This window comes from Arachis hypogaea, chromosome 16, assembly GCF_003086295.3.
Source record: "Arachis hypogaea cultivar Tifrunner chromosome 16, arahy.Tifrunner.gnm2.J5K5, whole genome shotgun sequence".
Classification (NCBI taxonomy): Eukaryota; Viridiplantae; Streptophyta; class Magnoliopsida; order Fabales; family Fabaceae; genus Arachis; species Arachis hypogaea.
Genome location: NC_092051.1, coordinates 132,881,932 through 132,954,020, shown reverse-complemented (window position 1 = coordinate 132,954,020; position 72,089 = coordinate 132,881,932). Strand labels below are relative to the sequence as shown.

Genomic DNA, 72,089 nt, shown 5'->3' with positions numbered 1-72,089 from the left:
AAAAGAATTACAAAATGAAATTGAAATCATCAATAATGCGATTTAATTAATAAGGGAATTAGAAAGAATAAGAAGCTAGCCCATTCATTCATGAATTGACTTGGTTAAAACCAATTAGTGCAAAACTTGAAATTGCCAAAACCAATTCATGAATGGGAGTTGAATGAAATAATTTGCGGAAAAAAAAATCGGGCAGCATTCCGGCTATAAATTGGACGTTCCCGAGTAATAAACAGCAGCAGAAATAGTTCATATGATAACAAAGTGGTGCAGAAAAGAGTAACAAATAGTAATTCACATGAATTCAGAATAAACAAACTCAATCTGCAGTAAGAAATGCAATTCAGGTAGAATAGTGTAACAACAGCATTAAATAGTAAAGAACAGCATATGAACAGCATCATCATCACAGCAAATTCAAAATTGCGAAACAGATAAAACAAGTAGCAAGAACGGCGCAATTATCAGACTTAAATCCACTAACCACATCTTAGCTACCTAACCACCTAAAATCCACTACGATCATGTATTTCTAACTATCCTAATTAGAACATAATTTGAAAAATATGTAACTATCTAACTAACTGGGAAAGGAATCGGTGTGCAGCGGAACCTGGTGGGCGTAGTAACAGAATTTGGATGCAGAGAGAGGGTGGTGGTGTGGTGGGTGGCACGACGGCGCTGAGAGTCTCGCGGTGGTGGCAGGGCGGTGCGGTGACGGTCGTTGGTGGAGGCATGGGTTAACAAAGGGAGAGAGAGAAGAAGAAGGAGGGGGCAAGGAGAGGGGTGGCATTGGGGTGGTGGTGTTGCCGGCGGTCTGGGTGGTGGCGGTGGTGCTGGTTCAGTGATGGAGCAGGGCGCCTTGGAGGAAGGTGGGTGGAAGGGGAAGAAGAGGGGGAGAAGAAGAGAAAGTAGGGGGGCAAGGACGGTGCGGCGAGGGCAGCGCGGCGAGTTCGGTGCAGTGGCTGGGTCGGTGGTGACACGGCGGCTGGTCGGCGATGAGTGCAGAGGAGAAGAGAGAAGGCTGTGAGGGGGGAAGGGGTAATGGCGACACGAAGAGGGCTAGGGTTCCACATGGTTGGGTTAAGTGGATTCAAATCCACGCGAATGCGTGGTTGAGGCAGAGACGCAATGACGTGGACGCTTCATTGATGCAAACGCGTGAGTGAGGGATAATGATAGTGACGTGTACGCGTGAAGCATGCTAGGGGTGAGCACGGGTAGCGGGTACCCGATTATCCGTCCGAACCTGAACCGAACTAATTAAATTGGTTCTGGAACTAATGGGTAATCGGGTCCAACCCGAACCAAACCGATGGCCTTTGTTAGTAATTAGTTCGGGTATCGGTTCTGGGGGTACGGAACCCGAACCAACCCGCAAACCCGATCATATATTAATTAAATAAAAAAATAAAAAATATATATGACTTTTCTATTAGACAATGATTATTCACTATTAATATGTTTGGATTTTAATGAGTTTAATTTTTAATGTATCTGGTGTTTAACATGTTTGGATTATTTCTATTGATGTTACATGTTTTTGTGCTTGTTGAATTTTTAAGATAAAAATTTGTTTTTTTTTTATGAATTTTAAAGTCATCGGGTACCCAATTACCCGAACCGAACCAATCTGTTCTTAATCGGTTTGGTTTGTTTCGGTTACATGTACAAAAAATTGCAAATTCGAACCAAATCGAACCAATTATATTTTGATCGGTTCGGTTCTAATTTTACCATAAAACTGAACCAAACCGACCCGTGCTCACCCCTAAAGCACGCGTACGCGTTGCCCAGAATTGTGCTAAATGCACAAATCCAGCGTCGTTTTGGCGCAACTCTCTGTTTCAATTGAGGGGGCAATAATTTCCACGCAACGCGTACGCGTCGCCCACACTTTCGCGTGGTGTGTGTGAAGTGAAAGTGACGCGTACGCGTGGCCCAAATTGTGCCTAACGCATAACAGGTGCACGATTCCAGCCCAACTTTCTGGGCATTGGATTGTGACATCGATTTGTAGTCGACCCCCACACGTGGCCCATGCGCACGCGTGGTATGTTTTTGTTTTTTGTTTTTTTAGGCAGTATGCAAGATGCAGATATTATGAATGATCCTAGGGAAAATAAAATAAAATAAAATGAAACTAAAACAAACAAAACGAAATAAAATTAAAATTGGAAAAGGGATGATCATACCGTGGTGGGTTGTCTCCCACCTAGCACTTTTAGTTAAAGTCCTTAAGTTAGACATTTGATGAGCTCCTTGTTATAGTGGCTTGTGTTTGAACTTATCCAGAAATCTCCACCAACGTTTGCAGTTCCAATAGCCTCCGGGGTCCCAAACTAGGCACGTAAAGCCTTCAAGCAAGTCAAAGCAAGTTTTCAGACTCCAGGAGTATTGATTGTCCGGATAAATTCCAGGATCCCAAACTTTACTTCTATACCCGTCTTCGCTGTTATCTTCATTATTCCAACCGGGCAGTACACAACCTGAATTTCCACTGAGATACCCAAACTTCTTCTGAAATTCATTTAATGGAGCTCTATACCAATCCTTGCACTTCCATTTGGAGCGTGGAACCATATTGAACCTTAGGTGCCAACTGTTATTACCAACCATCTCCCTCTTGCTCTTAAAGCCACAAAGAGCTCTAAGCTGGCCATCGGTTTCAAGCAAACCATATTCAAGTGGAAAGGTAAAGATAAAGACTAAGGATTTCACCCACTTGAAGTTTGTATTAGGTGGTAGTGGCCGTGGGAGAGGTGTTTCTGGTGGTTCTGCAAATTCCACTTCCTTGTACTCCTCTGTGAATTCTTCCATTTCCTGACAGACCTCTTCAATTTCAACCTCGTCTTGATCAAAGTCTTCAATTTCTTCCTCATCACTTAAGTCATAAGTTGGAGGTTGAGAAAAGTCTACCTCCATATCATCTTCATATTCACTCGGGGCAGAATCTTCAGTCTTAAAGTATTCAATTACGGATGGAAATTCATCACTAGGAAAGCTTGATTCATGATCATCATTACCAAAAAAACTTACTTCTTGATTTGTTCCGTCTAGTTCTTCATAAGATACATGCTTTGGGGGTTTTGCACTATCCTCCTTAGCATCAATTACAAATTTCTGGGCAAAATTTTCCACAACTCTTGCTTCCCATGGAGGTTCAGCGTCTCCTAAGTCTTCAACGAATTCTTCTTCCTTGATAATTTCAGCTTCCTCTACTTGTTCCAGTACAAAGTCGTGCTCTTTACTGTCCACTGGGGTCTCTAGTGTCTTCTTCGTACTGGGGGCTAATCGATTTATCGCTTGCTCCAATTGATGAAGGGTTGTATGAAATTGGTTCACTGTGTCCTTGAGACATTCCTGTGATTCTTGGTTCGACGGACATGGATATGGTGCATATGAAAGTGGTGGTCCTCGGGAGTAATTGGATTGGAATTGGGGTGGGTAGAGATTAGGGGCATATGGAGGTGAATGGTTGTGGTTGGCTTGTGAGTATGGTGGTTCAAAGCTATGTTGAGGAGGTGGTTTATAGGCGTATGATGGGGCTTGTTGGTAACCACAAGGGGGTCCACCATATCTATCATCTTGGTACGCCCCTTGGAATGGCTCTTGACCATAGTAATTTGATGGAGGTGGTTTGTCACGAAGGGGTCCACCATAACTATTGTCTTGGCATGCATTGTAGAATGGTCGTTGTCCATGGTATCTTGGAAGGTGTTATTGCCGAAAGGGTTGATCAGATCCTCGTGGCTCCTTCCATCTTTGATTGGTTTGACCTCGATGCATGTTCCTGTTATAGCTTCCATTCTTTTCAACAACATTAGAACCAAACTCAAAGCGATGGGGTGAGAACTCATAGTAACTGATAAAAATTAAAAACAAAAATAAAAACAAATAAACAAGCAAAATAAAATATTTACAATAATCAATAATAAGGCACACGTTTGCAATTTCCCGGCAACGGCGCCATTTTGACGATTAGATTCTTGCTAGTAAAGAATTTTACAGATAAAGTCTCGTTGCAAGTATAGTTTCTAAACCAGCAAAGAATCCTTTCGTACAAAAAAACTTTGGTTGTCACAAGTAACAAAACCCAATAAAATTTATAACCGAAGTATTTAAACCTCGGGTCGTCTTCTCAAGAAATTACAGGGAGGTGTGATTTATTATTGATTATGGAATAAGGTGTGTTTTTGGGTTTTTAAAATAGAGAATAAGTAATTTAAATGGCAGAAAAAATAAATTAATAATTATAAAGACTCTTGGTAAGGTATGAGAACTGGAAATCCCATCCTAGTTATCCTTATTAGGTGTGATAAGAATTGTTATTGCTCTCACTTAGTTAACCCTTACTAAATAAAGGAAAGTCAAGTGGACCAATTAACTTGATTCCTTAAGTCCTAGAATATTTTTAAAGCATAGGAAACATGTTTTCACATATATCATAGAATAAGGAAGGAATTATAAAACCATGCAAATCTTATGAATAAGTGGGTGAAGAATTGATAAAAACACTTAATTGAGCACAAGATGAATCATAAAATAGGAGTTTATCACAGAGAATAGTTTAAAATCAATCAAACATAAAATTGAATCGTAAAGGAAAGAGAATAACGAAAAAATATAAAATGAAAGACAATGAATCAAATAAACAAAAGAAAACAAGTTAAAAGTTGACTTCTAACACTTACATGCACTTACACTCCATGTTCTTCCATTGCGTTGCGGAGACTAGGAATTTTATGAGTTTATGTGATGATCTAGCATTCTTGATTGAAGTCTCTGAACTCTTCTGAGTTTCTACTATTTAAAGACCATGGAGATGGTCTTGTCATGGATCATGTTATCCACTATCTTACTTCTCCTTTTTTCTCAGGCATGACCTTGCCTTATCCATGAAGAATCTTGACGCCCAAGTTTGACACCCACGTCTTCCAAGAGATGATTGATGTTCCTAAGAAAAAACAGTAACCCGTGACTGACTTTCTTGAATCTAGACATGTCCCCCAATCACTATCTGAGAATCCGGATGGAGTGAGGTCTGTGTTGGGTGAGAAGAATAATCCCTTTGCTGGAGCTCCCCTTAAGTATCTTAGGACCTTTAGTGCAGCCTCAAAATATTTGTCCGTAGCACAATCCAAAAATTGACTTAACTTTCCAACCTCATAGCAGATTTCAGGTTTTGTGTTTGTGGATACAATAGACGTCTAGTGATTCTTCTATATTCTGAATTTGATGTGAGTGGATTCCATGTGTGTTTCGATAAGGGTGATGTATAGTCAATAGGGGTTGAAGTTGGCTTTGCTGTCATCATCCCATAGTCTTGGAGGAGATTGAGGTAATACTTGCGATGGCACACAGTAATCCCCCTCTTGCTTCAAGCGACTTCCATACCAAGAAAATACTTGAGTTCACCCAGATCTTTAATTTTGTACAGATCATACAAATACCCTTTTATCCAAGAGATTTCATTCAAATTATCCCCAACGAGCATAAGATCATCAACGTAGACAAGAATGATTGTAAACCCACATGGAGAGCACTTAGTAAACATGTTGTAGTCATGTTTAGATTAGGTGTAGCCAACAGCAACAAGCGAGGCAGCAAGCTTGGTGTTCCATTGCCTGCTTGCTTGCTTCAGTCCACAGAGAGAATGATCAAGGCGGCAAACCAAACTAGGTTCTGGAAGTTATAACCCAGGGGTGGTCTCATGTAAACTATCTCATCTAAATAACCATGCAAAAAGGCTGTATTTACGTCTAATTGATGTAAATGCCAACCCTTGACAGCAGCAATGGACATAACAATCCAAAGGTATTCATCTTGACAACTGGGATAAAGGTATCCTTGTAGTCTACACCTTAAGTTTGAGAGAATCCCTGTACCACGAGCCTCGCTTTATACCTGTCCACGGTGCCATCAGGGTGAAGCTTGAGCTTGAACACCCATTTACAACCCACATCTCTTTTACTAGCAGGTAGTTTAGTGAGTGTCCAAGTTTTATTGTTCTCCAAAGCAGAAAGTTCATTGTTAACAGCTTCCTTCCAATTAGGATCCACAACAGCTTCATCATAGGTTTTTAGTTTTGTATGCATGGATACAACTAATGCATATGTAGGTTTGACAGGGGATGCAAAATTATTTTTAAAAAATTCTAAGTGGGAGATAGGAGATTCATGTGAGGGCAACAAGCATGCAATGAAAATCTTTCAAATAGGAGGGAGGCCTCCTTATTCTATCTGATCTTCTAATTTCTTGTACATCCTCATGATGTGATGAATGTGTGCAATTAAATTCTGATGCATCAGTATCAATGCCCTAGGGCATGAGCTCAACAGTTGGTTCATGTAATTCAGCAATGTTTATGATGATTATGCAATTGATTATTGAGACCAGATTCAAGTGTGATGTTCTGTGAAGTAATGTTATGATCAGATGAAATGCCTATATCGAATAGGTCAATGAACGAGTGTGTAGAGCGTTGTGATGGAATCATGAGTAGAAAAGTAAAAAGTCTGATATGGCAATACATTCTCATAAAAAATCACATTTCTTAACACAAAAATTTCTCTATTTGTCAAATCATAGAGTATGTAATTTTTTACACCCGGTTTATGACCAATATGCACACACTTGTGTGCTCTCTTATCAAGCTTTGTCCTATCAGCAGTGAGTGTAGAGGTATATGTCAAGCACCCAAAGACTCTCAAATAATCAATTTTTGGCAATTTGTTCTTTAAAATTTGATAATGAGAGTGATTTTATAACAAAGTGCTTGGAATCCTATTAATTATGTGGACTGCTTGTGCAGCCGCATAATTCCAAAAACATCTTGGCATGGCAGAGTGAAACATTAGAGCTCTAGTTACTTCAAGTATATGTTGATGTTTACGCTCTACAATACCATTTTGTTGAGGTGTCTCAATGCAAGTTGTTTGATACAAGATTCCATTTGAATTATAGAAAGATGTCAGTTTAAACTCTGCACCATTGTCTGTCCTAATTTTCTTTACTTTGATATTAAACTGAGTGCTAACTAATTTCACAAAATTTTGCACGAGAGAAGAAGAAGAGGCTTTAGCCTTTGATTTCATGAAAAACAACCATGTAAATCTACTTTGTCTTCTATTACAGTAAGAAAATATCTATGTCCTCCCATAGAGGAAGTACCAAGTGGTTCCCATATATCTATATGAACAAGCTCAAACAAGTTTTCAGATTGTGACAGACTAGATGGAAAAAAAGTTTTTTTTTTTGGCAAAGTGACATGAGTCACATGGATCTGCAGATCCTTCATTCTCTAAACATGAGTAAAATTGTTGCATTATTTTCATTCTTCTATCTGGCCACTGTGGTTTCGAAGGCATACGGGCCTTTTTTTGTTCAGATACTCCAATCATCCTCTTGCAGAGTTGATCCTGTATCTCACAGTTAGAATCATTAAAAATGAATCAATAGCTACGATCTTATGTCAGTTTGGAGACTAAAATGAGGTTGAACTTAAATTTTGGTATGTACAATGCATTAACTAAATGAAATTGACTTGTGAAGTGAATGGTTCCTGCTATGTCAGTAACAATTTTTGTTCTATCTAAAAGGTTAACATGTATAGGCTTGATATGATATAAGGTACTAAATGCACTAATAGAAAATGATACATGCTTACTGGCTCTTGAGTCTATCACCCAAGAGTTTGGACTAAATGTGCATAAAGACATTATAAACGCTATACCTTGGCTTGATGGTAATGTGATGGTTTGGTTGCTGTCATTATGAGTTGGTTGCTGTGAACCTTCCTTTTCCAAAAGTGCTAACAATGCTAGTTTCTGATTTGTAGAGAAATAAATCTCAGATCTGTCACCATTGGGTCCCTATCGAAGAGTATTGCTAATTTTATCAACCTTCTCATAAGTAGCTACGCTGTTTATCATGCTACCCCTATTGTTATTCCTCATATGTGGTGGCAGTCCATGCTTTCTATAGCATACATCTTCAACATGTCCAGATTTTCCACAAAAAGTGCATTGTTTATAACTCTTACCACCTCTGACACCACTTACTATTCCTCCTCTTTCTCGAAAACTTTTTCCACCTCTCATTGACTGGTGGTTTTATGTATTAGTTCTAAAATTGGCATTAGCTATCAGTGTCTTACAATCATTCGAATCATAATTTTGTCTTTATTGTTGGAGGAGCAATGAAAAGGTAGCATCGACCTTAGGAAGTGGTGTCATCAACATTATTTGAGATCTTGCTATTGCAAACTGATCATTAAGACCTCTAAAAAAATGCACCAGGTAAGTCTCTTCCAATCGGTTTCTCATAATGTCAAGTACACAATTACACGTCCCGACACACACCTTGCAATCTGGAATTAGACTAAAATTGTCCAATTCTTTCCAAATACCTTTCAATTTTGTGAAATAGGCTGTGATGCTGAAGTCTCCTTGCCTTGTTAAAATAAATTCCTCTTGTAATTCAGCAACTCGAAAAATATCTCCATGATAATACCTATGTTTCAGAGCATTCTATAGGTCTGTAGCTACATTAATCTAGATCACACTTTGTGCAATATCTAGACTCAAAGAAAGATTCAGTCATGACACTATATATGTATTGCATCTATCCCATATATCATATAGAGGATCATCTCTCGCTGGTTTGGTGATAGATCCATCAACAAATTGTATTTTATTCTTAGATCTAAGAGCTCTGGACATTCCTCTTTCTCATACATGATAGTTATTAGGTCCAATAATAGTTGAAATCAAAAGAACCCCTATATTCTCTCCAGGATGAAGAAAGTACGGACTCACCGGATCTGTAATAGGACTTAGATTTGCTCGATTTATGGTGTATTGCAACTGGTTTCACCAAGTTTGCAACCGATTGGATGTCAAAGTTAGTCGCTGGATTTGCCATTGTTGGTTCTGACTGTGAGTTCGGCATCAAATTCTACATGCAACGGGTTCTGAGATGTGAATCGATCACCTTCCACACCTAGTCTCGTAATCGGAGTACTTACCTACTCCACGCTCACTGCACCATGTTGAAGAGCTATGGCAGAGGCAAAGCACTCTCATCAACTCTGTTGTATGAGTCTAAGTGTGAAGAGAAAAGAAGAAATAGAACGAAGCTAAAGAAAGTGATAAAAGTAGTGAAGCAGAGAAGAAGTTAGAAGTTCAGAGAGAGAATAGTGAGAAGCACTACTAATCAAAATTTTCATCTCAGAAAATGAAATTCACAGTACTAATTACAACTAACAAGCTACTATATATACTTCTTCCTATACAATTTGATTAAGTTACCTACTAACTAAGTAACCAGTCATAATAACCTTTCATAACTAATTCTAGCGCCTTCCTACATGTAATATCTAACTAATTTCTAATTGACTTGCTTATCATACATCATCACCAATAAGTTGCTGGCTGCATAACTAACTACGTGCATCACCATCATTAGTCCTTTACTCAAGTAACAATATTGGATTACACATAATTTTTTTCATTACTAAAAAAATTAGCCCAATTATATATCCTAGTTCAGTCTCTAAGTACAATGAGACCTACATCCCATTTTCGTGACAAATATAATTAAATTTTCATTATAATTGAACCAATGACAGTCACTAATTCTAATGAATTACAACACTAATTCATTGAAAATCTTAGATATCAAACCAAACTCAAAACTATTAAGGTCACACCAAATCAAGTCAAATATTAACTGATTTAATGGTGATTTAACTGAAATAATCGTATTATAATAAAATAATCTATAAAATTATAACTAACCACACAAAAATATAAAATATATATCAATATAAATTAATAAAAAACATAAATTAAAAGTGCAAAACCAAATAAAGTTTTATGATTCCATACAAATATAACACTTAAGTTAAATAGAAAAGAGAATAATCAAATCTCAAAGTTTATAAATGTATAATATTCATGAAATTATATATTTTAGATTTAATTATTCTGTTAGTCCCTATAGTTTCAATTAGGGATGTCAATTTTCTTCGGTGGGATGGGTATCCGCGGGGAATTACCAGCCAGGAGACGGGTTTGGGGAGCATTTTCTCCCCGCGGGGACGGGGGCGGGGATCCGTATAATAAATGGGGCGAGAGCGGGGATAGAGGTCCCCACCCTATGGGTACCCATTTAATCCCCGTTATATTGAAAAGACCAAAATACCCTTTATATATATATATATATATATATATATATATATATATATATATATATTAGTTGGAAAACCCTAGCCTCCTCCATTCCTGATTTCTCCTTCAGTCTTTCCCTCAGACTCTTACTGAACCCAACCTTACTCACCTCCGCCACCACTCCGCCGTTCCCTAAACCCTACTCACCACTTCCTCATCTCAATTTCAAGGTCACCGCAACACTCATTGGCTTGTCGCCCGCCTGAGATTACCTGCCCGAGAAGAACCTCGTCGCTGTCTTCACGAGAGCGTTGTGTCTTTGTCTAATAAGTGAGCGCCGCTGTCGCCATCTTTGTCGCAGCGGTGAGTCGTGAGCGCAGCAATGAGCGTCGGCATCGCCGCCTTCGTCGCAAAAGTTAGTGTCACCATTGCCATCATCCTAACAGCAACCCTCGCAGTAAGACAGTAACTCTCGCCGCTCTTCCTTCCTTTAATTATTCTGTGATTGTTGTGATTTCTATGAAACTGTGATTTCTCCTGATTTTCTGTGATTGTGGTGATTCTTGTGAATTTGTGATTTCTCCTGATTTGTTGTAATTGTTGTGATTTCTACGATTTATGTGATGTCTTTTGATTTTATGTGATTGTTGTGATTTATGTGATTTCTGGAATTTACCTTGAAGCATTTTTGTGATTCTGCTAAATATATGTGTCTCTCTGAAGAATGTGTTCATGTAAGTAAAGTATATACAATACACTATTTTTTCATATTATTGTTGATTTATTATACGATTTTGATTTTAACTTTTAATTGTTCTTATTAATATAGGAATAGGATTCAAACAAATCTGTCTTTAAACACTAATGAAATTATGTTTGTAATGACAATTAAGGATTATCTTGATTTTTTAAATTTTTTTTGTTTTCTTTTTTATTTTTGTTTAAAATCCACGGATATCCGATTCTCCGGTGGGTACGTGGTCCCCGTTACCCGTTGCAGGAATGGGGAGTGATATCAGAGGCGGGGGCGGGGGGCGGGGGCATGTCCTCGCCCCATGGGGACCCGTTGCCATCCCTAGTTTCAACGAATTTTTAATTAGATCCCTATACTTTTTTTCTTTTTCAATTGGGTCCCTATACCATATTAGATTTTGTAATTAAGCTCTTATTAACAGTTAACATTAAAAAAACATTTATGAAATATAAATTTACTAATTTACTCATGTCTTCAACATAGAGGAACCACCCTGTTTCCTATTTCTCTACTCTGTGAACCTAAACACCAATCTTCCCGAAGCCACCCTCCTCCATTCAATATAACCCACTCAGTAGCATTCCGTTGAACACCTCACCCCTAACCTTTCCCATTCCTTTTCTTTCTTCCACTCTCACCGCCCTCCATCACTACCCTTACCTCGTCCATCATCTATTTACCCTCCTCCTCCGTTACTATCCTCTCTCTATCAACAAGCTTCCTTTTTCCATAATAGAATTCTTGCCATAATCAATTTTTAGCATGATCAAAAGTAGAATTTTTGTCCTAACATAATCAGTTAATTACAGACAAGTGAAAAGAAATGGTGTGGTAGGAATGATGAACAGGTTGATAAATCAAAATCTTCTGGTGATGATCATCAAGTGAAGATGAACTTTAATTCTAGACTTCGGAGGTTGGAGAAAGATGTCCGGATGCAAAAAGTGGTTACCCAGTTGTTAATGTTAGTTGTGTCTGTATTGATAGTGTTGATGGTTATCCTGTATTGTAAATCATGAATGAGTTGGTGGTGGGTTTTCTGTATTCATGGGATGAGCAATATATGTAAAAATGGTGTTTGTTGATGGAATGATAACCTAGTTAACTATGAGTTTATTGTATTTATATTTGTTCATGAAATGAACCAAAAACAGTAATATGTTAAAGAAGGCAACAAAAGTGATTGAAAACCACAAAGCATAAGTGTATTAAGATAAATTTCATAATTTAGCAAAAAACAGCCAGTAACAAACATAAAGGGTAGTCAACTAACATGAAGCTACTAAATGTAGTTGCCTAAAAAAGAAAGACTTCACAACAAAACATAAAGGATCACACATCCTTGTATAGTTATTGTCTAGTGAAAAGTTTTAATAACACAAAACAGAAGGCCCTATATACATTTAAGTCTTCAATTCTTCTTTCTTGGAAGCTTAAATCCTGGAGTTGGGATGAACTTCATCAAATTGGCAAATTTTGTTGCTATTCCTCACCCTGCATAAGATTCACTATTGGAGAGATTGCCAGTGGAAATGATCTTCTTCTTGGTGACAACTTTGAAGGCCTTTTCATACTAGGATCCTATATGAATAAAAATGGGCATTACACATAAATGAGCATTCACCTGAATCATAAAAGCCTAATGATATAAATATTAAACTAGCTGTTGAGAATCTTCTGTCTCAGAAGCAGTTGGCTGAGATATCTGTATCTGCACTGGTTGTACAACAATAGTGGGTAGTGCATTGTCAGTAAGCTGCACAACAGAATTATTTTCTCCATTACCTTGGTCACCATCATCTTGGGGCTGCTCAACTTGCTGCTCAGGTGCAGGATCACTTCCATCATTTTTCTTCTTCTCAGCAGCTTTAGCAGCAGTGACAGCAGTACTAGCATCATTCACCATCTTCTTTTTGCAACCTCTCCTTTTATATGTCCCTTTTCACCATAGAAGCTACAAGTAAAGGTTCCCAATTGTCTTTTTAGATGTATATTATCTCTATTGTTACTAAAAAATTTGGTATTAACTTTAGGCTTTTTAGATCCTCCTCTACCTTTCTCATCTACATCCATCCTTCTCTTTATCTTGAGTTTTTCAAGTTTCTTCTTGATTTTTGGTGTATGTGGCCTATTGCAGTCATCTGCTTGCTCCCATAATGGTTGCCCAGGAATTGGATGAATGTGATAATTATATGTTTCCATGTATGACTGTATCGTTAGCCATCTGTGACAAAAATCTTCTAGTTGCTTGTTAACCCGAGAAAAGTGCAGCACACGCATGCACACAAAGAATACCTGCATATGCCCAACAATCACATCAACCATGCATCTTAGTCGTATAGCGTCATGTAATTACTTGGGATAAAAACATAATTGTTATACATAATCATCTAACCTGTAAGCATCCAAAATTGGCAGGTACATAATTTTTTTCTATGTCTATGACATGGTTAGTTAGGTGTCCATGCACCTCAAATTTTTTGTATCCGTTATCCCAGTCCAAATAGGCTTCCAATTCTTAGACTCTTTTTTACTTTCTCCAGTCTACTCTTTATAACCGGTGTGAGCTTTTCAGTGTGATTGTTTAATTTCATCTTGTTTTTTGCTATGATCCGCATAACGAACATTCGAACCTCCTCTAGCAATGTTATAATGGGATTGGCTCTTGCATCTTTGATCTTTATATTGAACACCTCACAAGCATTATTACATATTCTATCCAACTTTGGCTTATGGCTGAATAAGCTTCTGGTCCAAGCATCCATTAGCAACTTGTCTAAATATGTCCATGCATCCTCATTTAGTCTTTTTATCTTGTCCATTCCATCCCTAAACTTGTGATAAGTCGTTGCCCTTGCACATTCCCACAAAAGTCCCCGTAGCTGTAGGTTCTTCCAATTCTTGTTGAAAATTTTCCATAAATGCCAAACGCAAAAATGGTGATGCACATTGGACATCATCTCTTGCACTGCTGATATCAGTCCCTGACAGTTAGGAACATCATGTAACAGTTTAGACATCATCATATGTATACATATCTAACCATTCATCTAATATACACATAAAAGTCCCTGACTGTCAAGTCGATAACCATAACAGTCCCTACTATTTACTCATTTTTCCCATAAAAGTCCCTAACATTCATCTAGTATACTCATAAAAGTCCCTGACTTTTAATATAATAAACCATAATAGTCCCGGACTAGTCACACTAACCATTCTTATCATCATCTAAAAGATAACATATAATAGCAATTATATGTAATAGCACAATCACATAGCTAATGAAACCTACAAGTATTAATATATCATAGAATCAGATTAGCACAAAATGTAAGATGTCTCCATACCTTTTGCATATCTGTTATGAAGCACCAGCCTTATCTTTGTAGTAGCCCAAGTCTAGACGTAGTAACTCAAGAAACCATTTTCAGTTCTCTGTATTCTCCACCCTAACAATAGCCTAAGCTATTACATAGATATGATTATTTGCATCTAGCCCGACTGCTGACAAAATTTGTCCACCAAACTATGTCTTTAGGAATGCCCCATCCAAGCCTATCAACGGACGACAGCCAGCCTTAAACCCATTTTTACAGCCACTTAAGCACACATACATCTTATCAAATGTAACTTCACCATCTGGTTGTGGTGTGGTACATATTTGCACCATGGAACCAGGATTAATTTTTAGCAAGGTCATACTATAATCTCAAACCATCCTATATTACTCTTTCTCATCAACATACACCACAATTCTAGCATCCATTAAGGCCCTTGAAACTAAGTTCTTATTTAGTGTCAAATCAAATCGTGTCTTGAAATAAGTTGTAGCCTCGCAGTGTTTAAAACTATAATATTTTCTCACCTTCTTAGCATCATGCACCTATTTTTGTCCTTTCTAGGACAAGTGTGGTCATCGTTAAAGGTTTTAATTTACCAACACGTGTCTTCATGGTCTCTTGATGCATAGGCTACCCATGGACACTCCTTAACCTTACAAAGTGTCCTGCACCTTATGTTATCATTCTTAACCAGCTTTATGCTCCTACTCTCTTGAATTGTATATTTTCTCACAGCTTCTCTAAAATTCCACTTGGTTCCAAACTTCATGCCAACCTCAAGATGCATCTTCCCAAATCTTGCACCCTCTCTAAAGATAGGACATGCATCTTCAGAATCATAGTCTTCTTCCAGCTCATCTTTTGAATTTGGAGGAGTCTTCATCTCCTCTGAGTGCCATAAATTGGTGCCATATGAATCAACACTAGGATCTAATCCATCATCTGCACCTTCAACAAAACTACCGACAAATCCAAGATCAACCTCATCGTCGCTAACTCCTAAACCAAAGTATCATCTTCAAGCAATATCTTATCCTTTCCTTTAGTGAGTGAATTAACATTTCTGGTTGGCATGTCTGTCTGTACTTTATTTTTTCTAATCCTACTCCCAATATTGACAGCAGTATCAGAATCAAAGGAGCTGTCTTCATCAAGACCTGGCCTAAAAAGGCTATCTTCTGCACTGTCATAGGAGTCAGAAGACACTTCAAAGAAAACTTCATTGTTAAATACTTTACTCTTAAATCCTCTAGTAGCAGACCTTGTACAGGGTCTCCTTGATATACTGGATTTGTTAGGCAATTTTGGCTTGTTGGACTTATCTGAGTTGGTGCATTGGCTGGGCTTGGTGGGCTGGATGATTCTGGTGGGCTTGCTGAGCTTAGTGGACTTGATGATTCTGGTGGGCTTTGTTGTCTGGGGGGGGGGTTGGTTGGTTTGGGAAGGTTAGTGTTGTGTGTAGTCAGCTGGTTTGGAGTCGTTGAAACTGGTGGTGGCTATGTGACTTTGGATGTGGTTACAACTTTAATTTTTGAGGGTGATAGTTGTGTTTTTTTGGGACATTTTTTGTTTTTGTTGGAGCTGGACTTGCTATGTCTATTGGGTACAAAATTGGTGGTGGGAGTAACTATGACTGCATAAGTCTCATTTTGAAGGGGGAGGGGGGATTCACAATAGCCTCTATAGTAGTATTACACCCATCTCCACTATCATTATCCAAATATACAACTGTGTTATTGCCCTCTAAGACTTCCAGCACTGACACTCCAGGCTCAAACTATACATCAATCACTCCATCATTTCTCCTAGCACAATTCACCATCTCTCTTATTTCTTTGTCACTATTTAGGTTTCTCAACCCATTCTCCAAGTCTTTTCTAGGAACATGCCACCAACAATGCTTTATGTCATTGTACCCAAGCTCCTTATGGTAATTCCGTATGTAGAAGACATCTAGAGTATCGGTATCTACATCACCTAAACACTCCTTATTGTCTGGAGAATATACCTTTATCCCTTCTGCATTTTTTTTAAATCACCCCCATGATGAAACATGATGTCCAACATCTATTCCATCTGCAATAAATTCAAAATTTGCACTTAATACAAGTAGATTTTGTTGGCCTACTAATGCATAAAAAAAAAAACAAAATCAACACCATAAGAACACATATTTTTTCAATTCTATAAATATCGTTTATCCTATTCTTGTTTTATTCAGGTAAAATAGAGCATCCCACAAAACCCCAACCTACCTTCAAACCCTAGAGACTACAATGACAACAAAATGAGAAAATCTCAACCACACTAACAACTTACATATAATGAAGAACCAACACTGTATTGGAAATCCAAGGTAAAAAAAAAAAAGGTTATCTTGAGTCTGATGAGGATTGTTGAACCCCGTGCTTCTGGTGGAGGAGGGAAAAACTAAAAGAGTCTTCAGTCAGATTAGTTCTTCTCTCAACTTTTTCAACCCCAGCAACAGAACCCTACGACAACGACATTGATGAAGAGACGAAGAAGAAGTGGGGGGTGGAAGAAGAAGAGACGAGTGAAGTGTTTGTATTGGAGGCAAAATTATTTGTCATGCTACATATCATTCAAACGGCGTCGTTTTTTATACACCAGGATGCCAAACCAAAACGACAACATTTTGGAGCCATCCAATGTGACAAAACGAGGCCACATAAGCACTCCGGTGATGATTCATCACCAGAAATAAGCCTAGGGACCACTATGTATATAATGGTCTATTATTATTATTACTATTATTATCTATTTCTCTTTCTTTTTTGACTTTGTAATGAAAAGCAACTCTATTATTTTAAAAATTTGGTTTGAAATTTCAATCCATTAATTAAGGCTCTATTATTTCCTTACTATGTACATCTTTGCCTTTTTAGCTATAGATCGATGAAGCTATGATACTACTCTTAGTTTGATGATGTTGAAATTGCACTCAGTTTCGAGTTTGTTAATTAAATAGATTATTTGTTTCAATTTGTGTGAGGATAAAGATGTCCTTATATGTTAATGAAACTATAAAAGATATTACATCATTTTACATCATTTTATGTGTGAATATCAGTACAAAGCATTCAAATATTTCTTCCCCTGTCCCCCAAAACAATAAATAATGTAAGAAAGGTAGCAAATCACCATGCTGGATGATGAGCCCAAAGGACTTAAGCCATGAAATTTATTGCTAACAATATTCGGCCAATTGTAAAAAGGAAAAAAAAATGAAATAACTAATTTTTTTTATCTCTAGAGTCAATTTTAAAGTACATTCTATTTAATTTGAGTATCGCTCTACTTAATTATTCATCTCTTTTAGTTATTTATTTAATTTTTGTTACATTACTAATTAATAATTAATATTTTATTCGGTAATGATAATTAGCTTTACTTTGTTGCAGTCTTTGCACAAGTAAACGGGTTCATGGAATTAGCTTTCATGCTTGTAATCATGCTTGTAATCATGGAATTAGCTTTAGTATATTCTATTTCTTATTCACATGTTAGGCCTCTTTTTAATTCACATAGCTTGTTTTTGCTGACCCCTATTTATATTTTAACTTTCAGTTTCAATTTTACATGTCTTCGGATACCCTATATTGACTATTAAATTCGCTTGTCTTACTTGTGTTTGAGACTTTTAACTGATTTTTAATCAATTATTCAAATAGGCGCCACCAGATTTTACATTTGACCAAGGAATGAAGAAATAAGAATTAATGAAAACAGATAGTGTATCTTTGTGTTCTCATGTAAACCAGTTGTTTGATTATTTAGATAACTAACTAACTTGCTTTAACTAACATAAATTTGTTGGTGATAATTTTTCATGTGAAACAGGTTTTAAATTTTCTTCAATTCTTGCTGCTAGCTACTTTACTTTGAAAGCTTCAAGTTTTAATATTTGCTGGGAAAGAAAAAAGAAGGAAAATTATCATTTGAAAGAGGCAATTATAATTTTCTTATATTTTCCTTTAGAATATTATTTAAGTAAGTTTTTAATATCTAATTTTTGCTTACCATGTATGTGATTTTTGCTGCTGTTCTCCAGCAATTGTCGTTGGTTTGCTTCTTCAAGTGTTTGAATTGAATGCTTACTTCACTGTTGCAACAATCTATTCTTTATTTTTAGTATTTATCTTGCATTTAGCTTGATTTTGGAAATTAAGATAGTAATATTGTTTTCTTAAGTGCTCTTACAAATACTAAAAATGAGATCTTTTTGTGAAATTTTTTACCTTATTGCATTGGTTTGTTTCTCTTTCAGTTTATGTATCATGGTCTATTCCATTACATGAGCTTGTCAAATGTTCTTTATTTTTGTAGTAAGGAAAGTTTTGTCAACATAGATTTTGTGATTTGATAATGTCACTTGATTATTATTCAAGAGCGTACTATCCAATTGTGTTAACTATGTGCTACACAAGTCATATTTTAGACAGCCATCACAATGATAAAGATAGTGCTTTCAGTTATCGTGGCAGTCATATAATGTGGCACCAAGCACCCACATGGCACATGGATGAATCTCTCTCAACTGACTTATGCTACCTAAAGTTACGAATTTTTTTTATAAATTATAATTTAAGAATAATATATTTGCTCTATTTATTTTTTGTCTTTTTTTATCTTGTAGAAAAAAATTAATTTGCATATATACAACTACTTGAGAAGAAAAAGTTCACAAAGCCATTGTTACAGCCACAAAATTATTATTTGTAGTCCTTCTTAGTCATGTCAATCGATAAGTCATGGATTGAAAAATCACGAAACACGCACAAGAGAAAGTGGCAAGTGGCAAACAAGAGAGAAAGTTGGAGCCTGCATAGAATTATCCTCTTTTTTTTCCTTTGCTTTAATATGCTACAGCCTGCATAGAATGGAGTGTGCATTATGTTGGCATCAACGATAGGGGGCTTGAGGAACATTGCTGTTGATGCCTCCACGGCTCCACTTATAGATTCTACACCTAGACTAGATTATTGAAAGAATGTGTTAACTATAATTAAACGAGTTAATTATTGGACTGGGACTTACTAATAATCTAGTTACTAATGTGTCTTTGTTTGTTGGAGTAACTATCTTTTTGTAGTCTTTTTTTCTTTGGTGGTCTTATCTGAGCACTTAAAGATTTCTTGTCAGCCATATATACTAGTTAAATTTTATTAATATTTGTTTGCATTATATTCTGCTTTCATGTTAATTCTTGTGTTCCAGTTAGCTATTCAACCTCTATATTTTGCATTTTTGGTACGGTTAGTAAAAGAACAATAATTTTCCATTTATGTGTTGTTTGGTTCCATGAAAATTAGAGGAAGAAAATTGGATGGAAGAAACGTTAATATGTGAATTTTTTTTAGATGAATTCAAATTCATAATTATCCACTTATTATTAATATATGCCTTTTTCTTGTATTTCTTGTGCTCATAATAATTATATTTTTATTGTAGGAATTGGATTAGGAGAGTGAGATTCCATCACCAAAAGAGTTAGGAAGTAGGTCTTCTGGAGTAAGCAACAAGGAAGCATGACCTTGCTTGATATGTTAAAACGTATATTAAGGATTATATGTTAAGACATACTATTGAAAAATGTTATTTTGATACTTTATTTTTGGATTATGACATTTCAATTATGACTTGGATTATGACTTTTGGATCATGTATGAATTAAAAATTATCTTATGATGTTTGATTTATGGCTATACCTTTTAGTTATTATGAGATTTTTAAGTGAGTTTCGAAAATATCACTTTAAATTAGTGGTTTCAATCTTATTTTAAAACGCATAAAATTGTCATCATAATTAGGTACAAACGGCAGTTAGAAACTCCCATTTTAAATGAAAACGATGCCATTATACGCTGGTAAAAATGGCGGTTAAAAACTGCCATTTTAAACAAAAATGATGCCATTATAACCTGGTAAAAACGGCGGTTAGAAACTGCCATTTTAAACACAAAAGATGCCATTATAACCTGGTAAAAATGGCGATTATAATGGTAAAAACGGCGGTTAAAAACTGCCATTTTAAACAGAAATGATGCCACAACATCCTGGTAAAAAACGGCGATTATAGACGCCATTTTATCCAGAAATAATGGCGGTTATAAACCGCCATTTTAACCCTTAAAAAACTGCCATTTTATCCACTGGTTATTACGGCGATTTTCTGAAAATCGCCGTAATAACCAGAATGGCACCCAGAATAACGGCGTTTCTTGGAGGCGCCATTTTTGGTAATAATGGCGGTTCTAACCGCCGTAATTTCCAAAAATAACCGCCGTTTTAACCCTGTTTTTTGTAGTGTGAGTGTTTGGAGCTCTATTTGGGGGACTACTATGAGAAAATTGGGATCTTGAGGACTACATTGAGTATTCACGTGAATCTCAGGGACTATTATGGAGATTTACTCCAATTAGAGATCTCCACATTCCTTTGCCAATCTTAATGGACTTGGTTATTTAGACATCACAAGTTGGAGAATGTGCTCAACTCCAAGAATCATTTAAAAATTTCAAAAGAAACCATTCAACAGCATGCACAACAACTTAGCAGTAGTGTACTAGTGCCCACCACGCCACCAATAATGTCACCGCTGCGTCACCATTAGTGTCATTGCCGCATCATTTTCAACTACGCTGGAGCCTCGCATTTTTCCTTGCTTCTGCCCCTAGCATTTCGCGCGACTCTGTTCCTCATCTGTGTGGCGTGAAGCCCTGAACTACTCTGCCTTGCCATTTCTCCTCGCCTCCTCCCCTCGTCCGTGTAGCTGTGAACTGCGTCGTGTGAACTACTCCGCCTCGCCATTTTAAGTTGCCTTCTTCCTTTTTGCTCACTGCTTGTTGGATCTAGGTTGCTTCTCGTGCTACATCCGTGAGCTTTTTTGAAAACTAGCCAGGTCCTAGTTCGATTCGACCAAGCGATTTTCGGTCCGTTCAACGGTTCATTTACGATTTTTGAAATAGACAGTTATATTTTTAATTGAATTATTTTTTCGTCAGTTTACGGTTTGACCGATTTAAAATGGTTTTTAGAATCTACTATTTAGAGAAGAGGAACTAATTTCTAGTTCTAACAATCAAAATCATCATTACCATGATATAAAAAATATGACTTTTCACAATTTATTTCTCTTATCTTTTATCATTTTTATTTTTTTTTATAATTTCTCATTCAAGTATTAATGAAATGAGCCATTTTAAATTATAAAAAGATAGAGTAGAAAATATTAGAAAAAAAACATTTTAAGAAAGCCCAATAAAGAAAAGATAAAGCTCTCAAAGGAAAAATGCGTGTTATATTTTCTCTCCTTTTTTTATTTGAGTTTTTTATTAATCGTCAACTATATAATGGAAGTCAATCTCCCCAAAAATTTAATTATGATTCTTCTCCAATATAGGAACATTGCTGCAAAACTGTTTGAGGAAAATCTGCTAGCCACAAAATGTCCTTGCCCATTATCATTGCACTATTCTAATTTTGCCAAGTGTGCACCTTGGTTGTTCTTTTTTCCTTCTATTCGTTTGTTTATGTGCTTATTATTTCTTTCTTTAGCTCCAAGTCGACATGCTAAGAATTAGTTTGGTAAAAATTTTTTAAGGTGTGTTTTTATTTTTTAAAAGTTTAATTTTTTTATTTTATATTTGATAAATTAAAAAGATTATATTCTTGTATTTACAATTTTTAAAAGATCAAAATATTTTTAAAAGTACTTAAGATAAAATTTTTTAAAATTAGTTTATACTTTTTAAAATTTAAAAATCTAATATAACCTCATATATTAACTAATTTTTAAATTTAATGCTTGTATTTATGTCTATTATAGTATTTTTAAATTTTAAAAATTATTTTACCAAATGCAATTATTGTTTCTTGTGTTTATTAAAAACTATTTTTAATTTGATTTCCAAATATAAATACTACAACTTTTAAAAAGTTATCTTTTAAAAATTAGTTTTTATAAGCTACTTTTGAAAAGTAAAAATTTTACCAAATTAAGCCTAAACCAGATTCATGGGTTGATTCTTATCTATTTTTTTCCTTAATGATTGTACTTATAATTAATTATATGAGTATATTTATTTTTATTAAATAATTTTAAATTAAATATTTTATAATTTTAGTTAAATAAAATTAAATAAAATAAAAAATAAAAATTAAACTAACACAATACTATCTAAAATATTATATCGATATATTAAGAGATTTTACTCATATTTTGGAGAATTTTAAAATGTTAAATTGTTAATTTTTTAATTAAAAATTTAAATCGTTAATTTTTTTTAAATTAAATATTTAATTAACCATACGAATACAATAATACGAATACATAATATTGTAGTTAAATCGTTATAATAATATACGTATCTTAGTACACTAGCATTAAACTTATTATGTCCATACTCCATAGGATGCACTTGAGAGATTTTTTTTACTTCTATTAGGGTACACAAATTTGCATTTTGAGGTAAATATCAAATCGACATTCGAATGATTTTGAAATTGACAAAATCATACATGACTTATGTTATTGACAAAATATCCCCTGAAAGATTTTAAAATTTGACAAAATCGTCTAACTGTAAAAGAATGACGTCACAGTAAATGAAAAACGTTGATGTGACTGTCGAAAGAGAGCTTCGATGATGGTAGAGAGCTCCGGGGACGTTTTTGGTGGTGTTGTTGTTGTTCTTCTTCTTTGCCGTGGCGGAAGGGAACACAACGGCGAGATGTTGCCATGGCGGAGGGGACGCGAAAGGAACGCAACAGCGTGTTGAAGAAGAAGAAGCGGCAAACACGAGAACGCAGCAAGATACTGCCATGCCGGAAGGGGACGCGAATGGGACGCAGCAGCTGTTGAAGAAGAAGAAGCGGCGAACAGGAAGAACGTGGCGAGGTGCAGCGACGTGTCATAGCAGTCTTCTTCTTTAGCTACCATGGTAGAAGGGGACGCATCGGCGTGTTGAGGAAAAAAAGCAGCGAACACGAAGAAGAAGAAGAAGAAGGTCGCTGGAGCTCTCTTCCGATAGCCACATCAGCGTTATTCATTCATTGTGACATCATCCTTTTACGGTTTGGTGATTTTGTTAAATTTTAAAATGTAAGTCTCCAGATTTTTAGAAATTAAATAATAAGTTATTTATGATTTATTATATTTTAGAATTATATTTTTAGGAATTTTTATATATAAATCAGACAATTTTTTATTTATAATTTGAATTTTTAGTAATTAAAAAATAATGAGAATTTTATATACCATATTTTGAATATTTAGATCTTAAACCTTATTTATGATTTTAAAGGAACTTAATTTGATTATCTCTAATTCTTGGATTAGAGTATTTATTTAAAAATAATTTATAAATTGATGAATAAATAGTATTTTTATATATAATTATTGTTGAATTAAAATTGGTCTTCAATTACTATATTATCCCTATTTTTATTTGAAATTATCAACCTATTCTTACCAATTTCTCTCAAATTAAAACTCTAACCTTAATTTTTACCCTAACCCACCCTCACTCTTCTACCTAGCCACCGCACCCTCATCTCCCTCACACCCTCACCCTCAGCCTTCACTCATCAACCTACACACACTAAACAAACACACTCACACACGCACTGAGAGAAGGAGATCCGAGAAAGAGATAGCGCTAGTGGAAAAGAGGGAGACGTTGCCACCGCTGTCGTTGTGTCGTCGTCGTCGCGTTGCAATCGCTGTCCAAGGGTGGAGGAGGCGTTGAGAGAGAGAGAGAGCATCGCACAGGAGAAGGGCCGTTGCTGGTGCCGATGACGCGACGTGCCAAAAGAAGAAGAGCTGTCCCGCGCCATGACGCCGTCGTCGCCATCATGGAGCCGTGAGGGAGCCGTTGTCGTCGTTGGTGCGAGCTTGCGAAAGGAGAGAGGGAGCCCGCAAAGATGAAAAACGCGACGGTTGTGGGTGACAACCGTGTTGCCACTACTGCCGTTGTTTATGTCGTTGTCATCACTGCTTGGGCTGTCACCGGAGGAAGCCATCACTACTACAAGTGTGAAAGAGCCGTGGGAGGAGTTGGTATACCGCTGTTGCTGCTGTTCCATGCCGCCAGGGGTTCCTCACTGTCGTTCAACAGTCTAGACGCCAGGAAAACACAGCCGGAGCTGTTGCCACTCCATTGTCTTGTTCCTCTTTAGCCATAGGTCGAGTTCTAGTTATTGCATGTCGCGATTGGAGTTGCTGCTGTTGTTACAGATATGATGTAGATTTGTGGTTGCATTTGTCGCTGCTACGGGCTGGTAGAAAAGGGTTTTGATGCATTTTATAGCTTTTGGGTTTTGACTATTCAAAGTATGGGTATTTTTTTAAACTCAGTTTACTTTCAAGAATTGTTACAAATCGATATTAATATGAAAAAAATATATTTTTGTGAAGACGCGAGTCTTATGGATTGAACTAAACTATTTTAAATGAATGTGAATATTTATCTAGTTGATTGTATTATTGAGGTTGGTTATTCTTATTTGCTGATTTAGTTTGTTAAGTTGGTCGTTGTTGGACTGGTTTCTTGGAATTGGTTTTTGGATTTTGATAGAATGATTTGAGATATTGGAATTGGTTTTGTTTGATTTATCGGAAATGATTTGGTTAGGACTCGAGAAGGATGGAAAAGTCCGAGTTTTAAGGAAGGTACTGCTAAAATTTTTATGAGAATTTTGGAAATTTTATTTTGGTTAAATTTGATTAAAGAATTATTTTATTTAATTTTGATTTAACTAGAGAAAAGAGTCATGATTTAAGAATTTTAATGAATTTAAAGAAAAATGAGTTTGGTTTGATTTATTTTAATCAAAAGAGATATGTTTTGAGTACTTTTAAAGATTTTAGAGCAATTAAAATAATGGATTTGAGATAAATGCTTTTGGAATTTTCAATTAGGATTTTCAATTTCTAACTGGTATGGCTTGAGCCTTGTTGAAAAAGTTTGAAAGCTTGAAATGATTTTGAAGTTGGTTTATGATTTAACTTATTTAATTTTGAGACGACGATTGGAGACCGTGAGGATACTTTAAATTGATATTTTGATTCTTGAAAAAGTTTTGTAAGTTGGTTTAAAAAGATGAGATTGGTTGTCGCTCCTTTAAAGTCTAGAGGCCTTACTGAGGGATTTAACTAATAAATGATTTTCTTTTATCTTTGAATGAGGTTTGAATTTAAAATGATTTGAGGTAATTTAGGAAATCCGATTAAGTGAGAATTGAGTTTTGAAAGAAGAATTGATTATTGAAGTCGATTTGGGACTTTTGAATTTTGGTGAAACTGAGATTTATGAAAGAGAAATAGATTTAAATTGCTTTTAAAAGAGATTTTGGTATTTAAGCTTACGGGGTAGACACAAGGATTGTGGTTTTATCCTTCTTGCTCCCGGATAGTATTTAAGCTTCTTGGATAAATGCAAGAATTGTGGTTTTGTCCCGCTTACTCCAGGTAAGTACTTGGGCTCCCGGGACAAATGCAAGGGTGTGGTTCGCCCCACTTGCTCCTGGTTAAGATGATTGAAACTCCCTGGCTAGATGCAGTGGTTCACCGCACTTGCTCCAGGTCGAGATTTGAGACTTTGTTGACCCTCCGTTGCAAGATGTGGTCGGACACTTAAACCTTTCCGGATAATTCCTCCAAGGAGAGTGAATTCTCCTTGGGGTTGCGCGCACCAAGAGATTGTCCAGGCCAGGGTTCGCTATCGGATATGTCGGGTTTGGCTGTATAATCGACAGATGAGCTCATTGGCCATAGGGCAGGCATGCATCATTTGCATCTGTGTGACACTATTTGGGTGTGCATATTGTATTTGGTTTGTCTCTGTGAATATTTCTGTTTAACTGCTAATTGTCATACTCGTTGTAATTGCTCTTGATTGTATTTGAACTTTATTACTTGTGATTGTGACCGGTTGGTTCGAATCGTGGTAGTTTGAGTGGTAATTTGATTATATTTTGGGTTGGAGACTATGATTTGATTATGTGTTGGATCGGAGGTCATGATTTGGTTATGTCTGGGTCAGAGGCTGTGATTAGATGAATCGGTGGTAAGTTTGGTCCTTTGGTTTGTAGTAAAATCCTTTGAATATTATGTTCGATTGGCTTTTATAAATTTAAAATATGAATTTTGAGCTTTTGGATAATTAACCGTCGGTTTTCAAAAAGATTCATAAGACGAGCGATAATCACTGCGTATGAAAATAATTTTCTTTTGAATATCTTCTTATGACAATTCTTAAATCTTCTATTAAGAACCTGCGAGAACGATGTTCTCACCCGTTATAGACTTTTCTTTTTAGGATGGATGAGGAAGCTTATAAAGTTTTTGTTGAGTTCTTATTTGTGTTGTTTTTATTTGGATATATTAGTTATAGTTTTTTTTTTCCCTCGCCTTTGTTATTATTATGTTTCTGTAAAGAGGGATAGGAATTGTAATTATATGTATGTTTATAATATTTGTAAGCTACTTGAATGAGAAGTCTCTTATGTTTATATATATTTATATATGTATATGAAGATTGTGATTGAATTTGTTTATATATGCATGTTTGTAAAAGGTGAAAATGAACTTTTGATTTTTCAAAAAAAAAATAGCAATACGATTTCAAGTTAAAGGCTCATATTTTAATATTATATATATAGAAGTCGTCATAATATCCTCACTATCAGAGTGGCGCAACTGGAAGCATGACATTTTGATAGTAACGGTGTTACATAAAATCTTTCAGGGACTATTTTGTTAATAACAAAAGTCAGGTACCATTTTGTAAGTGCCAGAATCTTTCAGGTTCTGATTTGGTATTTCAATAAAGCTCCACATCCAAGTGATTTAACCAACAAAATCTTTTAGATTTATGCGTTTTCTTCTTATTTTACATCCTTCTCGTTCATCATCATCATCATCATCATCATCATCATCATCATCATCATCATCATCATCATCATCATCATCATCATCATCATCATCATCATCATCATCGTTATTGTCATTGTCGTCTTCTTCTAATATGTATCGTTGTTATTGTTATGGTTATCATCGGATTTTTGCCATATTGATGACATTGTCTTATCCAAAATTGATTTGGATGTATTTTTGTTCAAAATTGACTTGGTCTGTACTTGTCTTAAAATGATTTTGTTTGTGTATCGTCATCATTAAATAATTTCATTTCATTCGAAATTTAATTTTCGGTTCATTTCTGAGTGAGTTTTGATCATTCAATTTTGTTTGTGTGCTTGTTTTCAAACGCAATCATTAAGTAATATCGGTTCATTCTGGATAAATAAAGTGCACTTAGTCTGTGCTTGTTTTGAAATGAGTTTGTTTGTATATCGTCATCATTGAGTAATTTTAGTTCATTCTAGATGTAATTTCGGTTCATTTCTGAGTGAATTAAGGTACATTTGGTCTCGTTGTTCTGCACAATTCAAAACTATTCCTCCTCATATTTTCTTTTGAGAGGAATAAAACCAATAAAAAAATAAGAAAAATCAAACAAAAAAGAAGAAATAAGAATAAAAAAACTTTTCAAAATTCTTCATCACATTCTTCTTCTTCTTGTCTTGTTTATCTTCTCTTTCTTGTTTTTCTTTCTCATAATTCTTCTTGTTTTATCCTCTTAACAATAATAAAAACATGAAAAGATCAAACAAAAAAGAAGAAATGCATAATGCTACAAAATTACTTGATTGATTTGGATGTGTTTTTGTTCATGATTCAATTTTATTTGTGTGCTTGTTTTCGAATGCAATCATTAATTAATTTCGGTTCATTCTGGGTTTAAATTAGGTGCACTTGGTCTTTGCTTGTTTTGAAACAAGTTTGTTTGTGTATCGTCATCATTAAGTAATTTCGGTTCATTTGAAATTTAATTTTTGATTCATTATGGATGTAATTTTAGTTCATTTCTGAGTGAATTTCTGATCATTCAATTTTGTTTGTGTGCTTGTTTTCGAACGCAATCATTAAGTAATTTCGATTCATTCTGGATTTAAATAAGGTGCACTTGGTCTGTACTTGTATTTTCGACTAGGATAAGCTAATTCGAAGTATCAAAGAGATGCTAGGATGGGAATAAAGGTCAAAATGACACGCGTGCATGCATTCGGTGGAAGATATTCTACATGGTTTCGATGTTGTAAATCGAATGAGCATTCAGTTGAGGAATTGAGCAGAAGTTTGAAAGTTAAATCGGAAGGTTATGTTGAGGCGAGAAGTTTAAGGCTTTCGTCATGTGAGGGGTTATGGGTAAACGTTTATTAGCAAAAGAGCGAGAACGGTTATCTGGGAGTGCGCATACAAGACATCGCTATGTCATTAATGATCGGTTATAAAAGTAGACTATAAATATTAGAAAGTTTTAGGAAATAAAGGTTGGAACTTTACTTCAGAAATTGCTCATGCACACTCACATCCCAGCGATTTTCTGAGTCTGTCTCGAGTCAAATTTCTGTAGGGTTCCTTCCACTTGTCTTTACTTTTCATTTATATTTTCTGCTTACTTTTCATTTACATTTTCTGCAAACTTTATTTTTTTGCAAACTTTACCTTTCAAGCAAATTTATGTTTCAAGCAATGATTATTTTTCGAATGCAATTTATATTTCAGTACCTTTAATTTTCATGCACAAAGTCCTTTGACCCAGTCGAAGGATTTTTACATTAACTTTTTCGATTCCAACCATTTTACTTTTTGAACGCTTTATTTTTTTTCTTCTTTTATTCTTTTACAAATTTAGATTTACTCTTAATTCCAATACTCGTCTAATTCGAGATACTTTGATGCACTTATAGAAAACTGGTACCTGCAAAGAGGAGTAGGTTTCGCTCCCAGATTATTAGATATCCAACTACCATCGATTTGCTAAAAATCGACAAAACAAATTGTTTTGAAACGAGTTTGTTTGTGTATCATCATTATTAAGTAATTTCGGTTCATTCGAAATTTAATTTTTGGTTCATTCTAGATGTAATTTTGGTTCATTTCTGAGTGAATTAATGTGTATTTGGTCTCGTTGTTTTGCATAATTTAAAATTCTTTCTCCCCATCTTCTACTGCTTCTTCATCTTCTTATTTCATTTTGTGATAATTCTTCTTGTTTCACTCTCTTGAGAGGAATAAAACTAAGAAAAAAAATCAAACAAAGAAGAAACTCATAATGCTGTAAAATCACTAAAGAGAGGAGGAGGAAAAGAAATGATAGTAACAAAAGAATGACGATGAGGAGAAAACACGCGAAGAAGAAGGAATGCAAAAAAAATGTAGAGAAAAAAAATGCAAAAAAAAACAACGATAATAATATAAAGCCCCACACGTATAATCACGCGCTTTTAATGAAAATAAATTTTATTGATGTTAAATCTATTTGATTGAATTTACATCTAAATAATGCTCGATACGTAAGGTATAAGGTATTTAGCTCTGATATTTTTTAAGATTTCTTTGCCTATGTATTAAAAATGTGTAGGCATATTTAAAATGGGAAATGATCTATTATTACATATTTCAATAAATATTATATATTATATGTATTTTAATTTAAAGAAAAAAAATCCATATATCTTAACCAACTAACCAAGTTGCTTGTCCAGTTGCCCTTCCTGTCAATCCTTGAAAGCACCGTACCAAATTGGGAAAAGATAGAATCCAAATTCCTCCATCCCCAACCTTTCTCCGTCAAAGATCCCCTTCCATTCCCCAATCCGATAACCCATAACCCATAACCCATAACCCATAACCCAATCATTCGCCTCTTCCGGGTCAATCCCGCAAATCCATAACAAACATAACATCCTTTTTATTCTGATTCACCCAACAAAAGAAGATAAAAGAAAAAGCGTCACTTGTTTTCGTCTTTGGTCGTTATTTTCATCATTATGGGAACTGAGACTTCATCAATGGACATTACGGAGCCGCTGGTTGTGGAGAAGAATTCACCGTCGGTATCGGAGCACGTTCCAGAGTGGAAAGAGCAGATCACGATCAGAGGGCTGGTGGTGAGTGCGGTTCTTGGTTGCCTGTTCTGCATCATCACACACAAGCTCAATCTCACCGTTGGTGTTATCCCTTCCCTCAACGTCTCTGCGGGATTGTTAGGGTTCTTCTTCGTCAAGTCATGGACCAGTTTCTTGAATCAATTAGGGATCTTCACTAAACCATTCACAAGGCAAGAGAACACTGTCATTCAGACCTGTGTTGTTGCTTGCTATGGCCTTGCTTTCAGCGGTAACTAACCCCTCTCTCTTGTCTTCCACTCTCTCGATACTTTCGGTCCAAGATTTCGACATAAAATTTCATGTCTACTATTCAAATTCCTCATCACTATACCAATTCTAGTGGCTTTATTGGTGATATTGTTTGAACATCTAGATCTAGAAGTTGTTAGAGACATTCAAGAAGATTCAAAATGAAAAAAAAAAAAAAGAAGAAAAGAGTAAAGTGGGTCCAATTCCATGTCAAAATTATGAACTAATAAAGTGGGTGTCAACACCGAATATGATAATTTTACCTATTTTTTAATCACGGTCTTAGACTATTACTACGAATTTGATTAATGGAGGAATTATGACGGCCTCTCTGAATATACTGTGGCTCAGTTCAAAACCACTATGAAGGGGACAACCACTTGACCAATTAGAGCTTTTCAGCCATTTACGTTGTTTCCCCTCTTGTTTGGAGTCAAAGGGTGCTTGGTTTGCTTTGGTTTTTAGGTTATGGATTTTTCTTTTTCCTTAGGTATATTCTTGTGGATGTGATTGTTGTTGATGTTGGATTTTCACTTTTTTTATTTATCTTCTCGTGTACGTTTCCGTCACAAGTCAATGTCCTTGAATCTTCAGAGGATCTTCAATGCTAGTTTTAATTTCAATTTCATTTTGGCTCCTACAAGATGACACATAAATGTTTATGGAACTACATATTATAAATAGTGATTTAAAATTAAAAGTGAAATTTGTACTTCCAATACTTAGTCTTAATTCAATTAGAATTTTATATTATTTTTAATTATTTCATCAACATAATTATACGAGTTGCAAAATTTTATTGATTCTCTATCAAGGTGATACAGTATCTCTATGGTGACACCGGCTTCATTTCATCAATCAATTCCAATGCAAATTTCAATTCTAAATCAATTCACTTTTTCAAAGTATCAAAGGGATAATCTAAAAACACTCCATTGGAGATGCTCTTACATTCCTTGGGAAAAGGTTGTTTTTTTTTTCTTTTTTCAGTTTAAGATTCTATTTTTTATGATAAGTTTTTTTTTTTGTTTTTTTTTGTTTTTTTTTGAGGGGAACAAAAAAAACCTCGTTGAGCTTATTTAAGACAAAAATACACTACTATGAATGCTGTAATTTTGGCTAGAACTAGCGTACTAAGGAGTAAGGGTTCATTATGGAATTGAATTTGAATCAAAAGAACTAAATCCCAATTATACTAGGAACTTTGTGAAAAGCTAGCTACCCCAAAACTCATAAAATGTTATGGCAAAATGACAATAAAGGATAAAATGAATATGACCTATACAGGTTCACTGTTATCTTTGCTCCCTGGAATCCAGATGATGAGCTGTGATTTTTATAAATGAATCAAATTAATTGACAGGATAAATAAATGAGTGCTATAAAATAAAAATTTCATGCAAAAGAGTAAAAATGAACTAGGTTCACTGGGAAGGGCAGTTCTCTGGTTATTGTTCTTCTTGGGTTATGCCTTTGTTCTATTTGGTTATAGTTGTCCTCTGTTAGTCTGTTTGAAACCTTTTGAGCTTAACATACAGGAGTCACTTCTATTTTTTTTCGCCATAAAATTCCATGTGCTAATGGTCATAATGTCAACAGGGGGATTTGGTTCATCCTTGATAGCTATGGATGAAAGAACATATGAGCTTATAGGCCGTGACTATCCTGGTAACAGAGCCGAAGACATTATAAACCCAGGCTTGGGTTGGATGATAGGTTTCATGTTTGTTGTCAGCTTTCTTGGACTTTTTAGTTTGGTACCACTTCGTAAGGTAATCTATATTATCACTATTATTACATTGGACTTTCCTGAATTACATTTATTTTGTTGTTGTTGTTTTTCTTTTCTTTTTCCTTTATCAAAAGGAAGCTTCTTTTAAAGAGGATGCTACAGGAAAATATTAGCATTGATTGAACTAATATATTGAAGACTTTTTCCCCATTTAGTTTGGTACCATGTTTTATGGGTTAACTTGTATCTTGTTAAATTTAAACTATTCTCACACTGGTTGTGCTTTCTTAATTTAGTATCACATAACATATATGTTTTTCTTGATGAACTGAAACTAATAAGTTGAATTGGAGAACTAATGATTATGTTTTTGAGCTTTTCACTTTTTAAATAGCTTTTTATTTGAAAAACATAAAACAATAACAAAAGAACGCAACCACACAAAATTGGCATCATGATTATCTTATCATAATATATACAATGTATGATGAAAATATAATAAAAGAATATAACCTGATATGGTACAAACTTTGGTTATGAATTTTATGCATACTTAAAGGTCAAACTTCCTGTTTCTTTGTCTATTTAATTTTTTGCTAATGCAACATGGGTCTGTGAACTGCAATTTCAGGTTATGGTCTTGGATTATAAGCTTACATACCCCAGTGGAACTGCAACAGCAATGTTAATTAACAGTTTCCATACAAAGACGGGGGCTGAACTTGCAGGGTATGCATTATAAGTTATGCTAATTTGACCATTCAGAAGCTTATCATATTTTATGCCTTGCAGGAGCTCCTTAAAACTATTTAAACTCTTTATCTGTCAGTTATTTTTGTCAATATTTTCTTCCTTTCTATGTTTATCGGTTTATTGTTTATGATAATCCTTACAGGAATCAAGTTCGGAAACTGGGAAAATATTTGGGCCTAAGTTTCTTCTGGAGTTGCTTTAAGTGGTTCTTCAGTGGTATTGGAGATTCGTGTGGATTTGACAACTTCCCTAGCTTTGGTTTGACATTATTTAAAAACACGTAAAGCTCTCGTGATTTTGTCTTCCTTTCTCACGTTTCTAAATGCACTTTATCTTCCCCTCTTGCATATAGGCAGTTAGATCTGCATTTTTATTATTATTATGATTCTATCATATTTTTTTGACACTATAAAATAGGCCACCAAAATAAATTTTCTCATGATGATTCTCTTGCTGTTTATGACGCACGGACTCTGACAGGTGACATGACATGATTACACAACATATAGTATATATATATATATATATAACTTTTTTTAGTTAGTTTATAATAATATCTTGATATTTGATTGATATTAAACTACAAACTAGTTTGTTTAATATTTTTAATGTTTTTTTTAATTATATAAAACATTTTAGATTTTTTTTGTATTAATAATTAATAATACATACTATTTCTAAACGAAATTTAAGAATATATGACAAGAATAATGTTGGATGCACTGACACTTTTATTGTATTTAGGCATGTCTAAGAGCGTCTGAAATTTTTTTTTCCTTTACTATTTTCTATTAAGACACAGTTAAACTCGTAAGACACGCATGTCGGATGAGTGTTGGATGAGTGTGTAACGACAGGTCAGTGAGGGGATCTGTTAGGATATAAAACAATTCATGTGTCTCTATCTAACGGTTTAAGGACTTTTGAATAAGATGCTCCATGACACTTAATAAACCTGCATTTTCTTTTAACTATTCTGAAACATCTGCTTTAACTTTCCTTTGTGGTGATTCCTAGTTCTTAATTGCCCCTCTTGATCACTTATCAAGATATTCATCATTATTACCAGGTCCAAGTTTTGTAGTAGGTAGTAGGTGAAATATTTATATACATAATTGGTAAATGATATGAATATACTCTGGAATGAATGTGGAAGGTTCTAAGAATAAAGTAACTGTTCAAATACTTATACAAGAATAACACGTTATCCCAATAGGTGGAGTCGGCGAATTGTTCAAATACTTATGTTGAATCCTTTTCATGCAGATTCTACTTTGATTTCAGTACAACCTACGTTGGATGTGGTCTTATCTGTCCTCACATAGTCAACTGTTCAGTTCTTCTTGGAGCTATTATATCATGGGGTATTCTTTGGCCTTTTGTCTCCCAGCATGCTGGGGACTGGTATCCAGCTGACCTCGGTAGCAATGATTTTAAAGGTCTATATGGATACAAGGTAAGGCAAAGCAAATATCCTTGCAGAATACTGTGTAAGAGTAGGTCTGGAATTTTGGATTGGTTTTGAATAAAAGTACTTTATGTTGAATAATATTTCTTTTAACAAATAATTCATTAAAAACTATTTATTCTCGATTTTTTTTTCTTAAAGAAAAGGTATTTTGTCAGCTTAAACAAATTATTTCATTAAATATTCTCATGCAGGATTTTCTAAATACTTCTAAATTTTGCATTAAATATTCTTTTAATCTTTTGTGCAGGTTTTCATATCTATTGCTCTTATTCTAGGGGACGGTATTTACAATCTTGTAAAAATTATACTGATAACTGTTAGGGAGATGTACAAGGCAAGCTCCAAAGAGACCAGCCTTCCAACTGTCACAGAGGTTCTTGGTGAGTACAACAAAGTATTTTCTAAAAAATTGTTTTAACAAGTAAAGAGGTTCTTGCACGCGTTCATTCCATTATGCCTATAAAATATTTGCATCACAGTCCCTTAGTTCTTGAACTACATGGCTGATTGACTGTTTGTCTCTGCATAAATAAAAATTAGGTTAGATTGTGGAAAATAAACAAATTGAATGCAGTTAATTTCAACTTAAAATCACGTCTGATTGTCAGCTTGCAGAGTTAGACATTTGAAGGTGCAAGGGAATACATTATGTCATTTGTCCTTTAGTATTAATAGTTAGAGTGAAACCCCAAATTGGTTCCTAATTTTTTTTTATTAGATGAGTTAGTCCCCAACAAAAGGGTTTGACAAACTGGTCTTTGATCTTTTAAAATTTTAGAAAAATTAGTGTGTAACAAAATAAATGGACAAACTAATCTGTTAGAGACTTGGGTATTATGGAGTGCTTAAAGTTCTACATCAGATAGTATGAGATGTTTGATGTTATATTTAAAAATAGTGGTTTTTTCTCCTTAACAGCTAGCTTTTAAGATGTGGTTTCCACCTTCCTTAGATACTTAACAATAGTATCAGAGCCTTGGTTGTCGGCGTCATGGAAAAGTCTACCTATAGGTTGGATTAGGTGAATACCGATAGCCAGTAGCAAGTGGGCTACTGCTGGGTAAGTGTTGATAGAGTAAAGCCGCCGTGGACGTTGGTTCTCTAAGGGCGGTGTATTGTTAGGGACTTGGAGATTATAGGGGTGCGTGAGTCCAGAGGGTAGTATAAGATGTTTGATGTTGTATTAAAGAGAGTGGTTCTTTCCCATTAATAGCTAGCTTTTAAAGTGTTGGTTTCTCACTTTCCTTAAGTACATAACATATCACTTATCGTTTTAAGATTTTAGACAATTTATTCTCTCAACTATACTATGTTTGAGTAAAACTAAGGACTAATTTGTCGCTTTTTACAATAATGGATTAATTTGTTTAATACTCTAAAAAGTAAGGACTAATTTGTTTTTTTTGTTTTGTTTTGGTGACTAATTTGTCCGATATAAAAATTGTTAGGAGCTAATTTGGGATGTCATAGTTTTTATTTTCCTCTTTGGATGCATGAGATTAGGATCTTTTGTTATATAGATTGGTGTGGCGTCTGATTACTAGTATAACATATCGGCATGTGTTGCTTACTTGATATAATTCCGTGATTTGAGTTCAAATGGTTACTCTGTGGAGTAAACTGTTTTCATATGCATTTTGTCAGATGATGAGAGTTCCCGGTTGCAATTAGAAGAAAAGAAGAGAGAGGAAGTATTTTTGAAGGACAGGATTCCTACCTGGTTTGCGCTGTCTGGTTACGTGGGATTGGCTGCAATATCCATTGGAACAATACCAATTATCTTCCCTCCTCTAAAATGGTACTTGGTTCTATGCTCTTACATCCTTGCCCCAGCCCTTGCATTTTGCAACTCTTACGGCTGCGGGCTCACTGACTGGAGTCTGGCATCCACCTATGGGAAGATCGGTCTTTTCATTGTTGCGGCTGCAGTCGGCCAAAATGGCGGGGTAATAGCAGGAGTAGCATCGAGTGCCGTGATGATGTCTATTGTTGCCACTGCCGCCGATCTCATGCAAGATTTCAAGACAGGCTACCTCACCCTTTCGTCGGCAAAATCCATGTTTGTGAGTCAGTTGATAGGAACAGGCATGGGATGTATAATTGCTCCCCTCACATTCTGGATGTTCTGGACAGCCTTTGATATCGGGTCACCTGACGGCCCTTACAAAGCACCATATGCAGTTATCTTCAGGGAAATGGCCATACTAGGTGTCGAGGGATTCTCGGAGCTTCCAAAGCATTGCTTGGCCATGTGTGGCGGTTTCTTTGCTGCGGCAATAGTTATCAATCTTCTAAGGGATTTGGTTCCCAAGAAGTACTCGCAGTATATCCCCATCCCAATGGCCATGGCAGTTCCTTTCTACATTGGCGCTTACTTTGCGGTGGATATGTTCATCGGAACTGTGATATTGTTTGTGTGGGAGAAGTTGAATAGAAGGGATGCCGAGGACTATGCCGGAGCAGTTGCGTCTGGTTTGATATGCGGCGATGGGATATGGACTATTCCTTCTGCAGTTCTCTCTATTATGCGAGTCGACCCACCCATATGCATGTATTTCGGGCCTTCTGCGAGCAGCTAAATTAAGCAGCTTTCTATAAGAGAATGAATGTTTTTCCGCAGCACACCGTTCGAGGAAACACGCCGAGAATCCTGTCTGACGTGGTCCAGCATTTGATTTGGATGCGGTTAAACACAAGCTAATAGGCTCTTGGATCTTTGAAATGTTGTTTATCGTCCTTGGGTATTTGTAAATATTGGAATGTACGATCACTCGGAGTGTCTATTTCATCTCCTCTGTCTAGTATCTCATCATTGCATGACTGTCTATGTATGTAGGAAATTGTGTGATTGTTATCTTGGGAAACAAGAAAAGGAAGAAAGGAATTCAAGATGTTAAATTAAAACTAGTTTCATTATTGGAAGACAAGAAAATCAGTTCAAAATTATTTTATTTTGTATTTTTTAATTATTTTTTATATTATTTTATATTCATTAATTATTAGTAGAATAATTAAGTAATACTAGTGTTTTTATCCATAATATTATTACAGGAATATAAATCTTTTAAAATTACGTCGATTCTGATATTATAGATTATGATACAAAAAATTTATAGCATTAGACTACATTTATAAAGAAGTTATAAGGGACAAAAGTCTCTATCGACTAGGATGATCAGGGTTTGAAAATAAAAACAAAATTAAATAATAAATTTTTTAATTATTATTATCATATGAAAGAGTTTAATTTTTTACTAATAATTAATTTTAATATTTGTTATTTAAAATTTGAAAAAATTTAACGTGTATACTTTTATATTTGATTAGGTATTAAGTCTGTTGCACAAATAGAAATAATTAAATTTTTATACATGCTATTTAAAAAATATTTTTCTATATATATAAAAATATAATTAGATATTAGTATAAAAAAATTTATATTGATAGTTATAAAATTAACTTAATTTTTTTTAAAAAATAATTGAATTTTAATTCTAACTTTTAATCACAACATTAGTATTTTTTTTTAATTATATGTAATAAATATTTGAAAGAAAAAGAAGTAAAAATTTGTATTAGAAAGTTAAACAGTAAAAAATTAAAATAAAATAAAAAATATGTATATAATAATATTTTTTATTTAAATTATATTATGTTGTTAATTTTATTTTTTATAAAATAGAAAGGTAGAGAAAAATAGAGAATGAGAGAAAAAAGAGAAAAAGATAAAAAAAATGATAGAAGGAGTTTATTAATTTTGGAAGTTAAGAAAAAATTTTATTTTAATAATCTTTTCTGTCAAAGAATCTTTTGATAATAATTTTTTTGCTTACAAATCTTATTTTGTAATAAACCCACCTCACTTACATTACAATCCTCTTCATTTTTCATTTGCTATGAACTTTGAGTTTCATAGGGCAGTTGCTATACATCGTTCTTTGTACCCTTCTTATCTCGTTGATCTTTCTACTTTGGAAAAGAAAAGATTTGACTATGTGAAAAACCTTGTTTTTCTGGACTGGAATTATCTATTTAAAATAAAAAAACCTGTTTACCCTGATTTTGTCTGTGAATTCTATGCTATCAGGAGTTCTCACAACGAAAACATTCACTCTTATGTTAAAAGGACTGAATTAAATTTGAACAGTAAAACTATCAGTAAAACCCTAAGGTATTTTGATATTGGTGTTAACGCATATACTTCGAAAAAATGGGATGAAAACTTAGGTCTTTGGTGCTAAGATGCCCTAACTTATGTCTATAAAAACATCTCTCTCATTGATGGTCTCACTCCAACCCATAAAGCTCTTGGTTCTGTTCGTGCACAACTCCATCGAATTATAAATCATATATTCCTTCCTCAAAGCAGTTCCTATTAGAGGGTTTCATTTTGTGACACACTGGTGTTGTATGCTATTATTATGAAAATTAAAATTTTCTTTGCTTATTTGATGATGAGGTGACGAACGATTTCTATCGGTAAAGAATTCACAAATAAATCTTCGTTGTTAGTATAGTTTCTAAACCAACAAAGAATCCTTTCATACATAAACTTGTTTGTCACTAAAGCAAACCCAATAAAAATAATAACCGAAGTATTCAAACCTCGGGTCGTCTCTCAAGGAATTGCAGGGAAGTGTTCTTGTTATTGGTTATGAGTTTTCTAAGAAATTTTAAGAGTTGGAGAACAGAAAAATAAATGACTGTAAATTAAAGCAATGAAAATTAACAAGAGAATTTATATAATTAAAATAAAAAGCCTTGGCTAGGAAAAGATTAGTTGGAAGTTCTATCCTTATTGGATTTCCCAAGATTAATAGTAATAGGTTGTTGTTTCTACTTACTTAACCCTTAACGAATAAAGGAAAGTTAAGTAGGGAGCCAACTTCTATTCACAAGTTCTAATCCTCTTCCTTGGGAAGGATTAGAGTCAGAGACTAGAGAGTCAACAAACAACTTCCAGTTACAATTTAACTCTTGAGTCTTCCAACTCAAGGGTCTTCTATTAAATATTAATCAACTCCAAAGCCAAGTTGGAAGCCTACTCCATTGACATGGATGACATTCTCGCATACATGTAAAGGGAGTAGAAAGAAGACATGATAATTAGACTCAATTGAAAATAATCAAGAAATAATGAAATTAAATAGAAAAGTATCTTTGCATTAATTAATTCCAAAATCGAAGGTATCCATATAACTCTAAACAAAGTAAATGGGGAATAAGAAAGAGTAAAGGAATAGGAAACAAACTAGAATGATAAAGATTTCAACGGAGGTAGTAACTCTTTTCAATATCCAACTCAACAGCATAAAACTAGGAATCCTAAAACCTAGAGAGAGGAGAGAGCCTCTCTCTCTAGAAAACTACATCTAAAACTTAAATTGTGAATAATGAGAAGTGTTCCCTCATTCCTCCACTCTACAGCCTCTAATCTGTGTTTTCTGGGTCGAAAACTAGGTCAAAAACAGCCCAGAAATCACCGGGCGAATTCTGATACGCTGAATTTTCGCAGATGCACGTGTGCACGTGATGCACACTTGCGCGTCCCTAAACACCAGAGTAACTATAGCAAATTATATATCATTTTGAAGTCCCGGATGTTAGCTTTCCAACGCAACTGAAACCACCTCATTTGAACTTTTGTAGCTCAAGTTATGGTCAGTTAAGTACAAAGAGGTCAGGCTTGACAGTTTAGCAATTCATTCAATTTCTTGTATTCCTTCCACTTTTGCATGCTTCCTTTCTATTCTCTAAGCCATTCCTACCCTATAAACCCTGAAAATACTTAACACACATATCACGGCATCGAATGGTAATAAGAGAGGATTAATAATTAGCAATTTTAAGGCCAAAGAAGCATGTTTTCAATCAGAGCACAAAATTAGGAAGGAAAATGTAAAACATGCAAATTATATGAATAAGTGTGAGTTTAGTGGATAAAAATCCACTCAATTAAGCATAAAATGTACCACGAATGAATTCCGGGGTCCCAAACCTTGCTTTTGCACCCGTCTTCTTGTTAATCATCATTTTTCCACTTGGGTGGTGAGCAATCGGAATTCTCACTGAGACATCCAAACAACCTCCTAGACCCATGCAATTGAAACTTATACCAACCATTGCACTTAGACCTTGAACATCCAACCATAACGATCCTAGGATTGTGATGCCAACCACTAACCATCTCCCTTTTACTCTTAAAATCACAAAGAGCTCTGAGTTGGCCATCCGTCCCAAGCAAACCAAATTCAAGTGGAATGAGAAAGCTAAGGGATATGAATTTTACCCACTTAAATGTTGTATTGGATGGTAATGGCTTTGGGGGAGAGGTCTCCAACAACCTTGGCAAGGTGATTACAAGCTCCATTCCCTTGTGCTCTTCCATGACAACGTCCACCTCTTTGCAAGCTTCTTCAATTTCAACCTCTTCTTCTTGGTAGCTTTCTTCCAATTCAATCTCTTCTTCATTGCTTACCAAGGGTATGGGAGGTTGTGCCTTTTCTGCTTTAATCTCCATGTCAAGTCCAATGAGAGAGGATTCAATTGTAGATAAGAATTCATCAATGATTGAATCCATCTCTTGATCATCCCCTTCAAAGTCTTCAACCATGATATGCCTTGGAGGTTGTACACCCTCCTCAACATCAATTTCAAACGTCTCGGAAGGAGGCTCTATGACTTGACTTTCCCATGGAGGTTCCGCATCTCCTAAGTCTTCAACCACTTCCTCTTCTTCTATAATTTTGGCTTTCTCCACTTGCTCTAATACAAAATCAAACTCCTCATTGATGTCTTCCCTCACCAATTCTTCAGCTACTTCTTCATCTTCAAGGGTCTCTACTTTCACATTTTGGGCCTCCTCGTGCTTCTGTTGAAGTATGGGTGCATGAACCCGATCCATTAAGTCCCTAAGCCGATCCCTTCTCTCTTGTTCCGTGTCAATAGCATAATTGGGATCATGTTGCTCTTGGATTGATGCATCTACACGGGATATAAAAGCTTGGATAGTAGAGGTTAGACCAGTGAAAGCAGAGATAATTATGGTTTGAAGCTCTATTTGCCTTTGGCGAATAACATTAAGGGTGTTGTCATCCAGTGGAGGTTGGGGTGGATAGGAGGGTTCATTATTTTGAAAAAAAGGTTCATAATAGGAAGGTGGTTCTTCTTGGTAAGGGTATGGAGGTGGTGAATATTGAGGTGGTGGTTCTGGGTATGGCTCATATGGTTTGTATGGTGATTGGTATGGTGGATATGGGTTAGGATCGTATGGAGGTGAATGGTAGAAAGGGGCCTGTGAGTATGGTGGTTCATAAGCATATGGTGGGGCTTGTTGGTAACTACAAGGGAATCCACCATATCCATCGTCTTGGTACGCACCCTGGAATGGCTCTTGACCATAATGATTTGGTGGAGGTAGGTTGTCACGAAAAGGTCCACCATAACCATTGTCTTGGGATGCATCGTAGAATGGTTGTTGCCCATGGCACATTGGAAGAGGTTGTTGCCGAAAGGGTTGATCAAATCCTTGTGGCTCCTCCCATCTTTGATTGTTCCGACCTCGATGCATGTTCTCATTATAGCGTCCATTCCCTGCAACATAATTTGAACTAAACTCATAGCCGAAGGGGTGAGAATTCATAGTAGCAAATAAAAATAAAAACTAATAAAAATAAGCAACTAAGTCCTAAAACTAACAAAGACTAACAAACAAGCAAAAAGCAAATATTTACAATAACCAATAATAAGGCACACGTTTGACGAACGAATTTCTGTCTGTAAAGAATTTACAAATAAATCTTCGTTGCTAGTATAGTTTCTAAACCAACAAAGAATCCTTTCATACAAAAACTTATTTGTCACTAAAGCAAACCCAATAAAAATAATAACCGAAGTATTCAAACCTCGGGTTGTCTCTCAAGGAATTGCAGGGAAGTGTTCTTGTTATTGGTTATGAGTTTTCTGAGAAATTATAAGAGTTGGAGAACAGAAAAATAAATGATTGTGAATTAAAGCAATGAAAATTAACAAGAGAATTTATATAATTAAAATAAAAAGTTTTGGCTGGGAAAAGATTAGTTGGAAGTTCTATCCTTGTTGGATTTCCCAAGATTAATAGTAATAGGTTGTTGTTTCTACTTAGTTAACCCTTACCGAATAAAGAAAAGTCAAGTAGAGAGCCAACTTCTATTCACAAGTCCTAATCCTCTCCCTTGGGAAGGATTAGAGTCAGAGACTAGAGAGTCAGCCAACAACTTCCAATTACAATTTAACTCTTGAGTCTTCCAACTCAAGGGTCTCCTATTAAATACTAATCAACTTCAAAGCCAAGTTGGAAGCCTACTCCATTGACATAGATGACATTCTCGCATACATGTAAAGGGAGTAGAAAGAAGACATGATAATTGGACTCAGTTGAAAATAATCAAGAAATAATGAAATTAAATAGAAAAGTATCTTTGCATTAATTAATTCCAAAATCGAAGGTATCCATATAACTCTAAACAAAGTAAATGGGGAATAAGAAATAGTAAAGGAATAGGAAACAAACTAGAATGATAAAGACTTCAACGAAGGTAGTAACTCTTTTCAATATCCAACTCAACAGCATAAAACTAAGAATCCTAAAACCTAGAGAGAGGAGAGAGCCTCTCTCTCTAGAAAACTACATCTAAAACCTAAATTGTGAATAATGAGAAGTGTTCCCTCATTCCTCCACTCTGCAGCCTCTAATCTGTGTTTTCTGGGTTGAGAATTGGGTCAAAAATAGCCCAGAAATTGCTGGGGGCAAATTCTGATACGCTGAATTTTCGTAGATGCATGCGTGCGCATGATGCACACGTGCGCGTCCCTAAACGCCAGGGCAACTATGGCAAATTATATATTATTTCGAAGCCCGAATGTTAGCTTTCCAACGCCACTAGAACTGTCTCATTTGGACCTCTGTAGCTCAAGTTATGGTCAGTTAAGTACGAAGAGGTCAGACTTGACAGCTTAGCAATTCCTTTAATTTCTTGTATTCCTTCCACTTTTGCATGCTTCTTTTCCATTCTCTAAGTCATTCCTGCCCTATAAACCCTGAAAATACTTAACACACATATCACGACATCGAATGGTAATAAGAGATGATTAATAATTAGCAATTTTAAGGCCAAAGAAGCATGTTTTCAATCAGAGCACAAAATTAGGAAGAAAAATGTAAAACATGCAAATTATATGAATAAGTGTGAGTTTAGTGGATAAAAATCCACTCAATTAAGCATAAAATGTACCACGAAATAGTGGTACATCATGAGGCATATGTATGACTGCATAAAAAGTGATTAGAATTTATCACTTTTTTATTATATATGTTTAACTTGTTTCTTTGAATTTGTTGGTGTTAACCTGTCCAATGATTCACTTAAAAATAGAAACTCTTACCTAAAAAGGGGTAATGCAGTGAAACAACAAAAGAAAGGACTAATCAGATCTGAAAGAGTGGTTATTGATGTAGAAAAAGAAGAGCTTGATGACATTCCTCCTCAATCCACCACTGAAACATCAGTCTCCACTGGACACAAATCTCTTCTATATGGTGTTATAAAGGATGTTACACTGAAATTCATTAACTTGTCCAATCATCTCATCTCTTTGAGCCAACAAGAGAGAAAGCAAGTTGTTCACAATGAAAAATGTATTGTGCAAATCAAGAGATAGAGTTGCAGTGCTCTTGAAGTATGTGGACATCATTCATGAAGATGACACAATGGCTACTGATCAAAAAGAGGCACTGGATACTGAGAATGAAGGCTCTGATTCCTAGAGATGTCTCATGTTAAAAATGATAAAATTCTGTTGAACTTAGTTTTATGAGACAATTTGGTTTTAGCTACTGTTTTTCTTATTTTTTGGGTAACTATAATTCTTAACTAAATGTATGCAACTTATTTGCTTATGTTGTCTTTGGCATCTAATATGTCTTTTGCAGGTTTGAACTGGTTACCCTTTTTCTCTCTTGATGACAAAAGGAAAAGTAGTGTAGTCATGAATAGGATGGATTGATAGACAGATGATATATTTTGCTGATTAATTTGTTCATGTTTAATGATATTCTCTTATATGTATTGCTAAAATTTTGCATATCAGTATAACATATGTGTTGTTTGTGGAGAAGCTTATATTAAAGGAGATTATCTCTTGTGAAAGAAAGGGAGAGTAGATCAACATTTGAAATGGTATCATCAAAGAAAAGTCTCTAATCTAAATCTAGTATTTCATTCCCTTTATTTCTATTTTGAATGAAGTTTGTCTTTAAAGGTAGATTGTTGAGTTTAGTAAACAATAAAATAAATAAAAATGTCAAACATTATATTTGGATGGGTTGAAAGTTCAATTTGTGTTTGATCCATATAGCAGGCCCAAAATTATTTGTGCAGCCTAAACAATAGAACCAAGTCTCTGAATCTGAGCCACTTAGACCAAACTCAAAGTCTAGCCCATTGCCTTCGTGAAAGGAAAAGAATCTTGTTGCTGGTGGAGCTTTGAGGCGGGTAAATCACAAAAAAGAAAAGAAGGGTTCACTTTTTCAATCTAACATAAAAAAAGAAAGGATTGGAGAAAATCAAAATCTTGGAGGCTATGTCAAATCAAAATGGAGCCAAAATCAATTTGTTCAAGTCAAGCATAATCAGAAGTAAAAAGTAAAAAGTTTTCATTAACAAGCAAGTTAATTACTTATTGAATCCACCTTCTTTCTGCCTATACATTTCAGGTAACAAAAGAAAAATGGAGTTTACTTTCTTCTGCTGTGAATTAATGGCTAATATTGATGCTTGGGGCCAAAGCACAATATTAATGGTTTTGATTTATCAAACCCGTTGAGGATCTGTTACCAATGAAGCCACTGCTGCCCATCTATCTTCTGCGCTGCTTAACTTTATTTCTCAAGCCCTGATTTTCTGGTCTGAATTTATAGAAAGAAGGACAAGTTTTAAGCTGGCTCAAGATTCATTGTGTTGACTCAGTTCAGCAAACCTTAGCCTTGACAACTGTACTCCATACAAAAAAAAAAATTAACTTCATTTTTGGGCAAAGAGAGATAACTAGAATCTATGTTTCATTGAGTACTTCTCTATGGTTATTGCTCAATATTTTGGACAGTGATTCTACATCAAAGAAACATTTTGCCAAGATAGAGAGCTACATATGAGAGAGCTGAATTCGGTTCATCCTATATCTTCAGAGCTGATTAACATCATCTCTTTCATGATTTATCATTGAATATTTTATTTGTATGTTATATCTTTTTTTTTTGTTTCACTTCAATGAAAAAGGCATATATGTGAGGCATTAAGAAAAAGTCATAGAGAAAAAAAACAAAAAGAGGTAACGGAGAGAAAAGTTAAGATTTATGTCATATCTCTTTTGATTGTATTTCTATTTTGTGTCTTGTATCTAAGTTGTATCCCTTGATAAGTTGGGTGAGCACTTAGTGTGTTGTGAGTCTAAGGAGTGAATCTAGCCAAATTAAGTTTAGGTAGAAGCTTGGTTTGTCCCTGATAGGATTAGATTGAGTCCTTGAGAATTGGTGTATGTAATACTTAAAAAGATAGTGAAAATTCTACCACTATTATGGCGGAGACTGAATGTAAGTTACATTGCACAAGACAGCTAAACCAGGATACATGGCTATGTTATTTTCTTCTTTCCTACTCTAATTCTGTTTTCTCTCATTATGAGACAAAATAAAATTGTCTCTTGAATAATCAATCTCGCAGTTTGAACAGAAATAAAGTTTCATTTTCTAATTTAAGGATTAATTAATCAAGTTAAAAAAATATTATAGATTTGACCCCTTTTTCTATGCTATCAAGAACCTTCAGATTTCATGAAAAAATATCAATTCAAAAATCAAATTCTAAATTTTTGAAGAGTAAACTACCAAACCACTACCCAAAAATTTACATAGCTCACAAAACGAATTTCGAAAGATGCTAATAACAAATAAGCTCTCGAAAGATTTAAAAACATGACAAAAAAAACTAGATATTAAATATAATCTATCAAAACGATTTTAGAGTTCAAATTTTAATGCAAATATTTTTAATCATTATTAGAAAAATAAAATATTTTCATTCTTAAAATTTGATAATTTTTTGTCAAGTGAATTTAAAAAAGAAAATATTGTGAATGAGTACTTTTTTTAAAAAATAAAAAGAAAAATTTAGAGATAAAATTTTGTTCCAAATTTTTTTGTGCATCTTCTAAATATTTATTCAAGTGTTGTCACCAAAAAAATAGAGCTAATAGATAAACCGTTTCTTAGATATGAAATTTTTTTGTTACTTACAAAAAATAATATTTATGAGTTATTTTTATCGTATTTTTAAATCATTCAAAAACTGTTTTGTCGATAACATCTTTTAAAAATCTTTTTGCCAGGAATTGAATCTTTCGTCAAGTACTGAATTAGTAATTAACCTGATTTTTGAATTGAGAGTGCTACAACAAGGCGTTTTATCCACCCCTATCAACACTATTTTCCTCCTCTAGGGTCAGGTTAAACATAGTTTTAGGAATTGTTTCACAATATTCTCAAAGGAAGACCAACCCTTCCATAGTAAAAGGGCGAAGGCAACAACTGTATTGACGGTAAGGGGTGTGAAGTAGTGGCCCTGGCTATGCTAATATATTTGGGCAAAAGATTTAGATATGCATATTTTCTTTTTATCCCCAAATTTGGGCCATTTTTGTGAATATGTGTATTTCGTACTTGTAGTTGTTTTTCAGTGTCCAACATAGCAATTTGCAAAAAGCGTGTCTTTTAATGCTATAAAGAAAAAGTGAATAAACCAAGTTGGGTTGGTCTAGTGGTTAGCTCACTAGTCCGCTCAGTACCGCGACGGATTAGTCCTTGACCTGCCGGGTTGGGGGATACCGTGGGAAACCAAAAAAAAAAAAAAAAAGAAAAAGTGAATACTTAAGTTGCATAAAAAAGTGGTGTGAATATTCTCTTAAAAAATGAAAGGTCTTAAATGACTCTTTTCAAACTATTTTTCTTACTAAAAATCAAAACATTACCGTGTTACCGGGACAAACCATAATTAGCAATTGTTATATGATTTTGCCCTTAAATAAGTAATAAGTAATAAGTAATAATTATAATAAGAATGATATTTATTACACTATAAAAGGCTAATATTATACTTATAATACCTATAGATATATTAAAATCATAATTGCGTATAATAACTGTAATTTATAATATTTATAGATATTTATATATTAATATCCGTATAAATATTTATAAATAATATCTTTATTAATAAACATAAGATTATTCTTATCATAATTTATTGTATAATTTTTATTGTAAATAGTATAACTATTAATATCCTTATTAAAATAATTAGAAATATTCTATTAATTATAATTTATTACAATAATTGCTTATAATTTATAACCATCAAAATTTCCGTATATTAATTTACAACCTATAACATTACTATATTATAAGGATATTTAAATATTAATAGTATTATATAGCTGATTAAAATTATGGGATTAATTATTATATGGTGTAATAATTTTTGCAAGTTATAAAAATTTAATAAATATTGTCTTCGATCATTTTTTTGTTGAAACCAATTCTATCACAATATATAAAAGGATTTAGTATGTGTTTGGATTTCAGTTTACAAATGTCAATTTGCATAAAATTGATTTTATAAAATTTATTTTGATGAAAAGTAACTTTGGGTTAACATGATTTATGTTTGACAATATTTACTTCAAAATTGATTATAGATTAATAAATATTGTTTGGATTATACTAATCAAAATTAACGCTAGATGAAAAATTACTATTAGAGATATCAATTTTAATTATTTTTTTATATACATACAAAAACAGAACCTCACAAGTACAAAATAAAAAATATTTATTATATAAATACATAAATACATTAAAAAATTATGAAAGAGTGGTCTCTAAATTTTATAATGTTAAACAAAAAAATATTTTAGTATTTTTTTAGTATTATCCGTACTCTTTAATTTAGACTTATTTTGGACTATAAATTTTCATTATTTATGATTCTACTGTTACCTATAATAAATTTTTTTTATTTATTTTTCGTTTTTTATAGGATCATAGTTTATGTTATACAAATTTTTTATAAAAAACGTAGTATATAATAATTACAATAACAAAATTTACAAAGTCAAAATAAAAAATAAAAAAATTGATATAAAACAAAGATAGAGTACATCAAAGAATAGAAAAAATAATCATACGGAGATTAAAATAGTAAAAAATTCATAAAACCAATAACATATATCATATAAACAAAAAGAATACAATAAAAACTAAATAAAATTCATATGAACAAAATAATAAAAAAAACTGACAATAGAAAAAGTAAAGTTTACTCGTTCATTATATTTATAGGAGTACAGATCATGCACACAAGTGTAACAAGACCCCTTTTTTTATACTTTATTTTTAAAGTAGTATTCATTTTTCATTGTAATAATTATGAATTAATACATGGTGATAACTAATTGCTATTGTAGAGAATGTTGAACGAGAAGAAGAGAGAACAAGTTAATATAAGAGTGGGGATGAGCCAATGATAAATATGTAGATAAATAATGGTAAAAAAAAAGAATGATAAACTTAAAAATAAAAAATTTTAATAGAATAATAAAACTAGAGATATTTTAAAATATTGAATATAAAGTTATTAGACATAAAAGTTTTTTAGCCATTAACATTATACGAACGACATTAGTTACACACTGTGCACTTTAAGTACATAGACAAACTTTAAATAATAACAATGCCAAAACCATAAAAAATACTAATAAGACTATATGTGGTCCTATTTTAGGAGACTATTATTCGCCATAATTTTCCGTATGACAGTAAGCGAAGGAAACACATTTTTTTATATTTTGCAAACCATTTTAAATCTCATATCAACTGAAATTCGCTAAAACTAAGTTGCTTGCTAAAACTATATCGTCATAATTCTGATGGATGCAAAATTTTACCTTTTTGTTTTCTCATCTTTTCTTACGTCACTATTAATTAGTTCGCTTTATTTTGATACTAAACTAGATATTGATAAAACCTGGATTTCAAAATCACGGAGTAGTGTGGAATATAGGCAAGGACTGAATCATTTTTTAGACTTTGCGTTTGCGAATGCATCCTCTGATGGCATGATAAAGTGTCCATGTCCTAAATGCAGGTTTCAACTTATGCAAACAAGAGAGGATGCATACGACCATTTGTTGTTACGACCATTTTCCCCTGGATATACTATTTGGGTGCGTCATGGTGAGAATCCGGTTGAAGAGAGTCCTAGATTGGGACGAGTAGATGACAATATGATATCCCAAGTGAATCAAATGCACCAAATGGTCAATGAGGCCTTCAATTTCACCATACAACATGAGAGTGAGGATATCACACAATCGAACATGCAGAAGATGATGAAGACGTGTTACCGAGCTTGTATGAAGGTCCAAGTCACGCGGCGCGGGATTTTAACGATCTACTGTCAGATGGAGAACAGGAGTTATATCCCGGATGCTCAAAGTACTCCAAATTATCGTTTTTAGTGAAGCTTTATCATATCAAGTGTATGTGCGGTGTGAGTGACAAGGCAATGACAATGATTCTTGACTTACTGCGGGACGCATTCGAACAAGCAAAACTTCCGAATACAGTGTATGAAGCCAGGAAGACAATAAGAAAGCTGGGTATTGAATACGCCAAGATAGATGCTTGTCCAAATGATTGTATGCTGTACTGAGGTGATGATGCGAACCTGACTAGGTGCAAGAAATGTGGGTGTTCAAGATGGAAGCAGAAGACTAAAAAGGGCTCTATTCTTAGGCTCAACGTACCAGTGAAGAGAAATGGAAAACCTATAGCAGCCAAAACCCTTCGTTACTTTCCCCTCATACCACGACTGCAGCGGTTATTCATGTGCAGCAAGACATCGAGTGATATGTTATGGCATTCACAGGCGTCTAATAACGATGGTTTCCTTAGGCATCCAAGGGACGCTGAAGCATGGAAAAAGTTTGACGCAAAGTATACTAATTTTTCGGCGGATCCGCGCAATGTTCGCCTAGCCTTGGCGAGAGATGGATTTAATCCCTTTGGGAATATGAGCACAAAGTACTCCATCTGGCCTGTGATTCTTATTCCGTATAATCTACCACCATGGCTTTGCATGAAGCAGACATCTTTCATCCTATCCACGCTTATTCCTGGGCCAAAAATGCAAGGTAACGACATAGATATTTATTTGCAGCCTTTGATAGATGAGTTGAAGCAATTATGGGATGGCGTTGAAACCTATGATGCCAAAGAGGGAAACACTTTCAAGATGTGTGCGGCACTGATGTGGACTATCAGCGACTTTCCAGGATTGGGAAACCTATCTGGCTGGAATACGCACAGTGGGTTAACCTGTCCTACGTGTAACTTGGATGCTAAGCCACATCGGCTGAAAGACAGTCAAAAATGGTATTTCATGGGCCATCGACGCTTTTTAAATCAGGGACACAAATACATACTAGACCAGAATAGATTTGAGGGGCAGGTCGAAGGTAGAGATCCGCCAAAGAAGTTATCCAGAACAGATGTATTGAGTCAACAGTCAAATGTGCACGTTTCATTTGGGAAGAGTTCAAGTGTGACATCCAAAAAAAGATGCAATGGCCAGGATGTGGATGAAGATGACTTGCATTGTAAGAAGAAGAGTGTTTTCTTTGACCTCCCGTACTGGGAGGATCAGATGTTACGTCATAACCTCGATGTGATGCATATAGAAAAAAACGTGTGTGACAATGTAGTCTTCACTATCTTAAACGATAGCGGCAAATCTAAAGACAATGTTAAAGCTCGCAGAGATTTACAATGCATGGGTATAAGGCCTGAATTATGGCCGGGAGAAGGTGGTAAATATCCTTCTGCAATATTTGCGATGTTGAATTCACAGAGAGATGTATTCCTGAAGACTTTGCAGAATGTGTTTTTTCCAGATGGTTACTCTAGCAATGTTGCTCGTTGTGTTGATTTGCGCAACGCAAGTTATCTGGGTTGAAAAGTCATGACTGTCATATTCTGATGGAACAATTACTCCCAATTTTAGTGAAGAATGCACTTCCGAGTCCGGTGTCCAATGTGATTGCAAATTTGTCGTCATTTTTCTGAGAACTTTGTGGGAAAGCCATAAACCCTATGCAGCTTGCTGAGCTTCAGAATCATGTTGTGCAAACCTTGTGTCAGATGGAAATGATTTTTCCTCCATCCTTCTTCACCGTCATGGTTCACCTCACCGTGCATCTCGTTGATGAAGTTACTCTTGGTGGACCAGTACATTATAGGTGGATGTATCCAATAGAAAGGTTAGCTATTTGATAAATCCTTTTAGTACATTTAGTTCAATTAATTATGTATATACTAAGCGTTTCATTGTATTTATATAAAAGGTATTTAGGACATCTGAAGCAATATGTTCGTAATAGGGCACAACCGGAAGGCTCAATTGCAGAAGGCTATTTATCTGAGCAAATCCTGACTTTCTGTTCTAGGTATTTGGATAATATTGAGACTAGAATCAACCGACCAGGGCAAGTTGATGATTAGCCCATTGACGTTCGTCATAATTCAGGGGAAAGTATGTTCCCAGCTATTGGAAAGGCATTAGGGGCTGTATCGCATTTTGAACTTAGTCCAATGGAAAAACATCAAGCTCATCGTCATGTGCTAGTCAACTGCGATGCCGTGGTTCCGTTCCTTGAGTGAGTATACGCATGTATTTCTAAAACACCAATATAACTCTTTTCTCCCAGTGACTAGTTAGACTAATTTTCTTCTCTCCAATAAAGTACATTTAGGGAAAACACAAAGCGAAGCTTGCGTCATCAGACAAGGTCGCAAGCTAAGATAGATAGTGTCGTCCATGCAGAATTTCCTCACTGGTTTAAGCATAAGGTTGACAAAATATTAACCTGACCAATGTTTTTTTAGCCTGGAGTTAGTACTAAATGAAAACCGATTTTAATATAAAGCATGAATGTTATGTGGTTCCAGGTTCTTATGGAAAGTACGCTTCAATCGAAAGACCTGCAGTTGCTTGCGTGCGGTCCCATAATTCAGGCCAGATGTTTTGGGGCGTACAATGTTAACGAGTACAAGTTTAGAACTATCTGAAAGGAAAACGAGATGAAAACACAAAACAGTGGAGTATATGTATCATCTAATACAAGAAGTTATGCAAGCATGCGTGATAATAGAGTGGTTGTTGGTGGTGTTTCGTATTACGGAAAAATTGTAGACATAATTGAATTAAATTATAGCTGTTCCTTCACAGTGGTATTGTTCAAATGTATTTGGGCTGATACCACTACCAGTAGAGGCATCAAACAAGACCATTTAGGGCTTACCAGCGTTAATTTCTCTCGTCCAATATACACTGGTAATCGTGAAGAAGATGAACCGTACATATTGGCATCAGAGGCTCAGCTTGTATACTATGTGGATGATGAAGTAGCTAAAGAATGGAGTGTTGTGGTTCATGTGAAACCAAGGGATTTGTATGACATGGGAGAAGAGAATGAAGAAGCTGAAGTTGGTTTTTCTCCACAGCCAGGGTTGAACATGTCAGCGGAAGGTGACATTGGAGATTTACTGTTGATAAGGGAGGAAGATATAGAAGACCTCATAGAAAATGCCTCTGAGAATTTCGATGATGTCGCGTAATGCATTGTATGATGCATTTTAATGTAATTTAAAAATGATATTTCTGTCATAAATTAAGTTAAATAATCTCAGCGTTGTACGTTGTTTTCTTTGGTTACTTTATACTTGTGTAGTTTTTTTTTGCAGTTAAATATTTATGTTATTGTGAATTTAGATGAATAAAAGTAGACTTTTTGGTTCTTTCAACGATTTTAATACGAAAAAGTTAGTTTACGTTAAATATATAAACCTTCTACAGTTGTTTTTCTTAGGGTTGCATTTTTCATAATATTGCTATGTACTAAGCAATATAATTTCAGTAGTGTTACGTTTTGAAAACAATAGTGAACATAACATGACGGTGGAACATGATCGATGAAAAATGAGGACTTTTCGTCATCCTCTGCAAGCACAACAATTGCTATAGAGCTTCTGTTTAAGAAAATTGCCCAAACTACTAACAAGGGTGATGGTAATTGTCGAATATATTGCGTTTAGTTTTAAAATTATCTTAGCATCTTGTAGTTTGGTTTTTTTTTCTAAGTCAGTATTTAATGACTCCAGAGTTCTCAATTTCTTCTATGTATACTCATTCTATTATGTGCATGTTGATATTTTCAGTCTTACCTGAATATTCCGGAGAAATAGTTCCTGACAGTCTAGACGGAAAAGAGTCTGATTCAGAAGACATTTTAGATGATGTATCCTCTGTCGCAATCGATAGATCCATGCAGTTTGATCTGAATAAGGTTCCGGATGAAGAGGAAGAAACTTTAGAAGACCAACAAGATAAACAAGATGATATACATGTTAAGAAAAGGTGCTTTGATCTGAATAAAATGCCATGGTATGGAGATGAAATATCAGATCCTCTGAAACGTGAAGCCCATAGATTCATAACAGAGTATTTTTCGCCGGGTCAATACGATGTTGGAGAGAAATTTTGATCTTTTAATATAACAGTTACGCTAATTTCCTTAGTTTAATGATTTGGGTCGCAGTTGTACGTGTTTATTCTTGATTTAGGTTTAGTAAGGTATAACTTCAAAGAGGAGTAACTTTGATTCATGCTCTCTAGAACTTTGTTTTAACTTCATAAATATTAGAGTTTGATTGCATTTTCTTCTTTTACATCCATGATTGAATACAGTTTTTAAATGCTAATAACGTCATCAAGAAAATCTTATTGATAAATTTGTTCACATGAGTTAACATATATAGTTTACAAGTAACTTGTGAATATTTTTAACGTAAAACAAATGTAGAAAAAGTGTTACGAGTTTAAGTAACAATGATTTAAACATAAGTATCTTCAGTTAGTAATCGTTACTTAAATAGATTATACCTAGATGGTTATTACTAAAGACAACAATGGAATATGTGGTAATATGCATTTTGCGGCGGTTTAAACGTAACCGCCGCAAAATGCCTCACAAGAAGTCACCGGCGGACATATCGCGGCGGTTTTCGAAAAGACGCCACGAAATGTTAATCTGACCAGCAATATAGCGGCGGGTTAAAGAAAACCGCCGCTAAATGGAAACATGACAGCAATATAGCGGCGGTTTGAATAAAACCGCCGCTAAATGTCAGCCTGATTGCGGCCCCAACCTTTAACCGCCGTTATATGTGCCACAATTTGTCTTTCCGCAGCGCATTACATAACCGCCGCAAAAAAACCGTCGCTATCTTAAGGAATTGTTGTAGTGAATTACCAAACTATACAAAAGATAGCATAGCATGGGAGACGTGCGATGAGAGTGGTGACATTCTTGTTTCATATTCATGTGGAGACCATTGTCTTTGGTTTATGAAATTAAAGTTATCTTTCTTTTCCAAGTAAAAATGTATAAGTAAGAATACTAAAAAATTATAAAATAAAAAAAAGTAAAACAAAAACTTTATTTGCAACTTTTGATTTAAATGATGTTTTTTGATAGAGAATAGATGATTCGTATGAAAAATTAGTTAAATGATACCATTAGCACGCAGAAGAGGTAAGTTAATTATCAATTATTACGACTTATTCCGTTAGAATGTCATCACAAATTTTGTTAAGAGTCTAGAAAATTAGTTATTCCGCTACTTCAATTCAGTTAATTAGTTTGTGCACAAACTAGACTTGTAATACAAGTTAAGTAAGATTCACTATTCTAAACAAGAATTCATTTTCTAAAACTCCAAACTCAGAACAATTGGTTTTATTACCACCTATTCTCTTTCTCTTAACTATTTTGTGACAATAAATTAATAATATGTGGCGTGTGCAACCATAAAAGTTAGTAGGTTACTACGCGGTGTGTTATTGATAAAAGTCATAAAACCAAAAAACCGATTCAGATAAAAAGACGGACCAAGAGTCAACAATAATTACTAACTTGGGAAAATCCGTGTTCCTTTAAATAGAAGAATATATTTTTGATGGTGCATAACATTGAGTTCAACTTGGTCAACAAAAATTGATCAAATTGAAGAATATTTGAAGAAGAAAAGTATATATGGGAGACGTTCTTCCCCTTGCATGTTATCCAGTTTCTGTGACTGAAGCTAATAGAATATGGCAAACGGGTAATATCATAGACTCTGAGCTTCCTACTCTGGCCTTTCAAGTTGCCTACACTGTCTTCGTAGCCTGCCTTTTCTTCCTTCTATTCAAACCCTTCCATCAATCTCGCCTTATTACATACGTCTTTGTAAGTATCTATCTATATCTCCATGCATCTTTCTTCTTCATTTCTATTTTCTTTTTCCCAACGTAATAAGTTAATTCCAGATAAAACAAAAATTGACAATTTAGTTTTCACATCCTAAAATCAAGGTTCTCAAAGCCAAACCGATTATCAAACCAATAGAATTAAATGTTCAAATGTTTAAAGATTCAACCGAAGTTTAACTTGAATTGAATCAAATATATAATAAAATAATATATTTATGTATAAAATATATAATTTAAAAAATTATTTTTTTTGTATAATTATTTTAAACTTGTTAATTACTAAAAATTCGTATCCGTTCGATCGATTAACTGAATTTTTATTCTTTTTTAGTATTTTTTTATCTTAAATTAGATTGATTTGGTCAATTTTTTGTTAATCGGATTGAACCGGTCAATTCGGTCTGATTTTTATAATTGAATCTAAAATATTATAAGAATTTGTTTTTAATAAAATAAAAAAATAAATTATTATTTTACAAAAAAAAAAGTTAAGAAGGTATTTGTCTTTAATATGCCTATTTATTTTATTATTAGAGACATGATTAAAATTTTCTCTCTGTGCAATGTAAATTTTATTAAAGATTGTTCGGAAAATTTTGATTTAAGACTCTAATAATTTGTTGGGTTTCTAATTTATAGGCAGGTTTCCTACTAACTCCACCTCTCCTGAGAAGATTTGAATTCCTGTTTGCTTTAGTTTATCCTATAACTGGGATAATGAATGTTGAAGTTATCTCAAACTTTGGCTTGATTTACTATGCGTTCCTCAATGGCTTAGAGATGAACTTGGATACAATTCTCAAAGCCAAAAAAGAAGCTACAAGCATTGCAGCTGCTGGAATAATCTTTCCTATGATAGCAGGATCTGGATTATATGCTTTACACCGAAGATTTTATATCAATAATATTTTCAAGCTTGAAGAAGTTTCAACTCATGTTTATTTAATTTGGAGTTTAGTTCTCTCAGTTACAGGTTTTCCAAACCTAGTAGAAATTCTTTCAGATCTCAAGCTTCATTACACTGGTCTAGGCAAAGTTGCCTTAACCGCCGCAATGATTATTGACACCTACAATTGGATTCTTTTCACATTGTTGATTCCATTCTCAACTTATAGTTCAAATGCAATTTATTCAGTGCTAAGCACAATCATGTTCGTTATCGTGTGCATCGTTTTGGTTCGTCCTATAATAACAAAGTTTGTTGAAAGAAAGACAGAGGAGAATGAATTGGATGAGTACCAACTACTTTTTGTGGTGATGGGGCTCTTGTTGTGTTCATATGTTACGGATATTATTGGCACACATGGCATTGTTGGTGCTTTTGTGTACGGACTAATTTTACCTCGTGGCAGATTTGCTGACTCGGTTATGGCGGTTTCTGATGATTTTGGTACCGGCTTTCTAGCATCAATTTACTTCTCTGGGACTGGAATGAGATTTCTGATTTCATCTGTTTTTTCTCATGCAAATTGGAAATTGACATTCCTCGTTGTCATCTTATTATGTGTCACAAAGATATTGGGAACTTTATTTGTCACCTCCTTATTTGGTAGGCCCGCCAAAGATGGTTTTGCCATAGGATTGCTTCTCAACACCAAAGGTGCCTTAGCTCTCATATTGCTAAGCATTGCTTGGGATAAGATGGTAATTTTCTATTCTTTTACCATACTATTTATTTATTTAGCAAGCTATCAATTAATTTCTTGAAAAAATTATGACACTCATCATTTAACTTTTGAAAGAAAAAAAAAATACACGTGTAGATATTTAATGATGAAAACTCATTATTAGTCAAACAATAGAATTATAGAAAGCTAATGAATTGATATTTACAGTACACTCAATTTATTTCGGGTTAATTTTGTCTAGTCATACAATGTTTTAAACGTTATTAAGGTTTATTTATTCTTTCTAAATATGGGTACGTTTATTAAATAAAAAAATATTACATTTAAATTAATTAATTATTTATTATATATTTATAATATATATTTTATAACTATCTGCACACCTCCTAAAATGAACATCCGATATATTTATTATTTACGTTGTTTGTCTATACTTTTTCATGAATGAAAATGAAATAATTGATTGTTGAAAATGATGGTTGTAGATTTTTTTTGCACCAACCTATGCTGTTCTTATTTCTGCTGTTCTTCTAATGACTATGGTAGTCTCTCCCATCATCAACCTGATCTTCAAGCCAAGAAAGCGGTTTCAACAAACGAAGCTAAGAACCATAGAAAGGCTAAGAATTGATGCAGAACTCCGAATGTTAGCATGCGTCCACACTAACCAGCACGCCACAAGCATGATCAACATCATTGAACTCTTCAGTGCCACAAGACTCTCCCCTGTATATGTTTTCGGCTTGTACCTTGTCGAAATCACAAACCGTGCCACCGCACTTGTTGTTGCTCATATGGAGAAGCCGAGTTCACAGCTCGGAGGCCAAACTGCCTTCACCCAATCACAGGTGGAGTTAGAAAATATTACTTTTACCTTCGAGGGTTTTGGAAACAGACCCGGACATGACGCTTTCAGGGTCGAGACCACCAGCGTGGTCTCGGCCTACGAAAGCATTCATGAAGATATTTTCAACTCCGCCAGAGAAAGAGGCGCAAGTTTGATTCTCCTTCCGTTCCACAAACACTTGAGTAACGGTAATTTGCTTGAAACAACGAACTCCGTGTATAAGGATATAAACAAGAGCGTAATGCAAGATGCGCCTTGTTCTGTGGGAATCTTCGTTGATCGGAATCTTGGATCGTTTTCCAAAACCAAGCTTCGTATTCTTATGGTGTTTGTTGGAGGCCCAAACGATCGCGAAGCTTTAGCGATTGCATGGAAGATGGCTAGGCATCGTAATGTTGAACTGTCGATGATTCGAATTCGGTTGTTTGATGAACCTGTGGAAATAGAATCAACTCATTTTGAAGAAGCACGTGGGATATTATCGTATGTAATGGATGAAGAGAAGCAAAGAGAGTTGGATGAAGGGTATATAAGTAAATTCAGATACACTGCTGTGAACAATGAGGATTCTATATCTTACTCGGAGGTTGATGTCCATACAAGTGAAGATGTTCCTAGAGTCTTGAAGGAACTTGATCAGAACGGTTGTGATTTGTACATTGTTGGACGAGGGTATTATAGGAACTCTAAAATATTCTCAAACTTATTGGAATGGTGTGAATGTGTGGAATTAGGAGTTATTGGGGATATTTTAGCATCAAATATTTTTGGTTCAAGCTCTTCTGTTTTAGTTGTTCAGCAATATGGTTTTGGAGGAATGGAATTTCGGAAGAAGAACTCTACAAAACTCATTGTCAAGACAGAATAAGAGTGCATTAGAATTTAGGATTGAATTCTATTGGAAAAAAAATGAACATCACAGCTATCTACTAGTGCAGGTTTGAATATTTGCTTCTTCTTTTTTTGTTTGTTTTTTTTTTTAAATACAATTTCATTGATGTGAATATTGGAAAAGTCTTTGTTTTTTTAAGGTATTATTTGGAAGAGAGACTGAGATTGACTGAGAGACAAATAATGAAATAAGTTTTAATATTGTGTTTGGTGTAAAGTGGGAGACAGGGATTAAAATAAGAATAAAACTCTAATTTAATTTACATAAAGAATAAAGTTAAAATTAATTAACTAAAATGAGAGTATTTTAGGTATAAAATGTTATTAAAATTTCAGTCTCATTTCTAAAAATTTCAGTTTTCTGTATTCTCACTTTTTAAAATACTGAAATACTGAAATTTTAGAGACAAAAAATGAAATTTTAGTACCAATATCTAAATCAACAAATATAATATTAAATTTCAGTCTTTCAATCTTCATCACAATACCTCAAAATAAAAACTATTTAATTGACGTGGATATTGGTCATGTTATTAGTTGATATGCTTACTATTTTTTCCTTTTTTTTTTTTTTTCAGAAAACTCATGAGTTGTGGTGCTCTCCATCTTATATCGTTGGGGTCAAGGAGTACTTGAGAAATGATCAAGGAAGAGCAAAGTTTACTTGCCTCCTTGTTGGTATCGGATGGTTGGATATCCATATATAAGAAAAGGGCCATTTTATTTATTTTATATTTGTTATTTTGCATGTTCAAGGGTTCGTATTCTTTAGATCATTATATGACGAAATATATGTACGACTATATGGTTGTTATAACTCGCCACTTTGGATGTTATAAACAATGAAATTTAAAATGTTAGTTAGATACTTAGATTACATATATAGTAATTATAAAGGCCAAAATTGGGCGCTTTTTTATTACAAACTATTGTTAAATCCGTACGATACACAGACTTATATTTAAATTTGACATGTTAAACTAAAAATAATATTTTAAATTATGAATTTTTTAAGTTTAGTATAACACGATTATTGTTATTATATAATACAAGTTAAGAAAAACATAAGAAGCTAGAACCGTGTCGAATTGTTACTCATTTGCTTTCAATTTTTTCTTTATTAATTTCATTCTTTCTTCATTGTAACATCTTTTCTCAGAAGAGTTGTCTGAAGTGTATGTACTCTAGAAATTAGTTATTTCATCATACACCAAATTCATAAATACAATCTAAGTTAGTTTTTTTTATACATCTAAGAATTTGGACTTCAAAATTTATAAAGTGTATTCTTACACATCTATTATTATTTGTAATTTGATCTATTAGAAGACAATATTAGCCTAAAAAGGCTTGAGGTCATAATATCTAAAGTAATTAAATCATATTGATTGATATGAGTTACTGGAAGAGCTAAAAACGTATCACTATTTGATTTGGGTCAGCTTCAGTCTATAAAAAAGTGTCATTTGTGATCTGAATGATCTTAATTAACCAGGCTTAAGAAAATAATATCGTATAACAATTATTCAAATAGTAAAACTCTTAACATGGTTGAACATTAAATGTAAGCACTCTTAACAACTAGTATGCATCCTCGCATACCTCTTCTCAAGCATATCTTAACGTTTTTTATGAACTAATATTTATCTTTCACAGCTCAGAAGTTTAAGCTACTTGATAAGCCTTCTTATATCAAGATAGAGTTGGCAAATTCAGATTTAAACCCATGCATCAACCATACATAATTATTCTTATTCTTTAGGCTGCACTATATTCCGCCTTAGGGTCTACAACATTTCTTAATTGCACCAATTAGTAAATCACTCCCCATTTTAAGACAAAAACTTATTACTTATATTTTCCATTTACATTTAGTCCAAACATAACTCATGTAGAAGCAATTAACTCACACTTGCAAAGTCCCAATAGTATTATTAGTGGGCCAAGGTTTAAAAATTCTTCTTCATTGTTTTGTTCCAATATAAAATTAACAATAATATTACCTTGATAATTTTTAGAGTTGTTTATATTTTACAAGAGACAACTTATATCAAATAAGGCCCAAAAAAAGGGAATAAACTTAGGACACTTTTTTTTTTTTCATTTTGTAGAGAATTACAATGCATAGACAATTCTCAAACTCAAAGTATCACCATATATTGCTTCTCTATGAAATTTCCCAACTTCCATCAACATAAGAATGGCAAAGCATATATTTTTCTCCCCCTCATTTTTCAAGCCCAATAAAGTTAATTGTCAAACATTTCAATATTTTTTATTTTTTATTTATTCCTTTTACTATCTTAGAATGAAATCGATAATAGTTTTTAAATGACTGGTGAAGACTTGTATAGCAGCACTTGCTGTAACACTCACAAAGATTTATTATACCTCCCAATCAATAATGCTTCATGTCAAGAAAACTTGAGCATAATCAATCCCCGTTAACCAAGCATTCACATGAGTTTAATTACTATTTGCGTTAAACGCACATATTTCATTCCAAAACAAGCAAACGTTAAAGTCATGACAAAGATAGATGCTACATATATATAGCTGGAAAGCATGAGCATCACTAAAGTGATTAAGACAAAACTTGGATTCAACCTTATCCCATATCACTGCTGGGACAAAACCAAAATCAGAGATCGATGGAAAAAACTATATATACACATACAAAAAATATATTTTTCACCAATTAATACTTTACTATTATTATTATTATTATTATTATTTAACATATAATAATTAAACACTAAAAAAATAAATTTTGTTCCAAAGTATATTATCTTATTTATTTCTTCTAATTATTTCAAAAAAGATAAAGTTTAGAGACGACAACTCTTGAAATTATATTTCTATATTTATGTATCGTCTCAACAACCGACTATTAAAAAACGAGTTACAAAATAGAATACAATATTATGAAAACTGAATTGATTATCGATCCAGTGGAATAAAGATTTAATAGTTTAAAGATTCATCCAAAATTAAAATAAATATAATAAAAGAATAAAATATATATTTTGAAAATAAAATGATTTTTTATTTTATTATTTAAATCGGTTAACCGTTAAATATTAATATATTGTTTTTAATATTTTTAAAGCGGATAACATTATTATTATTACTATTATTCTCAATGCGGAAAAAGATGTATCGTGTCTTTATTTTCTTTTCGCATTTGGCGTTCGAAATTGATATTGAGAGTATTGTGGTATAAAAATTCAAAGAGGGGCCACCCTTGTCTGCATGGTGGGAATCACATGTGACTCACAATGCAATCACCAACACCCACATAATAATCGCACCTAAAATTATTACCATTCATCACACAAACACAGGAATTTAATTGAATTGATCATTCTCTACATCAACACACACAACAACAAAAGCTAAAGTTCAAGATAAACATAGACTTCGTTTCTATTCTGCCTTTTCAAACACGCACCAAATTTTCCTTTCTCACGAAAAAACATAAAGTATAATTAACAAAAATTATCTCCATATATTTTCTTTCCTTAATTTTCAAATAAACCCAAAGCTATTATATAATTTCCATTTCAAATAACTACTAATTTTGATCAATAACATACTAAAAAATTTAATATATTTATTAATATAAATGTCATTAAGCTGGTTGGAATTTGGATATTTAAACAAAATATTTCAAGTTCGAGGCATATCAATGAAATAAAATTTCTTCAAGGCTGAAATAAAATTTTGGTTCTTGTAAAATCTTATTTTTGCTTTTGTTTCTAAAATATTTTTAATAAAATTTAAAAAGTCTCCATGTTAGTTTTTATTATAAGTTTATTTTGTTAAATATTGACGTGACATGTTAACTGTTGATGTGATAAGTCTTGTTATATCAACAATCTAATGAAACAAACTAACAATATGAATTGAAATAAAGGTCTTTTAAATTTTACTAGATTAAAATAAAATAAAATTATAAACACCAATATAAGAAAATGAGTCACCCAAAAAAATGAACAATCTATGTACAAAAAAGTAGTTATTAATCCATGTGTTATTTAATTTATTTTTAATATATATATATATATATATATTATATTTTATACTAATAGTTATTTTTTTTTATATACCTAGTATCGTTTATATTTAAACCCTTTATTCAAAGACCATAGGTCCTGATTATCTTCACAACACCTCGGTTGGCTCAGATCGAACCAATCAATTTTTTTTCCCTAACAAAAAACACAAACAAACGAACATTGTATACAGATAAAACTGACTTTTTTAATATAACACTTTCAAAATTGATGGTTTTTTATATGGAAAATAATAGATAATTTAGTTCCAGGATAGTGATAAGAAAAGTAGTATGTAAATGGAAAGAAAATGGAGATGAATAATAAGCAACTTAAATAGTCCCTTTTGTGATGATGTAGCCTATAACTGTCTTGAAAGTTCCATCACTATATAAGTGAAAATTTGACTAAATTGATTGTTTTCTTCGTTACATTATTGCGTTTATTATAGTGACAGGAGATTGAGATAAGAATACAAAAATATAAAATTATATTTGATAACTAAAATATAAATAAAGATATTAAATTAATATATTTTTTTAATCTTTTAATTAAAAATAAAAATAAAAATACTAATTTTAATATTTTTATTTTTTATATTTTATTCTTAATATCTTATTTTATTATATCGTGTTCTCAAAATTAAACGCGGACTAAGAAGTCTCAATGTCTTTTGTGAATCTGGAAATAATAATTATTCAGTCTTGAGGGATAAGATTTGATTTAATTAGTTATTCTCGTTGTAGCAAATATGTTACTTAACCAACTCGTTTTCTGCTCAATGTTGATTTATCAATAGCGAAAAGTGGGGAAACAATTATATTCACACCTTGTTTTAACTATTTGAAATTTGGTTATTAAAGAAACTTTGGACCAATTATTGGGCAAACCACTTGTCATCAGTAAATAATTCTTGTATATAATTAACGGCCAATTGCTTGATAGGCGCCATAAAACTTGCACGTTAAGATTAGATAAACATAATTGCTCAAATAACAACAATAACAACTAAAGTCTTATTCTACTAATAAATGAAGTTGGCTATATAAATTAAACAACAAAACGTTATTGCTCCTTATTATGTATGATATTTGTAATAGAATCATTTATACATAGATTTTGCTTGATCACATAACATAAGATTTTTTTTAAGTCTATTTTAGTCTTTAACTATTATTGGTCTATTTTTTATGTAATTGACTATTCTAATTAAATACTTTGTCTATTTTTTCATATATGTCCAAATTATTTAAAGTGAAATTTTATTGTCTTTTTCAACAATAAATGCTACTTCAATTTTTTCTCTCTCATATTCGATCGTTTTTTATCTAATCCATACGTATATGATTGATCGTTCATCTAATATAATCATCCTCATTTCATCACTATATGAGAGTAATGAAGAAAAAGTGACAGATGTGAAGGGTAAAAAGTAAAAATGATAACAGCAGTGACAAATTCCTTTCTCTTTCTTCACCAACTATCACTATTTTCACGTTTGTATCAGTTGAGTCTCATCAATATTCCTGCAAGGTCTATGCCGACAGAACCCTCTCGGATCCCTTCACCTTTGATGATGGCAAGAAGAATTGAATCACGAGCTGAAGTATACTTAGAGTAGGGAAGAAGAGTTTTCAAGAAGTTAGTTTTTCCTTAAAAGAAGAAGGAAGGAGGATGATGAAGGAGTTTTTGAAAAGCTAGTTCTACCTTCAGCAAGAAATGGAAGAAATAACATTGGGTTAGGATTATGGTACAAATAGGGGTTGGAGGTGAGGATTAGGGTGGAATGAGATTTTTTATTTTGTAAGAAAGAATAAGGAAGGAATAAGAAAAGATACATATGAATTAAAAGGAATAACAAAGAACAAAATTAGAAGGAATAAGAAAAGATACACCGCAAAAATCTAAAAAAATAGATAAAAATTTTTTACTAGACCTCTTAGAAATCTGTTCTTAGCAACTTAGGTCAATTTTTTCTACTAGATATTCAAAGAACCTATCTTTGACAACCCATATCAGAGGGATGAAATTGAAAGAACTAATACTAAAGAATTACCATAGGTTGGATCCTTCAAATTTCTTCATGCAACAAGTAAAGCAAATCACTCACATCAGTTGATCACACATAAAAAAACGTGCATATTAGCACCTAAAAAAATTTATTCATTAAAAGTTGTGTAAATTTTCTGACGAAAAATGTTTAAATAGACTCTTAACCAATTAGCCTACAAGATAGGATAAGATGACTCAATATAAATTTTCTAAAGATAAAATAACTTAATTTAAATTTAAAATTCCTAAAAATACTACTAAGTAAATCAGAACTAAATCAAATCTTCTAATAAACCCTAATAACAAAATAAACTAAACATAGACCTAAAAAATTCGAAAATAAATATTAAATTGGTGTCTTTCACTAGACTTGAAAAATATTGTTGGGTCTCTTGTTGTCCTGACTTAGCCCAATGAGCCTTATGAGTTGCCGCTATTTTAGCACTACTATTTTTTTGAGACGTATTCTTGGTCTCTTTGATGTCCAAGATCGGCATGGTATTATTCTTCTAGTATTCAACTCTTTGAACGTGACAAGATTATCATCCTGCCTTTTAGCTCTAAAATACCACAAATACCCTCTTGAGCACGTATCATTCTCTCCCTCTTAAAAAAGATTCATCCTGAATCTGCATATATGTCAAAAAGAGAAAAACTAGATACACTAAACAAAACTAGACCAGATGACTTACCAAGAAAATTATTCTTGCTGGAATTGTCCTGGAATGGTCCAACACTTAGAGTGGACCATCTTCTTTCCTTCAATGAATCTGAACCCAATCTTTGGGTTCAAATACTATGGTTTAATTTTGATGGATCTTCTTTATCCATTAAATTGTGGCTATGTCCTTCATGTGTGCAAGTTCAATCTTTTCAACCTTACTTTCATCATCTAAAATAACACCATTACTTAAGGGCAAAAATAATAATTTTAAAATAGTCAAAGATTTAAAAACATTCAAAGATTCACAAGGATAACAACCAACTGAGTTATAAATATTAGAGTTATAAAGAATAACACTCTTAACATGAAAAATTTGATCATCCCTACAACTAGCATAAGTTAGTACATAAACAAAATCTTTGAAAAACAATTCAGCAATGTATGTGAAATCTGTTATATTTTGACTCGCAATTAGAAATATCGTCACATTAAATCTATCCACAAACAAAATAATTATATATTTATGTTTTCTAACCTTAGGCAAACCTAGCAGAAAATTCATAGAAATATCAATCTATGTATGAGTAGGAATAAATAAAGGACTGTCTAACATATTCAAGAAAGCTTGAGATTCAACTTTCTTTCATACAATAAAATCAAAATAAATTTCATCAACACTTCTACATCTATGAGGCTAACAAAAATATTTAGATAATATGTTTGAAATTTTCTTTTTATTCCACTATGACATTTAAAATTAATATTTTCACAAGCAATAGATAGAGAATATAAATCAGATTTAGTTGCATAAAAATTTTTCATACAATCAAATACTAAGAATTTAGGAGTAAGAGTTGCTATTAAATTGTATATTATGGACAACTCATTAGCAATCATATTCCATTACCTTGTTGTACCACATATGAAAAATAATCCAACAACTTAGTCCACTTTGCATGCCTTTCATTCAAAATTTCTTGAACTATCAAATGTAAAACATACAACATCTTGTTGTATGTTGAATACTTGAGACATGTCCCATATAACTGCTCACTAAAGTTTGGAATTAGTTATCTTTCTTTCTTTCCATCCATATTAAGGCCTTCATAATTTACCTGTAAATATACAAAACTTTGAAAAAATTTTATAAAAATAATAAGCAATTCATGGTTAGATATATGAAAAAGTAAAGACTCTTTGGAATTTAATGACACTAATTCACTCTTGTTTAAACTAGAACTTTCTAGATCTCTCTCACAAGTGTGTTCATTGCTCTCAACTTCTTTTTCTTTCATTGATTCTTCTCTCTCTCACTATTCTCTTCTTTTCTTTCAAAACTCTTGCTTTCACTCAAATATTGATTCCCTTTACTCAAACACTCACTTTCTTTCTCAGTTTTTTCTTCTCTCAAATTCTTTTCTTTTCTCTCTTATTTTTCAAATTGATCACATCCCAAAAATCCATTTGAAAAATTTTGCACATTTGGTTCCTCCAAGTACACATCTCCATCTACAACATACTTAACAAATTCTTTCATTACTGTCTTTGAAGAAAAATTAAAGATAGGCTTAGAAGAGCTCTTCTTCTTATGTCGATCTATAAGATTCTTCACTACAAGACATACGGGAAATTGCAGCGTTTTTTTTTGGGATTGGCGGCGGTTAAAAACCGCCGCAAAATGGCATACCAGCGGTTCATTAACCGTTGCGTATTAGGGCGTGGAGATTTGATTTTGCGACAGTTCTAATGAACCGCCGCAAAACAGGATTAGATTATTTGCGGTGGTTTAGAACAGCCGCGATTTGGCTTACAAGTTTCTTAAAAAAATTGCAGCAGTTTGTAAACCGTTGCAATTTTAAAAGTAGTTTTAAAAAAATATAATTCTAGAGGTTTATAACCCCCACGATTTTCACATTTATATTAAAAAATTGGCTTCATAAAGCTACTCAATTATATTGCTTCTGCATCTAGACAAATACAAAAATAAGAACAAGCTAAAAATGGCTAAAATATCACAAATAAAGTAATAACAAATTTAGTAATGACCCTATTAAAGATCCAAATTAGATAATACACTAACAGCTTGATTCATATAGCAAGTAGCAACACAAAATTTATAGTTACAAGAATTTTTAGCCACTGTAAGTTATTTTAATGCACTATAATCTATGTTAAATCTCCATTCACCTTTTTTTACTTTACTAAGAATAATAAAATTATAGGGACAAGTACTAATATATAAACAATTATTATTTATGAGCTTGTTCATCATCTAAATATACTGAAACATATATAAATATAAAGAAAAATGAAAAGATTTATCCCATGATGCACATTACTCCAAACCGAATGCATTACAAAAACAATATCAATTTTTATGGTGAAGTCCTTTATGCCAAGCAGACCTTTAAACTGTTGCAGTGCAATAGTAATGGCAGCTCCAGCCATAAAACCCACAATGGAAACATGAGATAGGAAATTTATGAAGAAACTAAGCCTACAATAACCATTCATGAAAGCACAATACTTTAGGCAAAGCACCACCAAAAAGGACAATGCATATATGAATGAAAATGAACCTTTTGCATAGTTAAGTCCTATCTAGTACTGTATGTACCTGCAAACTCCAAGTACCAATTTAGTGACTCCTGCAAAGAAGGTAGCAGTCAATGCAAGGCACATATAGTCATGACTTTTGGTGTCACTGATCTCAATAGAAAGTAAACTCCCAAGCAAGAGGGACACCACGGCTACAAGTCGTATTGCAATATCTCTTGAGGTTCCCATGAAAGCATACACAAGAGGTGCCACAAAACTTGAGTCTGCAAGAAAGAAAATATTAATTAGCAGAAGAAATTAATTTCTTAGAAATAAAAACTTTTCAATTATCATCATGATACTCGCATAATCCATACCAATAATCCAAATATGCAAGCTTCACATATGCAAGGTCCTGCTATAATAAACACAATCATTAACAAAGTAGTGTCTACCTGTTAAAAAAATATTATTCTCCATTGCCTCATCACTCACACGCTTATTCATTGAATATTAATCCCCACACAACACGCTTATTAATACTAATTGTAAAACCCGGTTAATTAACGGCTAATTAACCCATAAATGAAAATTTATTCTAGAACACCAAAAATGTGATTTTTATGGCTAAAGATGATAGAGGAGATTGAGACGAGAATTTTGGTACCAATTTTATAGAAATCGGACTAAGATTGGACCGAACGGGCCAAACTGGACCAACCGGACCCAAAGTGGACCCTTGGCCTAACTAAACTAAGCCCAAAACCCTAGTTTTTAGCACTCTCTCTCCTCATTTATTACACACACACACGCTGAAATGGAGTAAGGGAGGGGAAGAACACTCTCTCAAACTTCTATCTCTCACTTGATCTTCAAACCACCATAACTTTTGATCTAGAGCTCCGATCGCCGCACCATTTGCGGCCACACGTTCATCACGGAGAGCTCTACAAAACCCATACAATCAATCTTAAGGTAAGCCACGTTTTTCTCTTCGAATTTCCAGTCTTGATTTCGAGTTTCATGAGCAAAAATGTTGAGATTTTGGGCTCTTTGATGTTATAGGACCCAACTCTCTTGAAGGAGAAGATTAATCTTGACTCCTTGGACCTTGGGTATGGTAAGATTCTCAATCCTAGTGTAATTTGTTATTCTATGATGTTTGGGTATTGAGATGTTGTGTATGGGTATGATGATTGTGGCTTAGGTTGTGTATATGTGAATATTGGGGCTTGATTGAGACCTTGGAAAGCTTAAAAAGGGATTTTTGGTGGTAAAAATCTATTCTTGGAGGTGTTGAGACCTAGAGGACTTGTGGACAAGTGGTTTGGAAGTGCTCCGGTTGAGCTTGGAAAATCGGCTAAGGTATGGTCTCGGTTTCTCGTATCTAATATGTAATGTGGTAGGAAATACTTAGGCTAGAGGCCCTAAGATAGGCATTGAATTGATGATATTTTTGAATGGTTGAGATATATGATGTGATCATATATGTGATTATGAATATTGATGCCTTGATTGTGTGATATATGAGAAACTGCATGTTGTGATATATGCTTGATGAATGATTGAGGTTGAATTGGTGGGTGGTACCATGTTGATGGTGAGTATGATGATGATTATGTATAATGATGTTTGATTTGGAAATGGTATTATCGGAAATTGGGATGAGGAAGGATGTGTGATATGATATTGTGTTTGTCCTGTAGCCATTTGATTGAGAAGTGTTAAAATGGTTGGATGGTAGTTTTGGAAATTTTGGTAAAGTGTCAATGTGTGAGTTGAGGATGGCTTGATGTTGATTTTGGTACATTTTGATTGATTTCAAAAAAGGTGAAATTGGCATGTTTTGGTTGATTTTGAAAAGAGTTGAAAACGGTTTGTTTTGAAAATGGCACCTTGTAGTTTTGTATGAAAATATGGTTTTCGGGCATGTTTTGACGGGACATAACTTGGACTACGGATCCCCGTTTTGTACCAGACTTGTTTAGAAATGAAATTGGATCCGGGATGTCCACGCCGCTGGAAGAACAGGCGGAAAACGATTTAAAATGAGAAAGTTATGTCCGTCGAAAGATTGGGGGTTGAATCTGTGAATTCTGCAGCTTTTAACTTAGAACATTTTTAGCAGAATGACCCTCCGCGCGTAGGCACACTTGGCGCGTACATGCCGTTCTTCAAGAAAGCACCATCTACGCGTGCGCGTGGTGTGCGCGGGCGCGTCGATTCGCTACACCAAATGCCCAGCTATTTTTCCGAGAGTTGTGCTAGAGTTGTGCCAGTTTTGTGCCTGGGGCGCAAGAGCACCCACGCGTACGCGTGGCTGACGCTTGCGCGTCGTTTGGCTATTTTTCAATCCGTGCGTCCGCGCGTATGATGCTTGCGCGTCGATGAGTTTTATGGCCATCCACGCGTGCGCATGGAATGCGCGTACGCGTGGCCCTGTTTTCATCACAAAGTTGATGTTTGAGTTTTAAAGGCCAAATTTCATACTTCTAAGCCTCCGATCTCACCACTTATGTCTTAAATCATTATGATATGCCTAGCAATGAGACAAGGAACTAGTGAATGTGGTAACTTGCGAGTGAAGCAAGGAAAAATGAACGATCAATGAGGATCAAAGATGATTATGTGAGATGCGGAGGATGGCGGTGGAAATGCTTGTTATGCCATGGGCCGAAGGGCCGTAATTGTTAATGAATTGGCTGGTTATGGATTTAACCGTGAGCCGGATGGCCGGATCATTGCCGTGTTACGGCGAAGCCATGATTATGGCTAAGTATAAATGCATATATGCTGTTGAATGAATTGTGAATGTTTGCACTTCCACTATCGGAGATGAGGGTTTCCCTGGGAAGAAGCAGTGGCTAGCTACCACGTGCTTCAGGTTGAGACTCGAAGCTCTTTTGACCCTATGTCGTCAGGGTGGCCGGGCACTGTGAAAGCCCCGGATGAGCTCACCCCCATAAATATTCACCAGTGAAGGTGATGGATATGGATCATGATTATGATCACGATTTGTTGGGTATAACTCGAGTTGGAGAGACACGACAGAGGGACAGTCCAATGGTTAGCTACCAGGACTTGTCGGGTTGGCTCTATAACCGACAGATGATATCATCAGCCACTAGGGACAGGCATTCATCGTATGCATACTATATGAATTGTTTGAGATTGCCTATTTGACTGCATATTACTTGCTAATTGTCTAAATGTCTTATCTGTTTCTATTTGTATATCTCTTGTTTGATTTAGCTGTGTTTGCTACATTATACTCCTGCTGGTGGTTGGGAGGTCTGAAGGAATTGGACAGGGTAGTATTAGTTAGACTGAAGGATCTTTAGTCAATTGCCACTTATGGTTTAGCTTGTTTATAAGCTTTGATATTATCTGGAGGAAGTTCTAGGATTGCCTTCAGCTTTCCTCTATTATTACATGTTATA

General features: G+C 34.0%; 4 protein-coding genes across 4 annotated transcripts; all 4 read left to right on the top strand.

The window, feature by feature from the left end:
- The first annotated feature begins 29,876 nt into the window (after positions 1-29,876).
- Positions 29,877-37,459, top strand: LOC112755062 (probable metal-nicotianamine transporter YSL6). The gene is made up of 7 exons (XM_025802958.3): positions 29,877-30,537; positions 32,157-32,329; positions 32,921-33,018; positions 33,185-33,322; positions 34,309-34,498; positions 34,761-34,893; positions 36,158-37,459. The coding sequence occupies exons 1-7, from the start codon at positions 30,189-30,191 to the stop codon at positions 37,090-37,092; spliced, it is 2,016 nt and encodes a 671-aa protein (XP_025658743.1). The 5' UTR covers positions 29,877-30,188; the 3' UTR covers positions 37,093-37,459.
- Positions 37,460-49,759: 12,300 nt separating this feature from the next.
- LOC112757594 (uncharacterized) lies at positions 49,760-52,163 on the top strand. Its single transcript, XM_025806150.1, has 5 exons — positions 49,760-50,015; positions 50,123-50,231; positions 50,340-51,600; positions 51,804-51,922; positions 52,007-52,163. Exons 1-5 carry the CDS (start codon positions 49,760-49,762, stop codon positions 52,161-52,163), a joined length of 1,902 nt encoding a protein of 633 aa, XP_025661935.1.
- A 3,593-nt stretch (positions 52,164-55,756) lies between these two features.
- LOC112757593 (cation/H(+) antiporter 15-like) lies at positions 55,757-57,833 on the top strand. Its single transcript, XM_072220701.1, has 3 exons — positions 55,757-55,951; positions 56,614-57,618; positions 57,810-57,833. Exons 1-3 carry the CDS (start codon positions 55,757-55,759, stop codon positions 57,831-57,833), a joined length of 1,224 nt encoding a protein of 407 aa, XP_072076802.1.
- A 97-nt stretch (positions 57,834-57,930) lies between these two features.
- On the top strand, positions 57,931-60,256 carry LOC140179855 (cation/H(+) antiporter 15-like). The gene is made up of 2 exons (XM_072219606.1): positions 57,931-59,387; positions 59,919-60,256. The coding sequence occupies exon 1, from the start codon at positions 58,136-58,138 to the stop codon at positions 59,315-59,317; it is 1,182 nt and encodes a 393-aa protein (XP_072075707.1). The 5' UTR covers positions 57,931-58,135; the 3' UTR covers positions 59,318-59,387; positions 59,919-60,256.
- Positions 60,257-72,089: the final 11,833 nt, after the last annotated feature.

Coding starts and splice junctions, on each gene's coding strand:
- LOC112757594 (XM_025806150.1), top strand. CDS start 49,760: ATGCAAACAAGAGAGGATGCATACGACCATTTGTTGTTACGACCATTT. Junction 50,232..50,339: donor GCAAAACTTCCGAATACAGT/GTATGAAGCCAG, acceptor GAACCTGACTAG/GTGCAAGAAATGTGGGTGTT. Junction 51,601..51,803: donor GTTGTGTTGATTTGCGCAAC/GCAAGTTATCTG, acceptor ACCTTGTGTCAG/ATGGAAATGATTTTTCCTCC.
- LOC112755062 (XM_025802958.3), top strand. CDS start 30,189: ATGGGAACTGAGACTTCATCAATGGACATTACGGAGCCGCTGGTTGTG. Junction 30,538..32,156: donor CTATGGCCTTGCTTTCAGCG/GTAACTAACCCC, acceptor TAATGTCAACAG/GGGGATTTGGTTCATCCTTG. Junction 33,323..34,308: donor TTGACATTATTTAAAAACAC/GTAAAGCTCTCG, acceptor CTTTTCATGCAG/ATTCTACTTTGATTTCAGTA.
- LOC140179855 (XM_072219606.1), top strand. CDS start 58,136: ATGACTATGGTAGTCTCTCCCATCATCAACCTGATCTTCAAGCCAAGA.
- LOC112757593 (XM_072220701.1), top strand. CDS start 55,757: ATGGGAGACGTTCTTCCCCTTGCATGTTATCCAGTTTCTGTGACTGAA. Junction 55,952..56,613: donor GCCTTATTACATACGTCTTT/GTAAGTATCTAT, acceptor TCTAATTTATAG/GCAGGTTTCCTACTAACTCC. Junction 57,619..57,809: donor GCATTGCTTGGGATAAGATG/GTAATTTTCTAT, acceptor TGATATTTACAG/TACACTCAATTTATTTCGGG.